Source organism: Solanum verrucosum, unplaced genomic scaffold, assembly GCF_900185275.1.
Source record: "Solanum verrucosum unplaced genomic scaffold, falcon-dt-bn FXZP01000105.1, whole genome shotgun sequence".
NCBI classification, from domain to species: Eukaryota; Viridiplantae; Streptophyta; class Magnoliopsida; order Solanales; family Solanaceae; genus Solanum; species Solanum verrucosum.
The window spans coordinates 1-72,089 of record NW_026020263.1 but is presented as its reverse complement, the minus strand read 5'-3'; the positions used below and the strand labels follow the sequence as shown (position 1 = coordinate 72,089).

Genomic DNA, 72,089 nt, shown 5'->3' with positions numbered 1-72,089 from the left:
TTTACCACAAAATCAAATTCTTGCAGCAATAATATTCATCTAATCAGCCTCGGTTTTACATCCTTCTTCACCATCAAATACCTTAACGCAGAATGGTCAGTATGCACTATGACCTTAGTACCAAGCATGTAGGATCAAAAATTTTCGAATGTGAAAACCACCGCAAGAAGCTCTAGTTCAATCACAGTATAATTCTTCTGGGCCACATTTAGAGCTTTGCTAGCATAGTAAATAGGATGGAGAATTTTCTCTCGCCTCTGTCCCAATACTACACCAAGCGCCACTCCACTCGCATCGCACATTACCTCAAACGGTTGTCCCCAATTCGGTGTAATAATGATAGGTGTTGTAACCAGCTTCTCCTTCAACTCTCCAAATGCTCTTAGACAAGCATCATCAAAATCAAACTTATACTCCTTTTTGAGCAGTTTGCACAAAGGATGTGCAATTTTGGAGAAATCTTTGATCAACCTCTTATAAAAATTGGCATGCCCAAGAAAACTCCTAACACCTTTTACAGAGATAGGTGGAGGAAGTGTTTCTCTCACCTCAACTTTCGTTTTATCTACCTCACTACCCTTCTCAGAAATCCGATGACCCAGAACTATCCCTTCTTTCACCATAAAGTGGCACTTCTCCCAATTTAGCACCAGATTGCAGTCTTCACACCTTTTAAGCACCTCAGCCAGATGATCCATACATCGATCAAAAGAGTCACCTACCACAGAGAAATCATCCATGAACACTTCAATAGTGTCCTCCACCATATCAGAAAATATCGACATCATACAACGCTGGAAGGTCGTTGGAGTATTGCACAACCCAAAGGGCATCCGTTTGAAGGCGAAAGTCCCATAAGGGCAATTGACGGTGGTCTTCTTTTGGTCCTCCGGAGCTATGGAAATCTGATTGCAGCCCGAATAACCATCAAGAAAACAATACCAACCCTTACCAGCAAGTCTATTCAACATCTGATCCATGAATGGCATAGGGAAATGGTCCTTTTCTGTCCAAGCATTTAGTTTCCAGTAGTCCATGCAGACTCTCCATCCAATCACGGACCGCATCGGAGCAAGCTCGTTTCTCTCATTAGAAACCACAGTAATCCTGCCTTACTTGGGCACACATTGAACAGGACATACCCAACTACTATCTGCAATGGGATAGATAACTCCAACATCCAACCACTTGATGATCTCCTTTTTAACTACCTCTTGCATAGGCGGATTTAATCTTCTTTGGTGCTCAATTCTAAGTTTGTGATCTGGCATGAGTTGGATTTTGTGGGAACAAATACCAGGAGAAATCCCAATAATATCCGCAATAGCTCGCTTGAACCTCTTTAACATAGTCACCAAGCACTCTACTTGTCTCGCATTTAAATCTGCCGCAATGATGACCGGCAAAGTATTATCTCTACCCAAGAATACATACCTCAAATGCGGTGGTAGAGCTTTAAGCTCCAATTTTGGTGCCTCCACAACAGATGGTCTCACGGGTGGAGACTCACAATTCTTCATGTCTAACTCATACTTCTTTGGCTTTGAATTATATTCGCACCTATCGAGTGCAGCTACCAACTCATTGTACTCTTCAATTCCATCACTATCAAATTCATCATCACTACTGCTAGTGCCTCAACACCGAGTCACTCTTCAATTTGCACTTCTGTTCCACTCTCAACTATGTAAGTTATAGCAGATACCATTTGGAGCTCACTACTCTGCTTCATGGACCTACAAATATTGAAAGTTGTTTCTTCATTGTTTAGTCTGAACTTCATTTGCCCCTTCTCCATATCAACCAATGCACGCCCTGTGGCAAGGAATGGTCTCCTAAGGATGATGGGAACCTCAAAATCAACCTCACAGTCAAGAATCACAAAATCTGCCGAAAAGATAAATGACTCCACTTTCACTAGCACATCATGGAGTACACCAATGGGCTTTTTCACGGTTCGATCGGCAATAAGTAACCACACGTAGTAGGCTTTGGATACCCTAGACCCAACTTCTTATAAATAGATAATGGCATGAGGTTGATGTTGGCACCAAGACCACACAATGCCTTAGAAAAATGTAACAACCCTATAGTACATGGAATCGTGAAAGCACCATGATCTTTCTTCTTCTGGACAAGAGACATTGTAGCAATAGCGCTACAATGCTGCAATCTATCATCATCTTCAAAACTCACAGACCTTTTCTTTGTCACCATATCTTTCATAAATTTCGCATACCCAGACATTTGCTCCAAAGCTTCTATTAACGGAACATTGATGGAAAGCTACTTCAACATAGTAATAAACTGGCGATATATACCATCTTCATTCTTCTTCACTAACCTCTGCAGAAAAGGTGGTGGAGGTCTAGGTATGGGGACCACTTTCTGAGATATATCTGTTTCTTTCTCTGTCGCGTTCTCAATCTCTTCTCTAGCCTTTACCACATCATCTTCTTTTCTAATCTCAACATCTACCACATACGGCATAAGTGGATCAATGGTTTGCTTACCCCCTTGAGTAGTAACTGTCATACAATGACCATCATTCTTTGGATTTTGATTGGCGTTGCTAGGAAGAGTGTCAGGTTGACGTGGGTTCACCGTAGTAGACAACCAAGTCATCTGCTGCTCTAGATGTTTTATTGACACTGCATGGGCATCAACTCTTTAACAAATACCAGACAAGTCATTTCTCATCTCCTTCACATTCTCATCAGTTGCATCGAACCTTCTCATCATCTTCTGCATCATATCTTCAATACGCGCCATATTTCCTCCAACTTTCCTAGTACCAGAATCCCGATTTTGAGGGGGGACATAAGGTCCAACCCGATCGTTCTGAACTTGGTTTCCTTGACTTTGGCGCCAATTATCCGTGTTGGATCCTTGGGCATTTGGTCGGAAACCCCCTGTCTGATCCCACTATGTTATGACGATCTATATGTTGAATGTGCTTATGACTTGTGTTATTACACTAATGTTCATGATGGCTCTTAAACTTGATAAAGTGCATGGTTTCAACTAAAATGTCCCTTTTTGGCATGTTTTCAAGGATTTTATGCATGGCTATCATACTTAGTGCATTTTTGTACTAACCCATATTTTTTACATTTTTCAATAAGTGTAGGGTCCGGTTCTTGAGGTGATCTCGCTTCTTAGTCAAAGCTTGGATCGACTATTATCCTTGCTTTTGGTGAGTCCTGATGGTTTGAGGACGGAAGATGTTTTTCTAGTTTCTTTTCTTGTACATTCATTTGAGAACTATGTTGTAAGAGTTGTGACCCTATTTGATACTTCGATTGTAATAGATGGCTAATTGAGACAAGTCTAGACTTCCGCTTAGCTTTTATAAAAATTTCTTAAGACTCTAAATGTTTTTTACTCTTTATTGTTCTATGGTTATGTTATGATTATGCTAAGGGGCCTACATGGTACCTTTCGGGGTTCTATGTGCCTTTTTACATCTAGGGGGTACACCTGGGTCGTGACGGTAAGTGGAGAACAATATTTGTAAGGAAAAAGACTTATCTCCTCAGATGATTACTAGAGGGAACAAAAGGAAAGACAAAAAAGGCTAATGAGTCAAAGAAAACAAATATACATTCCAAGAGGGGGGGGGGGGAGTGTTTCAGAAAACTTTATTTTATAACATAAGGTCTATGAGAACTCAAAATACATTTCATACAGTTCAGATGCCACATAGAGACCACAAGTTCTTCCTAATTGCCTTGATGGAACATTTTCAAGACATTAGGCAGATTCAAAAATACAAAAGAAGGTTAGGTATGGAGTAAGTCAACTACAACTCCAACAGTCAAAGGTATTTATTTAGGATGGGATTCATGTGGAAGTAGTCTTAGACTCAGAACAACAATTAACACTACATCTTTCATTCAATAATGAGAATCGGTTCTTGGTCACTCTAGTTTGTGCTAAATGTACAACAGTTGAGGGGTTGAGGTTGTGGGATGATACTTATGATATAGGATACAATCACTCACTACCTTGGATGGTTGAAGGAGACTTCAATGATGTTATGGGGTAAAAGAGAAAATTTGTGGCCTTCATGTGTATCCACAAGAGTACGAAGACTTTGCTTTCTATATTAATTCATATGAATTAAATAATCTATAGTTCTCAGGTATCCCTTTTACCTAGTGGAATGGTAGAGCAGATGAGGAGTGTATTTTTATAAGACTTGATAAGGTGGTTACAAATCAGGCTATGCAGGATATGATTGGTAATCTGGAAATTATGCATTTGGCTAGAAGTGGATCAGATCATGTCCCTCTTTCACTACTAATTAGAGGTCCTGCTCAAACGATCATCAAAACATTTAAGTTTTTAAAGTCTTAGGCTGAAGGTGATGATTTTAAGAAGGTGGTTAGACAAAGTTGGGAGGCTGACTTCTCTGAAGATGTGTTTGTATAATGGAACTTGAGACACAAGAAGACAAAATTAGCCTTGTCTAGGTGGAGTGGGGATAAATTTGGGGATATCTTTAAACAATTGCAAATTAGAGAGGCAATTGTTAGAGTGAAAGAAGAGTTATTTGAAGTTGATCCTAGTGCCAATAATAGAATGGTGCTTCAACAAGATCAGGCTGAGCATAAGCTTTATTTGCATTATGCCGAAGAATTTTGCAGGCAAAACGCTAGCATATAGTGGTATATTGAAGGAGATAAGAATACCAGATTATTTCACTGCCCGGTAAAAGGGGGGGAGAAAGTGATTAGCTTTGAAGAGAATTCTCAAATTTGATGGTACTTGGGCTGAGGGTGATGATGAGATTTCTAGGGAAGCCTTGAAATTCTACACTGATCAGTTCACTGGAACTGAGTGTATTGAAGATTATAGCTTGTTAAAACATACTAAGTCACATGTCATTCCAGAAGACCTCTCTTTTTATCAAAACAATGCCAGGAGAAGAACGAAATCAAATGTGGTCTTTAAGCTTAATGGAGATAGTGCTTGCGGGCTTGATCAATTTACTAGCAACTTTATCAATCTTGTTGGAAAATTATGGGGGTTGATGTTTTTAATGTAGTACAAGCATATTTCTAGGGTCACTGTCATGACCCATGGGTACACCCTAGATGTAACGTGATGTATCGGACCCCGAGAGACCCCAAACAAGCCACTTAGCATTCATAACATAAGAAATAGAACAAAAGAAGTATAGACAACATTTCAAGTCCAAAGATTTATAAAAGTAGAGCGGAAGTCTAAAACATTTGTCTCATTAGCCATCTAGTACAATAGAATGAAATTGGACCTAGCCCATACATCATGTCCAAAACTAAAAGTAAGACAGAAACTAAGAACATGGAAAGTCCGTCCTCAAAGCATGAGGACTCACTAAAGCTCAGAAATCTCGAAATCAACTACTAGCCACAAAACTGAGGACCCTGACTGTCGGATCCTACATTTGGGGAAATGTAGGCAAGAGTATGTGTTAGTACAAAACAATGTACCAATTATTATATCCATGCATAAAACATTTAAATCATGCTAAAAGAGGACATTTCCTGACATGCAATTGACCAAGCTAAAACATGATATAAGAAGGGTTAGAGAACATAAGTCATGAAACATGGTCAATGCAAACTAACATCATTTAAAAACTTTGAATACATATGTGATACTTATTGAAGTAACCTTAGTACATTATTATTGTGGGAAGTAGCCTTCACCGACATAGAGACCATGTGAGCTATAACATGATCCCTCGGTGTCTCCAACACAGAAAAGGGTTGTCCTACTTGCCAAGGTAAGGACCATAAACTTCTAGCTTAACTGGATCCACTAAATAATGTCTATCTAGACAATAATCCTATGGGGCCACATAGGTAAGAGATAAGGAGATTGCTTCTAGATTTCATAAGAACATGCATAATTCCATAATTCACCTTTGAGGTTTAAAACCCACTTTCAAGTATCAACATTTAGAAAAAATGGGTAAGATATGGATTCCATCATAAATTCATGTAATTCTATCAATTCATGTTTGATTTCATAAGACTCTTCTTTGATAATCAAAACCCACATCATATGCTCATAACTTGAAAATAACATGGGGGTTTCATGGGTTCATAGGGAAATCATAATAAAATCATAGTATTTTATCAATTCATGCATAAGAGATCATAATTCAATCCTTTTAATCAATAATCAAGAGAACCCATGCAAGTTGAAGAAAATCCTAACTCGGTTGAGGAATTCTAACTTTGAAAATAGGAGAATTTGGGAACTTCATGAATGGAAGGAATCCATGGATGAAAACTATCATACCTCAAATCCAATTGATTATCTTCAATGGAGGAATGGACACTTGACTTGAAATCCTAGGTTGAACCCTTCTTCTTCAAGCATCCTAGAGAGAGAAATGTTTTAGAGAGGAGACTTGTTCTTCTTTTGGAAATTTGAGAGAATGATTTCTATTGGGGAAATGTGGGGGTTAAAATACTTATATAGGGGTCTTAGTGTAGGGTAAAATGACATAGTGTTAGGCTAGAATAATTAGGAAAAGACCCAACTTCCCCTGAAAATAATTGTCGACCTGCCATCGATGCCCCTTAACTGACGGACCATGGACAGACCAACAGTCTGTACTACACAATCGTCGATTGGGATCAGAAACATGGATTTAGGGGTCCTGGCCTATGAACCCTCAACCACGGACCGTGGACCCTCCGACGGTCCATTGGTCAGGCCGTGGGTCTGGGCTTTTGCCAGAAGTTGGGGTGACCAACGACAGATCACACCTACGGTCCGTGGTCCCATCCACGGTCGTGGGTGGCCTCCGTCGGATGTCACTTGCAACTTCAAAAAATTGTTGTCTTGCTCGTCTCGAATCCGTGGTGTTACAATATCTCCCCCTTGGGATCATTCATCCTCGAATGAGATTCAAGCTATTACGAAAAGAGTAAAAGAGAAACTAACAACCCAATCATCAATGCAACTTCATGTAAATGCATATAACCAAGGAGTAAGTATCGACCCCAAGCTCAAAGCACCATAAGGAAGATAGGAACTAGACGTAGAAGCCCAACATGAATGCAATCATATAATGCACATATCCGAGGAGGAAACATCTACTCCGAGCTAAAACATACTCAAATGCATATATTCGAGGAGGAAACATCAACTCCAAGCTAAAGCATGTTCAAAACATCATATCATGTAGTCTATATGCAATTCATACTCAAATTCACATAAACCTGTAGAAATCAATCAAGTTGACTCATTTTTTTCTCAAAACTTAAGCTTTTTCATGAACATGCATAAAATAAGGAATCATGGGAACATTAACACACATGACACCAAACAAAGAGTAAACCATAAGGAACTCATTACCTCAAGCTAGAATAGGGGTAGAAGGAAAGAGATGAGGATATCGGGATATCATATCGGTCTCGGCCTCCCAAGTAGCACCCTAAACTAATTAATTCCTCCACAACACTTTCACGGAAGCAACTTCCTTGTTTCTCAACTTCTTGACTTGCCGGTCTAAAATCTCAATCGAAACTTCTTCATAAGAAAGATTCTCCTCAAGTCCCAGTCCTTCTAAGGGAACTATTGATGTTAGATTTCCAACACATTTCTTCAACATAGAGACATGAAAAACAGGATGCACCGATGTCAATTCATTAGGCAAGTTCATAAGAAACCTTACCAACATGCCTCAAAATATGATATGGGCTTACATATCGGGGACTAAGCTTCCCTTTCTTACCAAACCTCATTACACCCTTCATGGGTGAGATTTTCAAGTAAACTCAATCATGAAAATCAAACTCTCTTCTTCTAACATCGACATAAGACTTTTGCCGACTTTGAGCTATTTCAACCTTTCTCTAATTATTCAAACTTTTTCCATGGCCTTATGTACCAACTCGGGAACTATTAGGACAACTTCACCCACCTCAAACTAGCTTATAGGAGACCTACACCTCCTACCATACAAGTCCTCAAATGGAGCCATACCAATAGTCGAGTGATAACTATTGTTATCAGCAAACTCAATCAATGGAAAATGGTCATCCCAATTACCCTTAAAAATCAATCACACAAGCTCTCAACATGTCTTCCAAAGTTTGGATAGTATGCTCCACTTGCCCATTGTTTTGGGGATGAAATGATGTACTAAGCTTAACACGAGTACCAAGATCCCTTTAGAAGGACTTCCAAAATTGAGAAGTGAATTGGGTACAACTATTGACATCCTTTGAGAGGGCGCAACGTCGCGGTGACTCAAAAATAGTCAATTTTAAAGAATAAAAGAATTTTAAAAGGGTAAAATAGTTTGTAGAGATTCGCCACCTAATTTTAGGAAAACTAGGAAACCAATTAATTAATTAATAAAAAATAACCACGAAACTAATAGATTCTAGGTAAGGTGGGTTCAAGTTATTCTGAAGGGAAGGGGTCAGTCATCCTTCGAAATCCACAATTGTGGTTCCCAACTGAATTCATTTTTTCAAATTGAGGAGAAGATAAAAATAATATACAAATATAATAAACATGTGATATACACAACTAATAAAATCAAACAATAGTATAAGAAACGGCGTAAGTTTGCCTAACGTCAATATATACAAAATAATTAATAAAGAGTATAATTTGAACTCCGTTCGAGTAGCTTCAATGGAAAGCAACTCCAGGTACCTATAAAGACACTTAGTAAAAGTGTTAATAATAAATAAATATGAATAAAAATAAATAAATTAAAGAACAACTTAAAAATAATAACTCGTCTTATTAACATGGAAGGCCTTGGAAATCGATGGTAATTTCTTCATCGGCCAATTTTAACAATTAACAATATGAACTTAAACTAAATTTTTGTCTTTTAAAATAGGGAGGCATCCAAAACCAGTAAAGATTTTCTCTTTGGCCATTTTAACTTACAATTTGTTTTCAATTAAATAAATAATAAAAGGAACAAAATGATTAAAAAAAATAGTCCAAGCAATCATGAACGAAATACCAACAAAAGTTAATGAAATAATAATAAAATAAATCAAAGACATCAGACACTTTTATATACGTTAACTGAGATTAAAAGAAAAATTAAAATAATAATAATAACAGAAAAAGATATCAACACTTGGGTGCATAATTGAACTCGCAGAAACAAAACTGAAGATAAACTTAAGTATTAAATCACCATACACCTGTAACAAAATCATAAATTCACCAGAAAGGTAACCAATATTATTAAAATAATAACAATTGGTACAAAAAATAATGAGATAATACCCAAAATGAAAACAAAATAAAACAAAAATGAGTAAAGCATTTCAACACATCTCATCAGAAAAGTAAGAGAAAAACAGAAAAAATGTCAAAAATAGGACCAAGTATGTCCAACAAACTACAACAGTGAAGATGTTTGTTAACAATAGCACTAAACAACTAAAACTACACCCAAATAGATGAAACAAATGCAAAAAGAGAAAAAAAAAGTTACCGAAGTTTTGGAGGGTTTCGGTTGTTGCTAGAGTTGTTAGCTTCTCCCGCTGATGTTGGTTGTTTTGGGTCATTAATTCGAGCTTGTTTGTTTCTCCGGTGATCGTTGGTTGTTGTTGTTGTTGTCCGCTTGGAAAAAGAGAAAATAAAAGGGGTTTTGGTCTAGTTGTTGTTGTAGACTGTTCGCTAGAAATGGGTGTTGTTTGGTGGCTTCTGGTTCGTTTGGAGCTGCTGGTTCTATTTCGCCGGAGACGAGGGGAGAGAGAACAGTGGTTTTCCAGTGGGTTGTGGGTCTGGTTCGTTTCGTGTCCTTCGTTGGTCTGAGCGAACCGTTGGTCAGAGTTTGGGGTCGCTTTTGTAGGTTATTTGTGGTTACAGCTTAGCGGTGGTTAGTGGTTTGGGTGAAGGGAAGGAGGAAGAGAGCAGTTGGGTTGTTGCTAGAGAAGAGTGGTCGAGCTTGTTGGAAAAGAGAACAGAGAAAGAGAGGGAAAAGAGGGTCGTTGGTGAGCTATTGGTTGTTGTTCAGTGGGTGTTTCACCGGAAAAGGAAGAGATTTTGGGTGGTCTAGTATCGTGAGACAGAGAAGAGAAGAAGGGTAAAAAATGGTGGCCTTTGGGTAGTGGACTCGCCGGATTCCGGCGGCTTCCCCAAAAAAATAATGAACAATAAAAGATAATTTTTTGAAGACTAAAAAATCTGAAAATTACCCCTAAAATCTCATCTACCACCACTAACTTAATGACAAAGACAATGCTTAAATAGAAAATTGAAATCATTGGTTAATAAAATATATGTTTAACAACTTACCCCTTTGTTTGATTAGGATTGATGAAAGAGATCCTGGTCAAACAAAGTTGACGAACCCAAATTTGGTTTGATAAGCTTTGAACAAAAAAATATGAGACATTAGTAGAGGTTTTGAACAATAATTTACATCCGTTAATGGGGCTGAAAATAATAAAAGAAAGGCAAGGATTGATTGTAAACTGAAAAACATTCACATACCTTCGATGCTACTTTCAGAATTGCACAGTGAAGTTAGTGTACTCTTTGAAAGGAGAACGAGGTGACAGTTTAACTTGTTTTTTGAAAGGTAAACCAACCAACTTAAACTTAACGTGCCACTTAGACGGAGGTGACAGTCCAACGTGTCTCTTGAAAGGTAGACGACCCAATTTGAACATAACATGTCACTTGAAGGGAGGTGACAACCCAACATTAATATAACATGCTACTTTTAACGAAGTGACAACCCAACATGTCTCTTTGGAAAGCGGACGACCCAATTGAATATAACATGTCACTTGAAGGGAGGTGACAACCTAACTTGAATATAACATGTCACTTTGAACGAGGTGACAACCCAACTTGTCTCTTTGAAAGGAGAACGACCCATTTGAATATAACATGTCACTTAAAGGAAGGTGACAACCCAACTTGAATATAACATGTCACTTTGAATGGCGTGACAACTCAACTTGTCTCATTGAAAGGCAAACGACCCATTTGAATGTAACATGTCACTTGAAGGTAGGTGACAACCCAACTTGAATATAACATGTCACTTTGAACGAGATGACAACCCAATTTGTCTCTTTGAAAAGCAGACGACCTATTTGAATGTAACATGTCACTTCAAGGGAGGTAATAACCCAACTTGAATATAATATGTCACTTTGAACGAGGTGACAACCCAAATTGTCTCTTTGAAAGGCGGACGACCCATTTGAATGTAACATGTCACTTGAAGGGAGATGACAACACAACTTGAATATAACATATCACTTTGAACGAAGTAACAACCCAACTTATGTCTTTGAAAGGTGGACGACCCATTTGAATGTAACATGTCACTTGAAGGGAGGTGAAAACCTAACTTGAATATAATATGTCACTTTGAACGATGTGACAACCCAACGTGTCTCTTTGAAAGGAGGACGGCCCATTTGAATGTAACATGTCACTTGAAAGGAGGTGACAACCCAACTTTAGTATAACATGTCACTTTGAATGATATGACAACCCAACGTGTCTCTTTGAAAAGAGGATGACCTATTTGAATGTAACATGCCACTTGAAAGGAGGTAACAACCCAACCCTGAACTCAATATGAATGGTGTATCACAAAATCTGCAATAACAATATTAGTAACAAATGTAACATAAAAGCAACATAAACTATTCAAACATGACCCTATATGAACAAGGTAATTAACTAATTGGACAATTTGAATTTAATAACATCATGAATAAAATATATTAATTTGAAATGGAATGACAAAATAAAGAGTGTCATATTGAATGGCATGACAAACTAATTTTAAAAAGAATCATTTTATTTGGGGTAACAAATCAAATTTTAAAAGATGTCATTTGTAAGGTTTGACGACCTAAATTTAAAAATATGTCATTTTGAAGGGTATGACTACCCAAATTTAAGAAGACGTCATTTTGAAGGGTATGACCACCCAAATTATAAAAGATGTCATTTTGTAGGGTATTTCGAAAATAAAATTCTAACTATGAAACACTCCACAAAGTTACTTTGGAAAAGTATCAACAATGAAACGGTCCACAAAGTTGGTTTGGACAAATATCAACAATGAAACGGTCTACAAAACTGGTTTGGACAAACATCAACAATGAAACGGTCCACAAAGATGGTATGGACAAGTATGACGACATAAATTTAAAATGATGTCAGTTTGAAGGGTATGACGACCCAAAATACAATATTAACAATGAAAGGTCCACAAAGTTTTTGGACAAATATCAACAATGAAACAATCCACAAAGTTGGTATGGACAACTACTGAAAAGTGGGTATCAACCCATTTTAATTTTCTGGACACTGAAACATATTTTAACTTGGTTAGAACCAACAATAGCATTGTACAAAATTTTCTCACAATGCTTTCTTTTTCAACTAAGATTGACTACTAGGTAATTCCTATGGATTCAAGTGGTACCTCAAACACTACAAAAAAAACCCAAATTGCCAACAAATTTTACCAACAACTTAAGTTGGTTTACCAACTTATTTCTAACTGAATTATATTTTAAAACTTAACAACTAAATTCTAACAGATTACCAACCAATATTATACTAACTAAGTATTTTAGTTGGTAAATACGGCGGGAAAAAATGGCGCCAAATTTAGCAACATTCTATCAATGGATTACCAACTGAAATATTACTAACGCACACCTTTTGTTGGTAATATTACAAACGAAGTATATATCGGTTGGTAAATATGACAAAAAATTGTTTATATAATTTATTAACATATTACCAATGAATTACTAACCAAACATTTACCAACGGCAAGATTGTGTTGCTAAATTTACCAACCAAATATAAATGTGTTGGTAAATTAGTAACGAAATGTAATTTGTTGGTAAACTTGCTAACCAATATCCAATTAGTTGGAAATTTTGCCGACGAATAAAGATTGTAGTTAGTAAATTACTAACATCATTAAAATAGTTGGTAATATACCAACCGATCATTAATCCATTGGTAAGATTTACCAACATATTAATTATTAGTTGGTAATATTACATATGAATGTTTAGTTGAATAGTAACTATTACCAATTGTGATAAAATTTATTGGTAAATTATTAATTACTAACTTATATTTGAATAGTTGGTAAATTTACCAATTGAAGTTAAATTTTTTGGTAAATCAGCATCTAGTGTTGAGGCTTTCATATTCAGTTTGTGTCGTTAGGCGTTTTAACTTTTAAATTTTAGCCAAAACTTCACTTTGGTCAATATTTTGATAAGCGTGCTCAAATTAGAACTCTGTCAGTGTCATTAGCTTCGAAAGGTCATTTTTTGTTTAATAGGAAGGTTGGTTCAAGTTTTGAGGCTTTCGTTTTTTATTTGTGTCGTTAGGTGTTTTAAATCTTATATTTTTGTCAATATTTTTGTGAATGTGCTCAAATGAGAATTTTGTCAGCGTAATTAACTCCAAAGGTCATTTTTTATCTAATAGGATGGTTGGTTCAGGTTTTGAGGCTTTCATTTTTAGTGTGTGCCGTTAGGTGTTTTAACTTATAAATTTTGGCCAAAATATAACTTCGGTCAATATATTTGATAAACGTGCTCAGATGAGAATTTTGTCAGTGCAGTTGGATGCTGAAGGTCATTTTTTATGTAATAAGATAGAGGGTTCGGGTTTTGAGGCTTCCGTTTTTAGTTTGTGTAGTTAGGCATTTTAACTTTTAAGTTTTGGCCAAAATTTCACTTTAGTCAATATTTTTGGTAATCGTGCTCGAATTGAAATTTTGTCACCGCAGTTAGCCATATAAGTTCATTTTTGGTCTCATAGGATAGTTGGTTCGGGTTTTGAGACTTTTATTTTCAGTTTCTGTCGTTAAGCGGTTTAACTTTTAACTTTTGGCTAAAATTTGAATTAGGTCAATTTTTTCGGGAAACATGCTCAAATTGAAATTTCATTAGCGCGGTAAGCTCTGGAAGGTCATTTTTCGTCTTATAGTATAGTTGGTTTGGATTTTGAGGTTTTCATATTCAGTTTGTACCGTTAGGCGTTTTAACTTTTAACTTTTGGCCAAAATTTGACTTTGCTTAACATTTTTTATAAACGTGCTCTGATGAGAATTCGGTTAGCGCGATTAGCTTGGAAAGGTCATTTTTATATCTAATAGGATGGTTGGTTCAGGTTTTGATACTTCCATTTTCAGTTTGTGCTGTTAGGCATTTTAACTTTTAAGTTTTGGCCAAAATTTAGATTTGGTCAATATTTTTGGTAAACGTGTTCAAATTAAAAAATTTGATGTAATTATATGTGTCATATTGAAATTAATTTAACTAAAATTGCCAACCAATTATCAATGTATCTGGAAAATTTTACTATCAGACATTTGTTACTATAATTACCAACGATATCGAATAATGAAGAAAAAAATTTACCAACTCCTTTTCAATTCGTTAGTAAAGGTACTAACGATATACTAACCAAAAATTAGTTGATGAATTTACCAACGGAAATTTTCAGGCCATGTTTCAAAATTTTGTAACAACATCTTTGGGTGTTTACCAACTATTTTTTGATTGGTAAGCTTACCAACAAATTAAAATCGGTTGGTAATATTTACCGACGAGCCTTTTAGCAACGGATTAGTATAAGTTGGCATTTGGTTGGTAACTCAATTTGCCAACCAATTTGATCAATTTACCAATGAATTTTTTTGTTGGTAATTGGAGTTCCTTTTGTAGTGAAATGTACTCAAGTAATGAAAAGATTTGCTCATCTTGCTACAAACAAAGGTTTTGAACTATACCTAACATCATGTTTCAAGTTCCCTCACCACAAAGAAAGTCTCAATTTGCATACATTTAAAGTGTTTTTTATTTGAGGACATTTTGCAAAATTCACTCACACTGAGAAAAATATTCAACGCATGCAATTGTGATACCATAGGTTTGGCCTTCATGTAAATCTTCACTGATGTGAGAACATTTGAAATTAAATCATGTAAGGCTTGTTATTGGCTTGTAATGTAGGCTGGGAGACGGGTAAGATATTTATTTGGGAAAAGGTGACTTATTTCCTTCTTGAGCATTGCACTGAATTTGTGCTTTCAACATTTGTTACGCTTTTAGCGTTTGATCATCTTTATTGTCCCTTGGTTTCGTACTTCTTGACTTTTGAAGCTTTACTTGTTTGAGCTCTTCCCCTTCTCATAATCTTTTGAAGTTTCTCCTGATTGTTTGGAGTGTTTTTCTTCTTTTGTTGAAATTCTAAATGCTTAAACTTTTGGGGAATTTTCAACTCTTTCTTCTTTATTTTGAAGTCATTTTTGTATTCTTGACTTCAGGGACTTTGATAACTTTTGTCTTTGACAAATTTGAACTTTGAATCTTCTTTTGTAACTTGCACGTCTTCAGTGCGCTCAAGAAAGTCAGGCCAAAAGAGGGGCGTACAAGCACTTAGAAAGGGTATAGGCTAAAATGTGGTTGTCCAAAGAAAAAGGCTTAAGGCTCAGAGTGGGGACATCTAAGGATTAATGTCATTTGGTAGGCTTTGCAAGGTTCAAACGGGTCAAAGAAGACCTATAATCATTTTTCAATCAAACATTACTCAAGATTTCTCCTCAACAACATTCGGGCCAAGTTCTAGATCAACAACACAACATAATTGAATTTAATTCAAAACTCACCACACAATGTCCATGAAACAATGAACCTGGTTTTGTTCTAATCTTGAATGTATGCAAGAGAATATTTTCAAGTGTAACAAAAGTATGAACAAGATGTACCAAAAGAATCTATGGTTTAACAAGAAGTCTATCTTTCTCCATTGTATCAATTTTTTTTCACATGAACATTCTAACTGTGTTGGCACCAAACATGTCAAAAAATGATTTTCCAAAATATAAAGCTTTTAATATCTTTTGAATAAAGAATACCGAACCCAATAAGGGTTGCCTACGTATCTCATTGATGAGAATCAGGTTTGCGTAGTTTGTTCAAATATGGAATAAATTTTTTTGAATAACAAATGAATTTTTTGAAAGAAAAATAAACTGAATAAAAAAAACCAATGAGCTACATTGAAGGGAGGGCAACCCAAATTTAACAAAAAATATTTCTTATTATTTGAAGAAAACTTAACAAGAATGACGTAATCAGTGAGTCACATTGAAGAACGAACCACCCAAATTTAACAAAAAATATTTTTTAGTAACAAAAATAAAAAAACTAATAAGTCACATTGAAGGGCGGACAACCCAACTTAAAAACTTCCAAACAATTTTATTTTAATTTTTGAAATGGAGTAATTGAAATGAAAAATTAATGAATCATGTTGGAGGGTGGACAACCCAAACTTTAAAAATGTCAAATAAAACAATATTTTTAATGGAATGTAAGATAAATAAAATCAAAGATATACAATGAATATAACATCATGTAAAAGAAATAAAAAAAATTAAATTCAAATTGTATAAACAAACTCGGAGTGCATCATAAATCTGGTGTCTGAGTACAACCTTGGTGAAATTTTTAGGGAATTCCTTAAAAATTTTGCCCCTGTTTCAGCTTTAACTACCTCTCGTATTCAATGTCGTAGCAACTAGTTTTCGTTTTGAACAAATAAATAATGAATAATAATGAGTACAATATGAAAATAATCAACAAAATATACAAGATATAATGAATAATACAATAAAAGAATAGTCTCCTCAATTTGCAAAAATGAACTCATAATGGTTAAAACATCTATGTCGCCAGCAGAGTCGCCACTCTATTGACATCCTTTGAGAGGACGTAACGTCACAGTGACTCAAAAATAGTCAATTTTAAAGCATAAAAGAATTTAAAAGGGTTTAAAGGAACTCGCCACCTAATTTTAGGAAAACTAGGAAACCAGTTAATTAATTAATAAAAAATAACCATGAAACCAATAGATTCTAGGTAAGGGGTTCAAGTTATTCTTAAAGGAAGGGGTAAGACATCCTTCGAAATCTACAACAGTGGTTCCCGACTGAATTCATTTTTTCAAATTGAGGAAAAGATAAAAATAATATACAAATATAATAAACATGTGATATACACAAATAATAAAATCAAACAATAATATAAGAAATGGCGTAAGTTTGTCTAACGTCAATATAAACAAAATAATGAACAAAGAGTATAATTTGAACTCCGTTCGAATAGCTTCAATAGAAAACAACTTCAGGTATCTGTAAACACACTTAGTAAAAGTGTTAATAATAAATAAATATGAATAAAAATTAATTAATTAAATAATAGCTTAAAAATAAAACCCCATCTTATTAACATGAGAGGCCTTGGAAATCGACGATAATTCTTCATCGACCAATTTTAACAAATAAAAATATGAACTTAAACTAAATTTCCGTTTTTTAAAATAGGGAGTCCTCCAAAACCGATGGAGAGATTTTCTCTTTGGCCATTTTAACTTAAAATTTGTATTCAATTAAATAAATAATAAAAGAACAAAATGATAAAAAAAAATAGTCCAAGCAATCATAAACGAAATAACAAAAATAGTTAATGAAATAATAATAAAATAAATCAAAGACATCAGACACTTTTATATACGTTAACTTAAAAGAAACATTAAAATAATAATAATAATAGAAAGAAATCAACACTATGGTGCATAATTGAACTCACAGAAACAAAACTAAAGATAAACACAACTATTAAATCACCATACACCTGTCACAAAATAAAAAATTCACTGAAAAGGTAACCAATAATGTTATAATAATAACAATTGGTACAAAAAATAATAAGATAATACCCAAAATGAAAACAAAATAAAACAAAAATGAGTAAAGCATTTCGACACATCTCATCATAAAAGTACGAGAATGACATAAAAACGGTCAAAAATAGGACCAAGTCGGTCCAACAAACTAGAACAGTGAAGATGTTTGTAAACAATAACACTAAACAACAAAAAATACACACAAATAGATGAAACATATGCAAAAATAGAAAAAACAAAAAAGGTTAGCGGAGTTTTGGATAGTTTCGAGTGTTGTTGCCAGAGTTGTTAGCTTGTCCCGTTGCTGTTGGTGGTTTTGGGTCATTAATTTGAGCTTGTTTGTTGCTTCGGTGGTCGCTGGTTGTTGATGTTGTTGTCTGCTTGAAAGAAAGAGAAAATAAAAGGGGTTTTGGTTTGGTTGTTGTTGACTGTTCGCTAGAGATGGGTGTTGTTTGGTGGCTTCTGGTTCATTTGGAGCTACTGGTTCTATTTCATCGGAGACGAGGGGAGAGCGAACAGTGGTTTTCCAGTGGGTTGTGAGTCTGGTTCGTTTCGTGTCCTCCGTTGTTCTGAGCGAACCGTTGGTCGGGGTTTGGGGTCGCTTTAGTTGGTTGTTTGTGGTTACAGCTTGGTCGTGGTTGGTGGTTTGGGTGAAGGGAAGGAGGAAGAGAGCAGCAGGGTTGCTGCCGAAGAAGAGTGGTCTAGCTTTGTGATAGCTCCGAGCTTGCCGGAAAAGAGAACGGAGAAAGAGAGGGAAAAGAGAGGGAAAAGAGAGTCATTGGTGAGCTACTGGTTGTTGTTCAGAGGGTGTTTCGCCGGAAAAAAGGTAAGGATTTTGGGTGGTCTGGTATCGTGAGATAGAGAAGACAAGAAGGGGAAAAAATGGGGGTTTTTGGGTGGTGGACTCGCCGGATTCCGGCGGCTTGACAGAAAAAAAAAAATGAACAATAAAACATAACTTTTTGAAGACTAAAAAATCTGAAAATTACCCCTAAAATCTCATCCACCACCACTAACTTAATGACCAAGACAATGTTTAGATAGAAAATTAAAAACCACCAATAGTACAATACCAATATCTTAAACCCGTGGGCCAAAACCACCTGTTAATAAAATATGTGTTTATGAAATCTTATCCATATTTGAATAAATTTCTGGATTGTGCAAAATATCAAAATGAATATTAACAAATGTAACGAATAAAATGAATATTAAAACATGTAACGAACATAACCAATGGCATGTAAAAAAATGAAATTTAACAGAAATAATGATTTAATTAAAAAATTGAACAAATATTTTAACGTATTAAACCGATTGTAACCCAAACAATATAAACAAAATTAATCGATAAGAATCCTAAAATTTGAAGAAATAAGGATAATTATCAACAAATTGCATTAAAATTGTAAAAAATATATTTAAATATTAACTAAATAAAAATATTTAAAAGTATTTAAAAATATCGAACCAAAATATGGTGTCAACAACCACAATTGGAAATAATGGACAAAGGCACTCCATGCAACTTTACAATTTTTCTTAAGTACAACTTAACATAATCCTTCGCCAAATAGGAAACCTTGATGGGAATAAAATGAGCCAACTTCGTCATCCGATCTACTATAACTCAAATTAAGTCATGTTGTCGCCGGGTGCGAGGAAAACCAACAATAAAGTCCATATTCAAATATTCCCACTTCCAAGTAGGAATGCTAATGTCTTGGGACAAACCTCCCGGTTTCTGATGCTCAACCTTCACTTGTTGATAATTAGGACACTTAGCCACATATCCCGCAATATTCTTCTTCATCTCATTCCGCCAATAGACCTCCCGCAAATCACGGTACATCTTGGTGGCTCCCGTGTCAATGGAATACTGAGAACTATGGGCTTCTGACAAGATCTGCTCCCTCAAGTCATCAACATTTGGAACACACAACCAACCTTGATATCTTAAGTACACCATCTCCCCCTTGGGAGAATGCCTCAACGGTTTCTTAATCACCGTTTCCCTTAAGTCAACCAAAATTGGATCAAGACCTTGCTGGGCTTTCACATCCGCCACAAAAGACAATTCGGAACCGTTGTTAACCATAACACCACCCTTAGTAGAGTCCACTAACTGAACTCCCAATCGAGTCAATCTATGAACATCTCGAGCCAACTCCTTTTTACCTTCTTCAATATGAGCAACACTACCCATTGATAATCGACTAAGAGCATCCACCACCACATTAGCTTTACAGGGTTGATAGAGAACACTCATATCATAATCTTTCAATAACTCAAGCCACCTTCTTTGACAAAGATTTAGATCTTTCTGATTAAACACATATTGTAAACTCTTATGGTCGGTAAAAACATCTACATGAACACCATACAAATAGTGCCTCCAAATTTTCAAGGCAAAAAAAATCGCCGCTAGTTCAAGGTCATGGGTAGGATAATTCTTCTCATAAATCTTAATTTGTCATGAGGCATAGGCAATAACTTTCCCATTTTGCAAAAGTACACACCCTAGCCAATCCTCGAGGCATCACAAGTAATAACGAAACCATCGGTCTCCTCTGGTAAAGTCAACACCGCAGCAGAAGTAAGTCTATCCTTCAACTCTTGGAAACTCTTCTCACATGCTTTGGACCATATGAACTTAGCCTTCTTTTAAGTCAAAGACGTCAAAGGAGAGGCAATCGAAGAAAACCCCTCAACAAACCTTCTTTAGTAACCGGCTAAACACAAGAAACTTCAAATATTTGAAGAGGTCTAAGCCAACTCTCGACCGCATCCGTCTTCTTAGGATCTACTTCAATACCCTGACTTGAAAAAATGTGACCAAGAAAAGCTACGGACCTTAACCAAAACTCGCATTTTCTAAACTTGGCAAAGAATTGTTGGTCCTTAAGAATTTGCAACACGATCCTTAAATGATCAATATTATCATCCTTACTTCTCGAATAGATAAACATATCATCAATGAGCACAATCACAAACATGTTGAGGTACTATCTAAACACTCTATTCATCAAATTCATAAACGTCGTCGGAGCAATAGTCAACCCAAAAGACATTAACAAAAACTCATAATGACCGTACCAAGTTTGAAAAGCCGTCTTCGGAATGTCACCTTCTTTCACCCTCAATTGGTAATAACCCGATCGAAGGTCGATCTTAGAAGAATAACTTGCCCCTTGAAGTTGGTCAAACAAATCATCTATCCTTGGAAGAGGATACCTATTCTTAATGGTCACCTTGTTCAACTGAAAATAGTCAGAACACATACAAAAAGAACCATCCTTCTTCCTAACAAAAAAAAACTGGAGCACCCCATGGAGAGAAACTTGGTTGGATGAAACCCTCATCCAACAAATCTTTCAACTCCTTAGTTCTGCCGGAGCCATTTGGTAAGGGGGAATATAAATATGTTGCGTATCGGCGAGAAAGTCAATACCAAAGTCTATTTCCCTCTCGGGAGGAATACCGGGTAAATCATATAGGAACACTTCCGAAAACTCATTAACAATGGGGACCGACTCAAGTAGGGGTTTCAGAATCTACATCCCTCACCCTAACTAGATGGTAAATGCAACCCTTAGAAATCATCTTTCTAGCTTTAATACAAGAGACAAACTAACTCTTAGACATAGAATTACCCCCTTTGCATTCTAGGACAGGCTCATTCGGAAACTGAAACTTGACTACACGAGTTCTACAATCAATAGAAGCATAACATGAGTGCAACCAGTCCATGCCAAGGCTAACATCAAAATCTAGCATATCAAGCTCTACCAAGTCAATAAGAGTAAATCTATGGGACAAGGAAACAGGACACTTTCTATAGACCCTCTTAGCCACAATAGAATCACCCACATGAGTAGAGATAGAAAAAGGATCTAACAACACATTCGGAAGAACATCAAACCTCATAGCCATGTATGGCGCCACAAAATACAAGGTAGCACGGGTATTAAGTAAAGCATAAACATCAAGTTGGAAATTTTTCAAGATACCGGTAACCACATCGGGAGAACCCTCTTATTCACTACGAGTCTAAAGTGCATAAAATCTATTTTGCTTTGAAGCATTGGAACCCGAACCACCAGGAGGAGCTTGCTTGCCCTTTCTTCCTTTAGCCATAAGCATTGGGAAATCCCTCATTTTATGACCACTTTTACCACAACCGAAGCAACCATCCATGTCGGCTAGGCACTTACCCTCGTGCTTCTTTCCACACCTAGTACAAGTAGACATAGGCAATGAAGATCCACTACCATTCCCTCTTTGACGCTTAGGGTTAGACACCCTATCTTTATTGAACTTAAGAGAAGCATTGGAGGAACCTTGACCAGAAAACCTTTGTTGAAATCTAGAACAACCTTGTCCATCGGACTTTGCATGAGAGAAATTTCATCTCCGGTTTTAGCCCTCTTTGTCTCCCTAGACTTTTCCTTAAGTTTCTTCTCTACGATTTTTTGAGCATGAACCATGAGACGAGATATGTCCATGTCATTAGTGAGCATGAGAGTACGGCTTAACCATCACTTCAAAAATAGCCAAAACAAACTTGCTCATCCTTGCCCTAGAATCGGCAACCATTTTCGGGGCATATTTACACAATTGTGTGAACTTCAAAGCATATTCCCTCAAACTCATACTTCCTTAATGAAGGTTGATGAACTCAAGTACCTTTGCTTCCCTCATCTCAAGGGGAAAGAACCTATCAAGAAAAGCAATCTTAAACTTCTCCCAATCAATAGGACCCACATCTTCCGGACTCCCTTCTTTCCATTGGTTGTACCATATTTGAGCCACACCCTTAAGTTGATAAGCGGCCAACTCCGCTTTTTCCACCAGCGTCACTCCCGTGATCATAAACCCATTGTAGACCTCATCAATGAACTCTTGAGGATCTTCCTCAACCTTTGAACCATGAAATTCCATATGATTCATCCTAGTGAAGTCCTTAACTCTAGATGCCACCGTACCCACATTTGGGTTCACGGGAACCGCAACCTCCCTATTGGTTTGGGTCGTCATGGGTTGAGCCAATACTTGAAAAGCAACCCTAACCTTCGTATTAGTGACTTGTTTGGCCAAAGGATGGACCAGAACTTCAGGAGCTAAGAGGGCAGCTTTTTGTTCCACATTCTCCATTACATTCCTTCTAGCATAAGCTCTTCAAGTAGGCATATACTGTAGAGCATCGGATAAGGATTAGGAGAGAGACCTTATAGAGTTAAACTCTATCGCACGACTTTAGAGTAATGAAAAAAGTCAAGTTTCCTAAAATCTTGTAGCCTCTCATTCATAAATATGGCGCGCTTCACACTCATGAACAAGACTATACTCGACGTGGCTTATGATACATCCTAATACCATTCTAAACCTTGAGCTCTAATTACCAAGTTTGTCACGACCCAAGGGTACACCCTAGATGTAACATGGCGTATAGGACCCCGAGAGGCTCCATACATGCCACTTAGCATTCATAACATAAGAAATAGAACAAAAGAAGTAAAGACAACATTTCAAGTCCAAAGTTTTATAAAAGTAGAGCGGAAGTCTAAAACACTTGTCTCATTATCCATCTAGTACAATAGAATGAAATTGGGCCTATCCCATACATCATGCCCAAAACTGAAAGTTAAGACAAAAACTAAGAACAGTGAAAGTCCGTCCTCAAAGCATGAGGACTCACCAAAGCTCAGAAATCTCGAAATCAATAACTAGCCAAAAAATTGAGGACCTTAACTATCAAACCCTACATTTGGGGAAATGTAGGAAAGAGTATGCATTAGTACAAAACAATGTACCAAGTATGATAGCCATGCCTAAAACATTTAAACCATGCTAAAAGAGGACATTTCATGACATGAAATTGACAAAGCTAAAACATGATATAAGAAAGGTTAGAAAACATAAGTCATAAAACACTGTGAATGCAAGCTAACATCATTTAAAACCTTTGAGCACGTGTGTGATACTTCTTTAATTAACTTTAGTTCATTATTATTATGGGAAGTAGCCTTAACGCAACATAGAGACTATGTGAGCTATAACATGATCCCCTGGTCTCTCCCACACCGAAAAGGGTTGTCCTACTTGCCAAGGTAAAGACGATAAACTTCTAGCTTAAGTGGATCCACTAGCTAATGTCTATCTAGACAATCATCCTATTGGGACACATAGGTAAGGGATGAGGAGATTGCTTCTACAAATCTGGCCTCTACTAACGAGAGAGCTTCCATCTCAATATCCTCTGCTAAGCATAAATCCCATAGAATTGTCATTTCTTCTTGTTCTTATTACTCATGGAAGGGCACGTCATATTGCCAATTCAATATAAGTCATCAGTCATCGATGCAAAGGTATCATTCAATAACCAATCCAAGCTAGGTTTAATTAGGATAGCTCTTTATCTTTTATTCTTTTAGGTGAGAAGACCTTTCAACCTTAGAACCCTTTACTATATGAGAAAACATTTCACAATCTTATTTTCATGTGTATATGAAAAATCCTTTCAACAACACAACAACAACTTCATCATTGGTATTTCACTCTCAAAGCATCCTTAAAACATTTACATAGATTTCATAAGAACATACATAATTCCATAATTCACCTTTCGAGGTTCAAATCCCACTTTCAAGCATCAACATTTAGAAAACATAGGTTAGATATGGATTCCATCATAAATTCATGTAATTCTTTCGATTTATCCTTGATTTAATAAAACTCCTCTTTCATAATCAAAACCCACATCATATGCTCATAACTTGAAAATAGCATGGGGGTTTCATGGTTTCATAGGAGAATCATCATAAAATCAGAGTATTTCATCAATTCATGCATAAGATATCATAATTCAATCATTTAAATCAATAATCAAGAGAACCCATGGAAGTTGAAGAAAACCCTAACTTAATTGAGGAATTCTAACTTTGAAAATAGGAAAATTTGGGAACTCCATGAATGGAAGGAATCCATGGATGAAAACTATCATACCTCAAAGCCAATTGCTTATGGCTTATCTTCAATGGAGGAATAGAGACTTGACTTGAAACCCTAGGTTGAATCCTTCTTCTTTAAGCTTCCTAGAGAGAGAAATATTTTGGAGAGGAGACTTGTTCTTCTTTTAGAAATTTGAGAGAATGATTTCTATTGTGGAAATTTGGGGGTTAAAATAGTTATATAGGGGTCTTAGTGAAGGGTAAAACGACATAGTATTAGGCTAGACTAATTAGGAAAAGACCCAACTTCCCCTGAAAATAACTATCGACCTATCATTGACACCCCTTGACCGACGTACCGTGGACAGACCGACAGTCCGTCCTACACAACCATCGATTGGCATCAGAAACATGAATTTAGGGGTTTTGACCTACGGACCCTCAACCACGGAACGTGGACCCTCCAATGGTCCGTTGGTCAAGCAGTGGGTCTAAGCTTCTGCCAGAAGTTGGGGTGACCATCCGCGAACCACACCTACGATCCGTGGTCCCATCCACAGCCGTGGTGGCCTCCGTTGGATAGCACCTGCAACTTCTGAAAACTATTTTCTAACCCGTCTCGAATCCGGGGTGTCACAGTCACACTCTACCAAAATCAATTACTCATACTAACTTGGTCTTACTTCCAAAGGGGAGTTTATTCAAACCTTCTCAGACCTAAGACCAATTTGTTAAAGTGATTTTATTAGTCAAGGGATTTGCAGAATTGTACATGATAAACCAGAAGGTGTTCTACCCAGGTTAATCTTACTAAACCAATCTGGTTTTGTAAAGGAAGGAATATTCCTGAGAATATTTATTGGCACAGAAAATTATAATTGAAATACGGAAGAGGGAACCTAATAATGTTGTTATCAAACTTGATATGACCAAGCATATGATAGGGAGAATTGGAAGTTTCTGACAAGAGTGCTAACTCATATGGGCTTTGATAATACATTTATTGATATGGTATGGAGAATTGTGGCTAATAACTGATATTTCATTCTCATTGATGGACAAGATCAAGGCTTTCTTTCATTCCACAAGATATGTAAAGCAGGATGATCCTTTATCACCTGCTTTATTTATACTAATTGCTGAAGTTTTGACTAAGTCACTAAACCAATTGTTTTATTGTAATGAGTTCAAATGTTTTGACATTCCTAAATGGAGTGACAACTCAAATCATCTAGCATATGCAGATAACCATTATATTCTCATCTGCAGAGAAGATGTCTTTGAATTTAATTATGAAGGTGTTGTATGAGTATGAAACACAATCTGGTCAGAAAATCAACAAGGAAAAGAGTTTCTTCTACATGTCTAACAAGGCTAAAAATGCATATGTGAAGCTGGTGGAAGACCGAACTATTTTTTAAGAGGTAAATTTCCTCTAATGTATCTTAGGTTCCTATTGTTCATGCTAAGAAAAGGATAAATAATTTTACAGATTTGATTAAGAAGATCCCGAACAAACTTCAAGTTTGAAAAGGCAAATTGTTATGCTTTGGGGATAAGTCAGTCCTTATTAAGCATGTACTGCAAAGTATGTCAATATATTTGTTGTCCGTTATGGTTCCCCCTAAATTCATCAGATGTGATATCCATAAAATATTTGCTAAGTTCTTATGGTATTTCAAAGAAGAGGGGAGGGCAAAATATTGGATTTCCTGGGATGACATTTGTTTACCTAAATAAGAAGGAGGTATTGGTTTTAGGTCCTTATTTGATTTGTCTAAAGCCTTATTTACTAAGCTATGGTGGAGCTTCAGAACTAAAAACACTTTGTGGTCTAATTTTGTCACGACCCAGGGGTACCCCCTAGATGTAACATGACGTACTCGACCCCGGAAAGGAGTCTTATACAAGCCCTTAGCATATCATAACATAAGCAATAGAAATGATGTGAAATTAAAACTTTTCTTTACAATCGGAGTCTTTCATAAAGCAAATGGAAGTCTAGAAATTATCTCAATAAGTCATCTAATACAATCGAGGTATCAAATAAGGTCGCAACCCTTTATAACATAGTCTCAAAAGAGAATGTAAGAAAGAAACTAGAAATGAACAACTTCCGTCCTCGAACCATGAGGACTCACCAAAAGCGTAGAGAGTAATCGATCCAAGCTTTGACCAAGAAGGAAGCACACCTCAACAACCAGGCCCTACACTTATAAAAAATGTAGAAAATATAGGTTAGTACAAAAATGCACCAAGTATGATAGTCATGCATAAAATCCTTGAAAACATGGTAAAAGGGGACATCTTAGTTGAAACCATGCACTTTATCAAATTTAAGAGTCACCATGCACATTAGTGTAAATACATAAGTCAAACCATCTCATAAGCAACACTAAGCTATACTTGTACAATGCATAGAAAAGATTCCATAATCCTATCTAATACTAAGTACCACTTTTAGGCCACCATAATCATGCATATCATACTTTGACCTCATCTATAGCTGATGTTTTTTAAATGCGTAATCAACGACGCAACTTATAATTCAAATATCTACGATCATGAAATAGTATAATAACTCAACCAAGGGTTGGGATTGTCCCAAGAGAGTGGTTTAGAGAATTTATAGAAAAATAAAATTAAGTTCTAACTAGTCGTAGCTAAAGACATTAACGAGTAAAAACATACTAAATAAAAGGGGGTGACACAAAGTATCAAATATCAAATGGGGTTTTGTCACAAATAAATAAAAACAGCAAATTAACAATGGAATCTAAACAATGAGAGGGGGATTCATGGGATGTGAACTATCAAGTTCAGCTGTTCAAAAAGGGTGTCTCAAACAGTGCTACATAAGACTCAATCATGAATGCACACAACAAGGTTCAATTTACTTATGCAAAGATCAAATGTGCACTCAAAGATTCAAGTTGTGACTCACCAATATCAAAGAATCTCATGCTCACGATACTTGCTTCAAATGTAAGTTCAAGCTCAACTATAGTGTTCAAATGCCCTCACAGAAAGGATGATTCCATATTTGCACAATGGTTCACAGTTAAAAGCTTCGGAATCAGATTCAACGCTCACTCTCACAAGGAAGAACACAATGCATGCTTTCACCCATATGTTTGCTCGTATTTTCCAATCAACATTTCTTTCAGCTCACTCAAGATCTAAAAGGTCTTTTTAAGGCTTGTAATGGGACTGAGTGCAAAGGTATGGTCATTTAGGCACAATGACTTTCATCCTCATGAAATGTGGTGCTCACAACACTTTTGTGTAATCAACGATACAACTTCCAATTCAAGTGTCTATGATCGTGCAATAGTATAATAACCCAACCAAGGGTTGGAATCGTCCCAAGAGAGTGGTTTTGAGAATTTATAAAAAAATAAAATTAAGTTCTAACTAGTCGTAGCTAAAGACATTAACGAGTAAAAACATAGTAAATAAAAGGGGATGACATAAAGTGTCAAATATCAAATGGGGGTTTTGTCACAAATAAATAAAAATAGCATATTAACTATGGAATCTAAACAATGAGAGGGGGATTCTTGGGATGTGACCGGAATACGGGTTAATCTAAATTATTGGGTACATGCATTTGATAGAAAAGTTATAGAGTAATAGTTACTAGGCTAAGCTTTATGTGGAAATAAGTTCTCTCTCGAGCAATTTACCACGTTTCAAATGGGTTCCTCTCAGACACCCACTTGCTGCATGAAGGCCAACCTACGCCTTACCCCACTCACTCTCTCGGGCTGAGTGTTAAGATATGGCACTAGGGCTCACCCTCTCAAGCTGAACCTCATGTCAACTCATTCCTTAGGCTATCAATTTAGTGGTCTTAGTTTTACGACCTCTCTCTCGAGCAAGCCGAAACACATAAATAAACTTGTATTTGCAACTATAAATTCATTAGATTCATACACAACCACTAAACGAAATCACAATTTAACTACAAATAAACTATCAGCAAGCAAGACCCAACAAATATCTTAACCCATATTCACTAAATCACATCCCAAGAATTGGGGTTTTTAGACACACATCAAGAAATAGAAATTTATGCCTAAATGAGTTTGAATTCAAATGGGTATGAAGATTTAAGTCTAGTTGCAGGCCAAAAATAAAGAATCCAAGAGATCCAACTCCAAATCTTGAAGATGAAAACCCTCTTCTCCTCCAAGTCTCCAAAACCTTCTCACTTAGAGCAAAACGTACTATTCTATATGGAAATTATAATAATTATGCAACTCCTCCAAAAATTAATAAAGAGTTTAGTATTTATAGACTTCAGAAAATAGTGTTGGCGGATTGCTCGGCGAGGTTAGTCAGAATCACCGATTAACTCAGCGATTCACCCTTTGGTGTAGTTCGTCGCCGTCTTGCACCAACCTTCAGCATCATTGTGCTCTGTGTCATTGGGCGACATAATACTACCTCGCGAAACATCTCGGCGATGCGCCGACTGCTCCCTTTTCCGCCGACTTGATACTTTCCTTCAGGGCTCAGCACACTAGAACAAAGGGCGGAGTGTGTCCCTTCAACGAATCGCCAAGCGTGCTTGGTGATGCTCAGGCTTCAGTTTCTTCGTTCTTTTCAGCCTTTTTGTTCCTTTTTGCACCTAAGTGTCCATGCTTCCAGTAAAACTTCAAATTCCTGAAACTTAAGTGTTTTCATCAGATATTTAAAATAAATAAGCATTTGAGGACATTATTTCTATTTAAATAAAGCCCTAAATGAGTCCAATTTGTGGACTCATCAACACCCCCAACTTAAACTTTTGTTTGTCCTCAAGTAAACTCAAGTTCAGCCGTTCAAAAAGGGTGTCTCAAACAGTGCTACACAAGACTCAATCATGAATGCACACAACAAGACCCAATTTACTTATGCAAGGATCAATTGTGTACTCAAAGATTCAAGTTGTGACACACCATTACCAAAAAGTCTCATGCTTGCAATACTTGCTACTTGTGCAAGTTCAAGCTCAACAAAAAGTATCTAAATGCCCTCACATAAATGATAATTCCATATTCACACACAGAGGTTAATCAATTCAAGATCGGGAATCAGATGCAACGCTCACACTCAAAAGAGGAACACAATGAATGTTTTCACCCATAGGCTTGCCCTTATTTTCGGATAGATCTTCGGTTCAGCTTACTCAAGATCAAAAAGGTCTTTCTAAGGCTTGTAATGGGGATGAGTGCAAAGGTATGGTCATTTAGGCTCAGTGACTTTTTCCTCGTGAGATGTGGTATTCTCAAGGCATTCCCTTCTTTTACTTTATCAATTCTTTTTCTAATGCTTCTAAGTCTTCTTTTTATTCACCTCCATGGATTGCTTGGAAACCCCGATTTCTCTTGTACTTTATTCCACACCCCTTTTTTTTTAAGGGGTTCCATTATTATGCAACACCATGGGTTAAGGGAGACTTTTCTTGCAATTCTTGACTTCTCCTTTTCCTTTTCACCACACCCCAAACTTAGGCTTTTGGCCTAAGTTGGCTATTCGCTAAGCCACAAATCAAGAGGATTATAGGTAGTGGGTCAAGTAAGGTCTAGGGTTCATCAAGGTTCTTCTAAAGACAGGTAATGCTCAAAGGGTGTTCAAGAGAGTTTCACACGCTCACGGGTAGGCCACAAAGGAGGTGTATGTCAAATTTGGCTCACACTCTTCAAAAGTTTCCTAAGATCATTTCAAGAGCACACCTTACTAAATCAATCAGACTAACGGAGAAAATTCTAGGTTTATTCATGTAAGGTTCAAAGTAAGCTCATCACACAAGGCATCGACACTTAAGTCAAACAAGACCACACATTTTCGCTAGTGTGCAACGTCATTACAAGAGAATCAATTTGATAAATGGTTAATCACAACAAGATACAAAGAGTTCACATATTGTCTATGCAACTTCATTTGGTCTCATCGTAGCCATACATTCATGTTCATTCAATTGAGAGCACTATTTAAGTCATCGGTATTGATCGAAACCGAGACTTAAATTTTGCAAGAACAGCCACATTCAACACACGAGAGGTGGAAAACAATTTAGAAAAAATTAAAAAATTTCTGAAAGGGTCAAAATCATATTTGTAACTTAAAACAAAATGGAGCCATAAGCTCAAACATCCACAGAAAGCATTGTAAATACAATTTATAAACAGACAGCCCAAATATATACACAAAACACAACTGTCAACACAAAAGGTGTGGGCCTCACCCCACCACAAATAAAAATATTTGTCCTCAATTGCGATTAAAAGTACCCAAAAATAAAAATAAGTAAGACAAATAAGGAGGTAAAGGAGTGATCCTGGCTGTGCGGTTGCTCCATCTATCAGGGTGGCATGGTTCTCCTGCGACTTTGGGTGTAGACCTTCCACAATTTTAGCATTAAAAAGAAGGCGAGTAGGGACATTAAGTGAGTCGTTGAGTGATTTTGTGAACTCTACACAGCATCGCTAAGCAGCACAACACGCCTATTTTCAAACCACTTTCTCGAATGCTTCACAGCCACCCTACTTTACCTTTACTCAAGCGCTGTCCAATTCCTACGTACTCGACGATATTAGTCTGAATCGTCGAATCAGTTGGCGTGTCGCCGACCAATCACCTGTTTCACTGAGTGTTACAGATCTTTCCGGTAAACCTGAGTGTTCAAACGGCGGTCTCCGTCGAGATCGCCAATAGAGTTGGCGCATCGTTGGCGATGCGCCAATGATTTCTCAAGCTTGCTGAATTTTACAGGCACCAATTTTTAGGGATGTTTGGAGTCAAACGGTGGATAAGGTCGAGTTTGCCGGCATCTTCGGCGACTCACCAATTGGATCTGTTGCTTGTCACCCTGCACTTTTCGAGCACTTCTCACACTTCAACCTATACCAACAACACATCAATATTTTACTAATACGCATATATAAAATATTAAGGGGTTTTGGGTTGCCTCCCAAATAATGCCTTAGTTAATGTCGTGGCACGACGCAAGTCAGCAGCTATTCTTCATTTTCGGAGTCGCCTATGCTGTAATTAGGCGAGTCCTCTGCGAATGGTAGGTAATCACCTGATATCAAACGGCCGATTTGAGCATCCTGCAGCTGAAAAGTCATGGAGTGAGAGGTTAACGCTTCGTTTAGCATTTCAATGTGCTCCATCATCTCATTCAGCATCCTCTCTTGTGCCTCAATTTTTTTTTGAATGAGTGAAAGAGCTTCATCATTTTGCACACCTCTCTGCTTCTTCCCATGTTTACACTCTCGAAGGGAGAAGTGTTTTTCTTTCCTCATGGCGTGTACCTCCAATTCTGTGACTCGGGTGGGTAGAACATCCAACTAGGTAACTAGTGCGTCCCACTCCTACTTCTTTTTGTCTTCTTTGTCTTCTTTGTTGGCTTCTACCATGCCATCAAGGAGTCTTGCTACAACTTCATAGGGTTGGTATAGCATAACACCCTCGCAAAGTTGATCGGTTATACCTCTATTCTCGGGTCCTAGACCCCTATAGAAGCACTCCAGTAGCCCCTTGTCCATCATCCCATGAGATGGGTATGGTTGCAGCACCGCTTGAAACTTCAGCCACATTTCCTGAATCGTCTCATCCCCTACATGTTTAAAGGTCAGGAGGTTGTCCTTGAGATTCAATAGTTTCAGAAGGGGATGATCCATGTGATAACCATAATGATTTTCCATCCTTAGTTCCCTGCTTTGATATTCAACTAGCGAAACAAAACTACAAATTAGATCAGCAAAATTAAAACTAGAAGAATAAAAAATTCTACATAACTAAGAATTCCCAAACAACACCACTCCCCAGAAGCGGCGCCATTTTGACGTTTTAATTTTGCATAATCAACGACGCAACTTCCTATTTAAGTGTCTACGATCGTGCAATAGTATAATAACCCAACCAAGGGTTGGGATCGTCCCAAGAGAGTTGTTTTGAGAATTTATAGAAAAATAAAATTAAGTTCTAACTAGTCGTAGCTAAAGACATTAATGAGTAAAATCATAGTAAATAAAAGGGGGTGACACAAAGTGTCAAATATCAAATGGGGGTTTTGTCACAAATAAAAAAAATAGCAAATTAACAATGGAATCTAAACAATGAGAGGGGGATTCTTGGGATGTGACCGAAATACGGGTTAATCTAAATTATTGGATACATGCTTTCGATAGAAAAGTTATAGAGTAATAGTGACTAAGCTAAGCTTTCTATGGAAATAAGTTCTCTCTCGAGCAACTTACCCCGTTTCAAATGAGTTCCTCTCAAACACCCACTTGTTGCATGAAGGCCAGCCTACGCCTTACCCCACTCACTCTCTCGAGCTGAGTGTTAGGATATGGGACTAGGGCTCACCCTCTCAAGCTGAACCTCATGTCGACCCACTCCTTAGGCCATCAATTTAGTGGTCTTAGTTTTATGACCTCTCTCTAGAGCAAGCCGAAAACACATAAATAAACTTGTATTTGCAACTACAAATTAATTAGATTCATACACAACCACTAAACAAAATCACAATTAAACTACAAATAAACTATCAGCAAGTAAGACCCAACAAATATCTTAACCCATATTCGCTAAATCACACCCCAAGAATTGGGGTTTTTAGCCACACATCAAGAAATAGAAATTTATACCTAAATGAGTTTGAATTCAAATGGGTATGAAGATTTAAGTCTAGTTGCAGGCCAAGAATGAAAAATCCAATAGACCCAACTCAAAATCTTGAAGATGAAAACCCTCTTCTCCTCCAAATCTTCAAAACCCTCTCACTTAGAGCAAAAAGTACTATTCTATATGGAAATTATAATAATTGTTCAACTCCTCCAAAAATTAATAAAGAGTTTTGTATTTATAGACTTTAGAAAATAATGATGACGGATTGCTCAGCGCGGTTAGTCGGAATCACCGATTAACTCGGTGATTCACCCTTTGGTGTAGTTTGTCGCCGTCTTGCACCAACCTTCAGCATCGTTGTGCTCTGTGTCATTGGGCGACATAGTACTGCTTCGCGGAACTGTTCGATGATGCGCCGACTGCTCCCTTTTCTGCCGACTTGATCCTTTCCTTCAGGGCTCAGCACACTGGAACAAAGGGCGGAGTGCGTCCATTTGGTAAATCGCCAAGCGTGCTTGGCGATGCTCAGGCTTCAGCTTCTTCGTTCTTTTCAGCCTTTTTGTTCCTTTTTGCGTCTAAGTGTCCATGCTTCCACTAAAACTTAAAATACCTAAAACTTAAGTGTTTTCATCAGATATTTAGAATAAATAAGCATTTGAGGACACTATTTCTATTAAAATAAAGCTCTAAATGAGTTCAATTTGTGGACTTATCAACTGGCACCGCTGCCGGGAAGTGGTGTTATTTGAGAACTTTTAGATTAGTAGAATTTTTGTTCTCTTAACTATAGTTTACTAACTTTAATTTTAGTTTTGTTTTTCTTTGAAGTTGTTGTTAAGGTAAACATGTCGATGCTTGAGTTGATGGAGTTTTATCCTCTTGAGGTAATGGTGTTCCGGGACAGCATCCTAACCTTCAAGCAATTGGAGGGTGAGCGGATCCATGAGACATGGGCAAGATTCAATGAACTGTTATTTCAATGTCTCACTCATGGAATTCTCGGTACAATCCTCCTTGATTGCTTCTACCGAAGTCTTGGCCCCGAAAGCAAGATGTTAGTTGACCAACTCCTTCCTGGCTAGATGTTAAAGCAGTCATATACAATAGCAGTCCAACTGCTTCTGAATATGGCTAAAATGAGCCGAGAGGTTGACAAGGATTTCTTGATGACCGCACTGATGACTCAAATGGATGAGTTAAAAAGAAATATGGTGATGGTTGAAGCTCAGTGCGAAAGGAAGGATAAATACATCCCCCCTCATAATAGAAGAAATAATAAGAACAAAGAGATCAAACGCATCGAGAGAATGCTCTCAACAATTCTCCACAAGGTGACCAAGCAAGACAAAGAGCTGGAGGGATTGAAACAAAATATCGAAGGAATGAAAAGAATTATTTGGTCTCAATCCAAAGTTGTCCAACTACTCGAGGACCTAATGAGTCATGTGTTGCCTCAACTCCATCCGCAGAGAAATAGGGGGTGGCCTTATGAGGATATGGCCAACCCCAACAACGAAACTAGAGCAATGACTTACGTCGTGCCACGACGGTAAATAGGAGGAACTTTCTTGTCCTCTCTTCCTTAAACCTTAAGCATGGGACAATCCCTCATCATATGACCAATTTTCCCACAACTATAGCAACCATCTGTGCCAACTGGGCACTTACCATCATGTTTCTTACCACACTTAGCACAAGTAGGCCTCACCATAGAAGATCTACCACTATTGCCTCCTTGAGGCTTAGGGTTAGACACCCTATCTTTTTTTACCCTTGGAGCACTAGAGGAGCCTTGGTTGGAGAACCTTCGCTTGAACCTTGGTCGACCTTGACCCTCGGAGTTACCCTTGGAAAAATTCCCATCGTCGGTCCTTGCTCTCTTTACTTCCCTATTCACTTGCTTGAGCTTTTGTTCCTCAATTTGTTCGGCATGGACCATGAGACGTGAAATATTCATAGTTAGGATACGCATTATTCATTGACTACCAAGTCGGACACTCCCATCACGAATTTATTCATCTTAGCCCTCGAATTTGCCACTAAGGTTGGGGCATACTTGGATAGTTGGGTGAACTTTAGAGCATATTCCTTCACGCTCATACCCCCTTGTCAAAGATTTATGAACTCTTGCATTTTTCGTTCCCTCAACTCTAGAGGAAAGAATCTATCAAGAAAGACCGACTTAAACAATTCCCAATCTACCAGGCCTGCTCCTACTGGTATCTCACCCTGCCATTGATCATACCATACTTGAGCCACATCTTCCCATTGGTAGGCGGCTAATTATGTCTTCTCTTGTGGAGACACTCCTATAACATCAAGCACCTTATACACCTCATCAATAAACCTTTTCGGATCCTTTTTCACTTTAGAACCATGAAATTCGGGAGGATTCACTCTAACAAAGTCCCTAATCCTTGAAGCGGTTGTATTCACATTAGGGTTCACATGAGTCTTAGTATCCCTATTTACTTGGGCCGTCACGACTTGGGTTAATATTTGGCGAGCCGACCTTATTTCCAAATTTATCATAGCCACCGGATCAATCAAAGCTTGAGGACCTTGGGGAGGAACTCCCTCATTCACATTTTCCTATTCCATCCTTCTTGCGTTAGCCCTTCGCGTATTCAGATATTGAAACACAAGAGAAGGGTTAGGAGAAGGAATCTATAGAGTTAAACTCCAAAGCACGAACTAGGAGTAATGAAAGAAGTGAAATTTCCTAAACATCTTATAGCCTCTCATTCATAAATGTGGTGCGCTTCACACTTATAAACAAGATTCTACTAGACGTGACTTATGAGACATCAACCTAGAATCATTCTAAACCTTGTCCTCTAATACCAAGTTTGTCACGACCCAGAGGTACCCCCTAGATGTAACACGGTGTACTCGACCCCCAAAGGGGGTCTTATACAAGCCCATAACATATCATAACATAAGTATTAGAAATGATGCAGAATTAAAACTTTTCCTTACAATCGAAGTCTTTCATAAAGCAAATGGAAGTCTAGACATTATCTCAATAAGCCATTGAATACAATCGAGGTATCAAATAGGGTCGCAGCCCTTTACAACATAGTCTCAAAAGAGAATGTAAGAAAGAAACTAGAAATGAACAAGTTTCGTCCTCGAACCATGAGGACTCACCAAAAGCATGGAGAGTAATCGATCCAAGCTTTGACCAAGAAGGAAGCACACCTCAACAACCGGATCCTGCACTTCTAGAAAAATGTAGAAATGTGGTTTAGTACAAAAATACTCTTAGTATGATAGCCATGCAAAAAATCCTTGAAAACACACTAAAAGGGGACATTTTAGTTGAAACCATGCACTTTATCAAATTTAAGAGTCATCATGCACATTAGTGTAAATACATAAGTCAAACCATCTCATAAGCAACCCTAAGCTATACTTGTGCAATGCATAGCTAAGATCCCATAATCCAATATAATACTAAGTGCCACTTTTAGGCCACCATGATCATGCATATCATACTTTGACCTCATCCATAGACAATACTCATAGACAAGGAAACATTCATGTGCATTAACTTGTAACAAGGAAATCCACTCATAGCAACAATCCGTATTCAACATGTATAAATTCATATATCTTCATAGCATAAGAGAACCACACCATAACCCCTTTCAAAGCCTACTTGTACAATGCATGAATGAAGTCACATACCCCTACTCACACTAAATAAAGCTTCTTGAGGAGTCATAGGTTATAGGTCATGTTCTTGTCATAGTTCATATTCTTGTCATGGAGGGAAATAGCCTTAACCGATATAGATCATGTGAGCTACATGGAATCCGGTGTCATGCCCCCACACCGAAAAGAGGTGTCCTACTTGCCTAAGGTAGTACTCATGTTTGTTAGCTTAGGTGGATCCACTAGCTAAAGTCCTATGTGGGCACATAGTTACGGGATAGGGAGATTGCTTCTAGAAACCTGGACTAACTGACATAAAAGGTTTCCATGAACCCGGACTAACTAGTGTAAAAGGAACCCATTTGGAAAGCCGGACTAACTGACGTAAAAGCTTTCATCTCATATTCATATCCACTCGGTGCTAAGCATAATTCCCATTAAGTTCATGTTAAGTCTTAACTTACGTTCATGTTTATGGAAGGATGTCCTAACATTCAATCCAACATGATATCATGATATAGCTCATAGATTCAAGAGGTAAGAATAGCCTTTCAACCTTAGAATCATTATTATGTGAGTAAACCTTTCACATCGTGTTCATTGTGTGTTCATGAGAAAAGCCTTTCAATCAATACAACAAGATTATCATAGTCATAGACATTTAATACATAGCCATGTGTAAGGGTATAGGGGAGAATGACCTTTCATCAATACCACAAGTACATCATGGTCATAGGATCTTAACTCCCAAGGTGATCTTAGAACACATGCATAATCGTCACAATCATGTACAATTCTCACATTTTTCCCTTCAAGGACCATGAATCACATTCAACAAACACATATAGAATTACTACATTAGATATGGGTAATAACATGATTCAATTAACTTAATCATTCTAAGCATAATCTTTTCACATGCTTCTATAATCAATCAACCCACTTCACAAGATCACAATTTAGTAATATGGGGAATTCATGGGTTCTTGGAGGGATTTCATCATAATCAACAATAAATCGTCAATGCAATAATAATCCATCATAAAACAACCATTGAAGACTTTTTGAAAGAAACCCATGACATTGGAGTAAAACACTAGCTTTTGGGATTTCTAGATTTGAAATTGAAGACTCTGAAGGGACTCTATGGACGAATTCTCTCCATAGATGAAAAGCTACCATACCTTAGGATGATTCTCCAAAGAAATTAAGGGAAAAAACCTTGATTTCTTCTAGCCCTAGCTCCAATTCTACTATTCTTCTTCCTTGAGTTTTAGAGAGAGAAATATTGTAAAGGAGATGAACTTTTAATTTGATTTGGGTGTTTGTGAAAACTGACTTAGTTGGGTGAATTTTGACTTAAAATGGCTTATATAGTGACCCCAAACTTACCCAAAACGACCTCATTTTAATAGGACTTAGAAAGGAAAAGACACATTTAACCCTCACTTAAGTGACCTGCCCAGGTACCATGAGGGGCCCCACGAGCCCTGGTCCCACTCGTGGACTTGAGGCAGTGGCTAGGCTTCCATGCCTTTTTGCCTACATGCCCAAGGCAACTCCACGAGGGGCTCCACGAGCCGTGGAGCTAAGCACGAGTCGTGGTCCCTCTCAGGGACCTTGAGGCAGTGGCTAAGCCACCTTGCCTTCAACCCTTTTTTCCTCTAAGTCAAGTTCAAGACAACTCCCACGAGTCGTAAAAGGCTTCACGAGTCGTGAAGTGGCTCGTGTGGAGGGTCCATTTTTTATACAGCTTAAGGGGGCTATTGCCTCCACCTCCACGAGTGGCACCACGACTCGTGGTGTCCACTACGGGTTGTGAAGGCCCTCGTGGTCTTGGTGGGCAGTGCCTTGGTCAAGATAGGAAGCCTTGGCCCCTTGCCTTGGCCCCTTGCCTTGGCCCTCACTCATTTTCATTGGCTCTTAACCCTTACTCTTGATGTTAACCCTTCACATTTAGCTCTAGTTTAGCCTACTAGTTTCGGAGTATTACAAATTTCTTATGGAATAAATATTATAAGAGGCATTGACCAGAAACTTTAGAATGGAAATTGGGGTCTTGGAAGTTGATACTTCAAGCAAAAGATAAGATTGACCCAGAAATTTGGTTAGAGCCTAGAAGGGTTCATGCTAGCATGTGGCTTGACAATTGGACTCAACTTGGGGCACTGCACTATGTACTAATTTTTTCTCATGCAATTGGTAATGATTTTGCAAAAGTTAATCATGTTATGACCACTGATGGCTGGAATATGAATATGATAATGGAGATTTTGGGGAAGAAATATGTGATCGTGTAAGTACTAACTTGGGTACTTGTCTAATATCTAATGAAAGGGACAGACCATGGTGGATTCCCAATAGTAAGGAAACTTTATTGTTGGAAGTTCCTGGGAAATATTGAAACAAAGGAAGGACAATCAATAGGATATTGTGATCATCTGGGGAAAAAAGATTTCTTTTAGAGTTTATTTTTATTTTTATGGAGAATGTGGTTTAAAAGAATCCCCATGGGAGAGGTATTAGCTAGGTGCAGAATTGTTGATTCAGTTATCTGTGTTTGTTGTTACAACTCAATGTTAGAAACTTTTGATCATTTGTTTGTAGATCCCCAGATGCCAATTTTGTATGGATAACTCTATCAAGAGATGCAAGGATACATGGACCTTATATACAGCTGAAACAAATACTTGACAAATGGTAGAGTGGTGATTTGTAATGTTAAATTGAGACCTTTTTTAATGAAGTTACAATATTCATCATATCACGGATTTGGAAAAGAAGAAAGGTTCTTAAAAATGATGGAAAACTATCCAGGTTTGCTATGATTAGAGAAGTTAATGGGGATAACCATTCTTTCTGTAAATAGATATCCTTGGCTATCTAATATTCCAAATACCTAGCCTTGGATTGTATTTTATTTTTGAAGAGTACACCCCAATCTCTCTTGAAAAGTAATAATGTGGTCCTGTCCTACTGTTGGGGTATTTAAATGCAATATTGATGGCTTTAGTAGAGATCACTTATCACTCAACTATAAGGTTTTTTGTGTGGGAAATAGCCATGGAGATTTAGTCTATGAAAAAGCTTATTGTGTGACATTTTGCAATGCTTTAGACGCTGAAGTGAAAGCTTTTAGAAATGGATTACTCTATTGTGTGCAGAACAACTATCTCCCTCTTGTGATGGAAACAAACTTTCTTATAATTAAGAAAGTCCTTGATAGAATATGGGAAATCCTCTGGAGAATATCAGTGGACATAAAGTGCATTATGAAGGTTTGAAAGGAAGTGGTGGTGACACATATTTTCAGAGAGGGGAATAAACTGACTGATTTTTTTAACTAATTGTGTCTTCAATTTTGCAGGTACAAATAACATTCAGTTTATGTCTAGGAAAATCTAAAGCAATACTACAAGGTGATAAACAAGGCACACTAAATCTCAGGACAAAGAAGTGTCAAAATGCAAACTTCAATATCTAAAACAAAAACCTTTATATAGAAAAGGGTTCAAGAACTGACAGAAATGGGTGCATACATCAGCAAAATGGATATCAAGCCTACAACATCATCTATATAGCATTTATGCAAAGGGGGTATCATAATCGTGGAACATCAGGTTGAACCACAACTAAATCAGGCAATAAATTAGTTTCGGATGCACTAAATATTGCAGAATCGTAGAGATTTACCTGATAAGCTTCTTAATCATTACAGTGGTATTAGCTTCTCGGAGCTTAGCCTAAACGATTTAGAGACTTTTTAGTTAAATCTCTTTGTAATATCTGTGTCAAGGTATAAAGCTCTCTGATTTGGTCTTTACCTAGCAAACAAGTTGGACAAGTGTTATGAGTTGAAGAAGATTTGATCAAGATCAATCCATGGCGTTTGTGAGAAGCTTAAACACTCAGGTGGATGCCGCTTAAGCTCTATAGCATTTCATGTCTCACTGTCTGCAAATGGAAGGCGACTGAAGTTGCTGGTCTCGATGATTATCAGAGTTGCTCTCAAAATATGCACCTGTCAAGGATGAAGACGAGGGTTCCTCACCTTCTCTAATATTTCCTTTTCCTTAGCTTTATTTGTTCCTTTTTGCCTTTTTGTCTTTGTTTATGTGCACTTGGTTTATCTCTTTTAATAAAAGAGTTTGTCCCACATTTGAATTAAAAAGGTAATATATGCTATGTATTTATTATGTATAACTATAGTTTAGTAAAGTTATAATTCCGAGCCATAATATCCATTTAATAACTATTTTTCAATTTAAAAGTGTATCTTCCAATTAGTGTATTTTCTAGGCGTAATTCTAGGAACTGTATTTATCAATCATCCATGTTTCCTCTTTTCTCTTTCTGAATTAGTATATACATTTTCCCCTCTTTGAATGATTATTTCTTTCTTTTTTTTCTTTCCTAGGCGATTCTTTCGAATTCTTTTCAAATTTAAATTTAATGACATTGCACGTTCTTTCCCTTCATCATTGACTCGAGATGATTTATGAAATTTAATTTTCAATCATGAGAGAAAATTTTGAATCTTAAGCTCAAATTATGAATTCGTAAAATTATTACTAAAATTAATGGGTGATGTTTTGAGAGATTGAATATATTACGAGGAGTTCATATCTCGAATTTGAGAGATTTTTGGTGCAAATTTGGGGACTTTTCAAGGAATCAAACACACACATATACATTTTATTCATGTATCAATGTACCTAAATCTGCATTGTATTCATGTATTTGAGTGTATTCATTTATTCTACTGTTATTGTATCAAATATATTTTATTTGTATTTGATATTGATTACACACGTCTATCAATGTATCAAAGTGTATCTATTCCTTGTTATTCATTTTGTATCAATGCATTGTGAATCTTGCAACTTGTTATAAATTTGTTTAAGTGTATTCAAGTCTCTTAATTCCTTATTTTATATTTGTATCATGTAATTGAGTGTATTTTTGTTCACTAGTATATATTTGTATCAATATATTTGAGTATTTATATACTGTATTCATCATCATAATGCATTTATATCAATATCATACCAATGTATTCGACTGAAAAATAGTCTATAACAAAAAAAAATTGTATCAATATCGTACAAGTAATAGTTAGTGATAAAACAAAGTCAATGAAGAAGAAAAGATTTTGTAGTGCAATTTCTTTATTTAGTGTGGAAAAATATTGTGAGATTTCATAGTTCCATTGATTAAGAGCATGTTTGGTATTGTTGCTAAAAACGTCTTTTTTCTATAAGTACTTTTTTGAAATACCTTTTTCAGAAAAGTGCTTTTGAAAAAAATCAATTTGTGTTTGGCTAATTCATTTTAAAAGGTTTTTCATAAGCAAATTGTGTTTGACTAATCTTTTCTATAAAGTGATTTTGAGAGTCAAATTATGAAAAAAGGCAAATACTAATGTACTTTTAATATTATGATTATTATATATAGAGAAATTATTTTATACATCAATTATAAAAATTAATTTTTTTTCTTTTAATTAAATTAAAATGTACATATTTAAATTTTCAATCAATATTATATTTTTAGGCGAGGGGTGAAATCTGTAATTGCTATTTTTTTTCTTTTATCTAATCTTGCAAAAATATTGTTGTTACTTATTTTTCTAATTATGCAAAATAATATGTAAAGTAATATATAAAATAAAATAATAATATGTAAACGTAAAATAAAATATGAAATTTGTTATATAAAAATAAAAATAAATTCTTAAATGAAAGTTAACCAAACCTACGAGATATGTTAATTAATAAGGAATATATTGGTAAATATGTATATATGGAAGAGATATTTTAGTCTTGAAAAAATAATTTTCTATTTCTGTTTCTGCTATTTTTAAGAAGCATAAATTTTTAGCTTCAACCTGCCATCAAAAAAATTGTTTATGTTTTCATTTAAAAACCATTTTACAAGTTTGACAAGCACTTAATTTGGGAAGAAAAAAAATTCTCAAAATAAGTGTTTTTGGTCTCCCAATAACAATGTCAAAGAAAGATTGAGACATTATGCTAAATTTCTTTTTTAAGAAAGATAATGTTGCATCATTAATGCACTGCATTAGATATTATATTTATGTTCAGAGTAATTGCCTAAAAATAACATATGTATGCTATAACGAAATCACCAAATATGGTCAATACATTTAGATACAACTGAATAGCCAATTAAAAGTTATTTAGGAATAGTAATTATCTTAATTATATCTTGTGGACTTTATTAAGTCCTAAATTATAGTCATTTCAGTAAGTTCGTCATAAAAAAAAGTAAATACATCAAATCCCCCTGAACTTAGTAGCAAAACTTACTTTAGTACTTCAGATATATGGCATTTAAATACCCCCCACCCCCCACCCCCCCCCCACCCTACAATTTTGAAGTGATTAAATATCACCCTAAGAGCTGATGTGACAAAGTGAGTATACTCGCTTTCCTAAAAGCACGTGAAATAATAAAAATAAAAATAAAAACTAAATGGTAAAATCATACAAATGACATTTTTTTATTGGCCAATATATAGCTAATAGTTTTTTAAATTTTTTTATAAGTTATTTTTTTTTAAATGTAACATTTCTTGTTTAGAAGTAAATGAAATTTGTGGGTTCGATTTAAAAAATATATTTAATCTTTTTGTTCTCTCTTTATTTTGTTGTCTTCCCCAAATGTCTTCTTCCCCCATTGAAGCACTCTTTATACCTTTCTTTCATATTAGTCATTTTCCCTTCATCTCCATCCCTCACCTCACCAGCCCTTCATTAATCCATAAAACCCAACCTAATTCATATTATTGAATGTAAACTTTCTTAATTTTAAGTGACCCATTTTAATTTCTATTAGTTGTGATGCAAAAAATGTGGGTCTATCAACTTTCTTATACAGCCTTCATTTTTCATTTGAATTGTTAATTTTTTTAAAAAACATATCAATCTCCGAGGGGCAGATTTGTGGTAGAGGGGGAGGGTTCAAAGAAGAAAAAGTAAGTATGCTATTTTTTTTTAAATAAAAATTGATGAATGTTGAAGAAGAAAATAACTATTGAAGGTTGGAAATGGTCGGGAAAAAAAGAAGAAGTCAATGAAGGCTAAAAAATGGTGAAAATCAAGAAAGAAGAAAGAAAAGGGTTGGGGGGGGGGGGGGATAGAAGAGAAGGGTGGAAGAAGGTGGAGCAATTGATTAGTGTAACAAATTTTAAAAAGTGTTTAAGAAAATAGGTGTAAATAAGCAAAAAAAGATTGAAAATGAATGACGTGGTGCTTACATGGCTGTGACATGATGCTTACATGGCTATGATGTGGCAGGTGATAGTGGTATTCTACTCTCAGGGTTGTATTTAATTCACTTCAAAGATATTAAGGGGTGTATTTAAACTCCCGTGTAGTTTAAGTGATGAAGTAAGTTGTGTTACCAAGTTAGGGGAGCTTTTATGTGTTTTCTCTAAAAACAAAAAAGGGAAAACTATACAAATTGGAACCAACCCAATATGTTTACCCTAATTGGACCCACAACACAAAGTATTTACCCGACTGCTCCCATGTTCTATTCACTGAACCATTATTTCTTCCTCCTTCATATCATTAAAGTATATATATACTTTGATGGTACTTATATACTCTAATGTATCAAACATAAAGTGAACAATTTTTTCACTGAAACACTATTTATTCCTCCTTGATGCCATCAGAATATATATATATATTACCTTAAAAGAATGAACTCCTAACTTGAATGTTAAACTACTATAATATCCCTAACTTAGGTTGTGACTTTTTCGATGAGTTGTGACTTTTTCGATAAGTTGTGACTTTTCTCGAAGGGTTGTAATTTTTCGATGAGTTGTGACTTCTCGAAAAGGTCATGACTTTTCAGATAAGACACAAAAAATATTTGTTCATACTACCCTTTGTTGACTATAAATAAAGGGGCTTCCTCTCATTTTTCAACCACAATTTTTTTAATCTTCTAATTTTCTTCTTCTTGCATTTTAATATTTTTTGTGTGATTTATTGTCGTTGAGTGAGTTCGAAGTTTAGCGGAATATGAGTTACTACTATTCTGATGAAGTAAGTCGTTCTATCCAAAGAGGGTATATTCGATAACCTCGAGTACTTGAGAAAAATAATTTTGATGATATAATAATTATTTTTTTGCTTAATATATACATTAGTATGTAATGTTCCAATATATGAAGTTAACATGATGTAGTCTATATTCATTTGTTTTTGTTAACAATTTCTCTTGTGATGTAGATATATGTTTCTACATATCTTTTCCAAAATTTAGAGAATTGTCATGATTTGTTTTTAATGCTCAAGACAAAAAAATGACTTTATGTATCAATGCTACTTATGTGATTTAGACTCTCATGAAGTTTGTTTCAAAATAGTTATTACTATATAAACATTGCCCTTTTGTTTTACTTATTTACTATTACTTAATATTTCAGTAGTTTAGACGAAGACAAGTTCATATGACTTGTAATAACGCCAGTTAAAGTTTGTATTGGTTTAATTTTTATTATTTATTTAGTAGTTAATTTTATGAGATAAATATTTTCATTAATGCAAATATATATTTATATTTGGGTAGGTATTTGTATTTAAATTAAAGTATTATAATGTCACAAATGTATTATCAAGTTAACAAGATCTTCTAACTTCAAAATACATTATTTTAAAATGTTACGAGTTTTTTTTTAAAAAAAATATTCACAACAAATGTGAAAATATGTGAATATATAAAATGTAGCTGTTCTCTTTACATGTTCATATGACATCTAAACAATTTAACGTGGAATACACATGCAAAACACATATGAAAAGAAAAATACAAGCAAATATTGTCTATAAGGAAATATTAGTGAGATAAGACTAATTACATGATTGAATATAATCAAATTGAAATAAATATATACATTATTGCATATAACTAATAAAATTTTTCATTGACCATCTTCATAGGTTGGCGTGAATAAGAGATATATATGACGATCCACGTTGAACATTCACAAAAAAATCTGCAATATTATTTTTTTGCTAAGCTTATTATTCAAATCATTGCTTAAATAAGCAATACTATTTACTATAACATATATTTTTGGAATTGGTAATCACGTGCAACGCACGTATCAAAAAACTAGTATATATATATATATATATATATATGCTTATAGTATCAAGGATGAACTAAGTAGTGTTTTCACTTAAACTCTGTTTATCCCTCTTTGATACTATCATAGTGTATATATTTTTTGATAATATCAATTTGTAAATGTGCATTAGTAGTTAAAAATAAGGGATATGAAAGTAAGGGTAATTACTTGTAAATAGTTTCCCTTTTTGAATACAAGTATTGTTTTCCCAATAAACGCCACCACCAAAAAATGAAGTTACGAAGCTCAATCAATAAATTACGCTTGGCCCAACATAATTTACCAAAAATAAATAAATTATGGAGCTCCTTCCTTAATCTGAAGTCACTCATGTTTGAGGCGAATACGAAATAATGATGCTCCAATGTGGATATCAACAAAGAGTGAACACTAAAAAAATATAAATAAAAAATCTAACATAAATACATTATCAAATAATTTCTCATTTCAATAAGTATTAACCTTATTACCTAAAAAAGTATAAATCTTCGACTTCCGGTTACCCAAAGCCACCAGAAAAAGAAGAAGATGCGAGTTGTTATGAACAGACTATCCCGAGCTCTCTGGGATTTCAAGAGAGATTCTTCTTCCACAAAGATTTCAAGAGCTCTTTCCACTTGCATTCAATCCAAACAGTGGCTTCCCTCGCCGTATCGCGAATCTCGGGATTCTCTCTTTGCTTCGCCTTGGTCCGCCACTCAACTCCGCGGTGCCAAATCTCGCGGTGCCGATGTAAGTTATCCTCTCTACAACTTTGATTTTGATGTTTTAGTGATGGGTATTTAACAGTAACGATTTTTCATAGTGGCATAAATTTCCAATTTTGCTCACGAATATATAATACCTGTGCTGCTTGTATGAATTAGTTAGTTCATCAACTTGACTGAGTAGACCAATAAAAAGTAGAGTATTTTAGGAATTCATATCACCAATCTCAACCAGATTAGGATTGACATGTAGAATGATTAATTTATAACCATTTTGGCCATTATTTACATTTTTCTGGAATAATTTTTTCAATTTATTCGAAAATTTGTGTTTGTCTATGAAAATTTCAAATCCAACTTGAAGTTCTCTTTTTCAAACCTGGAAAAGAACTTATAACCTATTTTCCAACTCATTTTTACTTTTGAAGTTGTATTTACGAACGTCCAAGCATGAACATGATTCCAAATATTCTTTGCAAAAAGTATAACCAAACACAATTCTATGAATTCCAGAAAAAAGTGAAAAATATTTGGAATCTATGTCCAAATGCCTAATAATTTATTCTACTGTCTTCTTAAGCTTGAATGAAGCTAATATACGAGCTGGCTAACATAGAAGTTTATGTAAGTTCTGTTTTTTCATTATTAAATGCTCACCATCATATTATTTTGGTGTAGTTGAAGCCAGGAAACGTGATTGAAAAAAAAGGTTAGCTTGCCCACATTTCTGTTCTATGGCTCTGTATATGTCTTTGTACACATAGACTAATAATGATGTGTTGTTCTTTTGACTATTGATTTCACCAGGAAGGATTTATCAGGTTAGTTTATGCATATCACTATCTTCTCTCTCCTTCCATTTATGCAATTTTTGCTTTCTTGTAGTGAAGTAAAAGAGAATTATTTTCATGAAATTAAATAATGATTAGGTGGTAAAGGCACAACACACAACCCAAGGAAGAGGAGGAGCTATTATACAGGTTGTTATTCAATCTTATGCAAATTATGTCACTCTTCTTATTGTTGTGATTCTGTCTATAAGTTAATAGCTTCATTTCTTATACTATTTTGTGAAATACAAGAACTTGAAATTACACCCTATGATCACTTAACTTATGTGATTATGTGCAGTACATAATCACTTATGAATTTTTTATAAGTATAGGATCTTAATCAAATAATCACATAAGATTAGTTACTCATATACATAAGTGTGCAAATAGTATCAGATGAGCATTTGGCACCCTTTATTATTTTAGCTTCTTCCTATTGTAAAGTACATACCTTCACTCATATTTACCTTTCACAACTGTGACTTGGTTTCCTTTGCTTCCATTTGATGCATCCATCTGGACAACATTGATTGCAGTGAGCAATCTCTAGCCAAGCTCGAACCACAAGTTGATGTGTATATTGGACATTTTTGTATAGGTTAGAACTTAGAACCAAATGTAGGTGCTAACCTGGATTCATTTGTTGTTTCCAGTTTCCTGCTAAGCACATAGCATTTGAACGCGTCTTTAGGCTGGCAGGGTATGGGAGATTTCTTGTAGGCCACTTTTTTTTCTTATTTCCTAGAGTTGTCCAATTTTGTGCTGTCCAGTGGCCACTTAGTTGGTTATGCTGTTTGAAGGCTATCTGTGTTACCTTCTTTGAAATTAAGGTTCATGGCACATGCAGTTTTTTGTTTCCGATCTTAAGCCAATAGTTACTTTCCTTGAACTGTAGAAAAGAATTTATCATGGATCAATGTTTGACGCTGTCCTACCTATCTTTATCGTGGCAGAAACTTGTGATTCTGGTTTCTCATAATATCTTTTATGTTTTATTTTTTGGGGAACTCCACTAGTCCAAAAAATGCAAACTAAAAGTGATTGTGGATCAAACTTGTCTAGTCACACATGTCGATAATTTTGAATTTGATGTTGTAAATCCCCTAGTCAGCAGCATACCATCTGTAAATCCCAAAAAACTCTATTGGATGTGGCTTGTTGACTTCTCTTTAGCAGTAAGCTTCCATTATTCAGCGTTACTGGTCTTCAGGATGGTGAATTTACCTATCTGCTTGAAAATAATAACAGAAGTTTTAGCATATCTATTATGCAATCAAAAAACGAATCCATAGAACATGAAGTATCAGTATTTCACTGACATTTATCTTAGAATCAGTGGTTAACAACAGCCAGAAGCTTAGTATCTTTACCTTATAAAAACAAGTTTAAACAACAGCCAGTAGCTTAGTATCCCTACCTTATAAAAGAACAGCCGGAAACTCAGTATGCTCACCTTATTTGGAAAAATACAGACAGAAGCCTAGTCACTTCCTCTGTTTTATAGTCAACCTCAAATGTGAGTGGTGAGTACTCTTGTTTGATAACAATACTTTGGTTTTGATTGTTGAAGTCATCAAAATCTTGATACAAATGTGGGTTTATAGAATTATGATTCAGTTGGGATTTTATTTCTTGTTCTTTGTTGTTCTGAAACTTCATCTAAGTTGCTTACCTATGATTCTCAACTTCCTAACATTTGCTAATCATTGAAGACAATAGCTATTGTTATAATGTTAATATCTTTTTTTGTTCTCTCTTTTCTTTGAAAATAATTTATTAATCATCTTATTATTTCCTTAACTTTGCCTTTTGCCAAACATTTTAGGTGGAACTTCGTGATGTTGATAGTGGAAGCAAGTCCAATGAAAGATTTCGTACGGATGAAACTGTTGAAAGTATGCATTTCCACATCTCTAGTCGCAATCCATCATGTTTGTTGTGTAACTCATCTCATGCAAAATATCACACATCTTTTTTCACAAGGACTACGTGTCATGTTATTCAAGGCTTTTGCATTTTATTGTGTGAACTTAGGCTCAATGAAGGAAATAATTTGATCAATTAATGTGTTTAAGCTTGCAATGTCTTTTGGGCTATAGAATTGGAGGGTTACCATGGTGTATGTTATTTGCGGACAACATAATATTGATCGACGAGGCATGTGGTGGAATTAATGATAGATCAGAGGTTTGGCGACATACCCTAGAATCTGAAGGCTTCAAGCCGAGCAAGACTAAAACATACTAAATGAAGTGCAGGTTTAGTGACATGTGATAGGCGGTGGATAGGGAAGTGAGGATTGGTACACAAATCATCCCCAAGAGCGTAATAGTCTATTTGGCCAAGTTTTTGGGAGGCTAAAAGCGTTTTTTTCTTTCAAAAAGTACTTATTTTAAGAAAAGTGTGGTGTTTGCCAAACTTTTGGGAGAAAATAAGTGCTTTTGGGAAGTTGCATAAACTTTTTTTCAGAAGCTATAAAGGTAACTTTTCTCCGAAAGTACTTTTTAAAAAAACACTTTTGAGAAAATACACTTAGAAACACTATTTAAAAGTTTGGTCAAACATTAATTGTAGCTCAGAAGTGCTTTTTAAATTAATTAGCCAAACACAAATTACTTCTCACCCAAAGTATTTTTTTTGAGAAACACTTCTCAAAATAAGTTGATTTTAGAAGCTTGACCAAAGAGGCTATATGATTCAAATATTTCGGGTATATAATCTAAGGAATGGGGAGATCCAAGCAGATGTTGCACTTCATATTGAAGCAAGGTGGATGAAATGGAGACTCACATCCGTTTTCCTATGTGATAAGAATGTGTCACCGAGACTTAAAGTTAAGTTCTATAAAATGATTGTTAGTTCAACTATGTTGTATAGGATGGAGTGTTGGCCAGTCAAGAACTCTCTCGTTTAGAAGGTGTGAGAGGTTGTGTTATGAATCTTTAGGGAATGATTGATTCACAGGGCGATATATAAATCAGCTCGTTAAAGGGAGGCCGAAACCTTAGAGTTCATTAAAAGAGAACTCCGATCTCTTCAGCTCTTTAAAGGGAGACAGAACCCATAGAGTTCAATGGAAAAGAGAACTCTGATCTCTTGCTTTTTGCTTAATTATGACTTATTGATTTATTCATCAAAAGCCCCTTTAAATAGGAGTCTTATTACATCAATAGGAAGTCTAATTCTTATGAAAGTAGGAGACCTAAATCCTATTCCAAACTAATAACTATAACTTAACCTAATCTTTATGAAACAATGAAACATAAATCCTATTCTAGAATAATAAATAAAACAACTAAAAATATAATTAAATACTTAATTTAAGGGCTTCCAACGCATCCACAACAGGTTGACAGTGATAAGCCTGAGATATACCAAGGAAGAATTGTAGACAGGTGAGTAGATATGATATGACATAACTTCAACTTACCGAGGGTATGACCTTAGATAGGAGAACATGGAGGTCGAGGATTATTGTAGACGGTTAGTAGGTAGTTGAGCAATTTCTCTTTTTTCAGTGGTAGAGCAGGTACCTAGTCTAGAGCAACTATCTGCTCCCTTACTATTATTATTATTATTATGCTAGCATTAGTTTATTCTTCAAGTTTATTACTCTAGTTGTTTCTTTTTCTTTGGGTATCAATACTATTTCTAATGTCAATACTTTTCTTTCTTTAGTATGTCGTTGTAGCTTTTTACTCATACATTTTATGTGAACTTGTTCTGAAACACGATTTTTCTTAAGCCGTTGGTCTATCGGAAACAACCTGTCTACCCACAATGACAGCGGTAAGGTCTGGATGCACCCCTCTCCCCAACCCACTTGTGAGATTACACTGGGTATGTTATTGTTTTTGTAGAATTGGAGGGTTACACATCTTCCCTTGAGAGGTACGCACTAGAAGTTAAGTGTTTTTTGCAGTAAATTAAGAGCCTGTTTGGATTGACTTATTTTAAGTGTTTGTCAACAAAATGAGTAGTCTTTAAACACCATTGTTTGGGTAAAATAAAAAAGTGCTGTTAAGCACTTGTTTTTAAGCGAAAAAACTAAAAGCGCATCCAAACAGGCTCTAATTTGACAGTTATGTTTGACAACTTGTCTTTAGCAGATTATAAATGAGGTGAACACGAATGCCATATCATCCATTCGACTTTTTTTTACATTAAAAACATTTTCTCCAAAGATTCATTATAGGACATTATAAGAGCACATACATATTGGTTTGGAATGTAGGATAATAGGATTCATGTGGCGTGTACTAGCCGGTTTCTCCTTTGCGTCAAGAAGTCAAGTCATTTAAAGACTGGGACCAATTTTGTGAACTAGATAAACTTCCTTGTAAAATCATTCATTGAAGACGACAACTTGAGTTGCATGAGCCCACTTTTGTAATAGGTTATATAGTCATCTAAACTCCATCCAAGTCTTTGTTGTAGATGAATGGTCTGTTTCTCTTGTCATTATTGGTGTTGGATGTGCAGGAGTATTTGTTGCAGAAAAGAGTTTCACGTATCTTTATACAGATGAGGAAACTGGAAACATTGTGCTAATGGAGTGAGTATAAGTGTGCACGTCCCTGGTTTTGAATGATTTCTGTACATAGACATGTTCAGACACATATATATCAGTAAAGCTATATCTCAGTCCATTCTTCAAATTTTTCAATCCTATGCAGGCCTGAGACCTATGAGCAATTAGATGTGCCAAAACACTTGTTTGGTGAATGTTATGTCTATCTTCAAGGTATTCTTATGTATACCATCTACTTTATGATTTTATTGACTTAATATACACATTATATTGATATGTTTTAATATTATGTTATGCAGTTACTTATGTGTGTATCCAAAACTTGTAAGATCCTTTCAACAATTAAATCTTCTCATGGAAAAATGTCAATCAAGTCTATCTATTATTTAGTTAAAGATAAAAGTCATGAAAGCTTTTTAAAATATGGTACTCTATCTGGGGAAGTATAATTTTGCTAAGGAGGATGGGGGTTTAGCTTTTAAAATTTCAAATAGGGAATGCACTTGTCACCTACATGAGATGCGTATCCGTTCTACTTTTCCACTACAAAAATGTTTTACAATAGAGAAAATTCATCTAGATTGCGTGTGATTTGTGCATAAAAACATCATATTTATTGGGAATTGGAATTATTGAATTTCAAGTAGGTAATTATCAATCTTGGACATATATAATGTGTCAATTGATTTTCTGAAAGCCCTTTTTTATGATAAAGTAAATAGTTTAATGACTATGAGAAGGAGGAATGAGGGTGAAGGATCTAAAAGGGCATAAGAAAAGCATGTTCTTCTCTTTGATAAGGTAAGGTAAAAGGGCATCATAAGAAAAGACTGTTGTGCAAATGGTTATGGAGATGTGATCAGTTTCATGGAGTTCAATGGACAGAAGTACTAAAGGAGAGATGTGGCTCTCAAAGAATGAATGGTGCATCTCTTGTATAAACATGAACTATGGGTGTGTGTATGGCATCACATTAGAAGTTTGTGGGAGGAATTAGCAGAAAGAAAACAAGCTAAACTAGGGTTTGACATGATGGCTGGTATGCCTATCAAGAACATGTTCCCATTACCCTATAGCATAAATCTAAACATCGAGGCTTAGGTGGATCAGTTTGTTGGGTGACACTCTGCTTCTTTATACTCTTAGGAGGTGAGAAACTCCTGTTCCCTTCTCCTTCCTTACTCTTCCAAGAATTGTTCAAGAAGAGCCAGTTCCGCCTCCGCCCGAGGAGGGAAATTTCAATCGATAGGCGGTAGCTTCGGAGAACTGGGATGTGGAAGTAAAAATCCTAAACATGAAACCCTACCCTTCTTTGCTACCTCACTATCAAAGGATCAAATCAGAAGTCGGTTCATAAGGCATATAGATCGAGACTTGTAGCTTGATTCCTTACTCATTCCATACTAGAAAGAATTGCAGGAAGCATTCAGTAACACTTCTTCCTATTTCTTTCTTAATGATATCTAACGATCAAGACAGTTTCCATGAAACTCTCTCGTTTCATAGAAGTCATAGGAAGAGCTGTAACAATCAGGTGGCTGGACACCCAATTCTAGATTGAGTTGCAGGACCACTACATCTTTTCCCTATAAACTTGGTGTTCTTCAAAGGAAGGTGGGGTGGAAAATCAGGATAATTACTACAGTGTGGAGATTGTACAAATGGACACCCCAGATTCTCTAAAGTGGAAGCATTATAAAGTCGAGTTTTTACTGGTAGCTCCTATAATAATTTTTTATTTCCACTGTGAATGGTAACTCCCTATTGGCCTCGGAGGGAGATTTGAAGAAGCAAAGACATATTAGGTTTCTCGTTTTTGCTAGATTGTCTTATGAAATTCTTGTCTTCCAAGACAACTATAGTAGAGTGGAATGCTACTGGCATGTGTGTAACTGAATCTGAGGATGTCAACCACCTACTTGTCCATTCAAACCCTTCCACTAGGCCGAGACAACAAGTCACACCGGCTCATAGTTTGTGTTGGTTTCAATCAAATGGTTAGGCTCGTTTTTGGTTAAAGCTCTGCTGGGTGAAGCTTGTACTCGGTTGAGCTGGCTTGGCTCAACTCGGTTGACTAGTTTTAGTCATGTAATGATGGATCTCATCCATTAAGCTTATTTAATAGCTTGTTTGTCCAAGCTTTCAAAATTTGTTTATTTGAGAAGTGCTCTTTTGTCAAAAGTGCTTTACGAAAAAGTAATTGTGTTTGGCTAATCAATTTCAAAAGCATTTTTGTCAACATGAAGTCAACAATTTATGCTTGTTCACAGTTCCAAAAACGCTTCTTGGGAAAATTAACTTTTTTCAACTTCTTTTACTACTCAAAAACACTTTTTTATTCCTAAAAGCTCAGCAAACATCATACTTCCTCCATTTCAATTTGTTTGTCTAGTTTTGACTTGATATGAAGTTTAAGAAAGTAAAAAAAACTTGTATCTTGTGGTTTTTAACTAAAGATATATATAATGTATCAATATGTGCTTTAATCTTGTGGTCTAAAACATGACATGCAGAAAGTTAAAATGAAAGAGGTGCTAAAAAAGTATAGAATGGGTTATATTAGCGTTTTAAATTTAAGATTCAAAACTTTTAGAGGAAATTAATATTGTACAATATTTTGAGTTTATTGTTGCTTTAATTTTTAGTTTCTGTTTGAAATTTGTATTGTATGGTTCAATATTAAGTCAGCATCATTCTAATTTAATCTAGTAATGTATATAATTCAATCATATATAAATTCAGATACCCATTTAAACTAGTAATGCTTATATGTTTCTTAATCAATCCACTTATTGTGAATTAAATATTTTCTATGAGTGTAGCACTATGTGAAACTACACATTAAAGACCTGGCTCAAGCTCGGTGTGGCTCAAGCTCGATTGTACTTTGGCAAATCTCGGTTGAGCTCGACTTGTCTCAACGCCCAGGCCTACCTGTCATATACAAAAAACCTGCTATTTAAGTGAAGGGTAACAGAGCAGGCTTATTGTCCAGAGTTTCGAACCGTGTGTGGTTGGTTCTCGGGGATTTATTGGTTATCAATATTAAAAAAGAAACCACCTATTCATACTTTTCCCCTTGGAATCACAGCTATGGAAGTTCTATATCAACGTTCTTAAGGTCAAATGGACAATGCCAAGATCAGTTGAGAAGGTGATGTCAGGCTGGTCCATCTCAGGGCTGTGCACAAGAAAAGAAAGACTTGGGAGTTGGGACACGGTTCCTGCATTAATTTGTGGTTACTGTGAAAGTAGAGAATTTAATGATCTTCGAAAGCAAACTAAACAATTTTAGATTGAAGTGCAGACGTCTCTTTTCGGCATTTTGGTGTGAAATGAGCAATGCCAATGATGTTTCCTCAGTCTTGAGTCTCCTAAAGTAAAACTTTTAATATGGTATTGGTGCCTTTGAAGAATTTATTTTAGTAGCTTCCATGTTACAATGCCCTGTGCACAAAGAAATGAAAAGTTCTTGACAAAAAGCTTTCATCTTGAAATAGTACTATTTCTACTACTTTGATGAATATGTTCAGAAAGGGACTGATTGGTTGTAGAGGTATTCCCAATATCATGTTGTTAGCATGGGAAAAGATGTTAGGCATGGTTAAGAGGGTAAGTTTATAGACCTACTCGTTATCTAATTTTCTGAAGATTGCACAACTTACCGGAGGCTTTTTTTGTCTCTGCATTTATGCTTATTTTAGCGGTAAGTAATTGTTGAAATCATCTTATAGAATGAGAAATGAAGGAGAACTATTTATCCTTGGGATCGTCCTATTTGACAGTATTCTTTTCAACTCAAATCCTAATCATGAGTGGTACCAGTAGGGAAAAAATTAAGTCATTAAATATTTAGTTTTCCTGTCTTATTGTAGTATGTCTATGCCTAGTTGTGATAGCTCCTATTGATGTTCTATGTGCAAATGTATCTTGTCTCTTTTTTTCTTCTGCCTTAACAATTTTTTGAGGGGTAGGTAGTATTGCTATGTTCCTTTATTTCCCTTTTAATCAACATACTTTCCATGAAGTTAGCTCGTTTTCTTAAACATTCTTGCTGCAATAACTAAATTAATAATCATTTTTTCTTTTTTATTGATCATCTTTGTTGTGACATAAAATGTCCGAATTGTGCTAAAATATAAAACCTTATATTCTTCATAGATGACATGAAAGTCAATGTACAACTTTATAATGAAAGAGCAACGTCTGCATCAATTCCTACACGAGTAACATGTACTGTTGCTGAATCCGAAATTCCCATGAGGGCATCAGCTACTCCACAGTATGTTCATTTCTCTTACTTAAGATTATTATGTCATATATAAATTGAGTTCTGATTGAAACGTCACATATGTGCAGATAAAGTTTTAGCTGTTCTCATTTCTTGTCTGTGATAAATAGATTAAAACCTTTTCTCTTGACAGGTATAAGAAGGTTTTGTTGGACAATGGTCTTACTGTGCAGGTAAATTTAGCTTTAACTTGGCAACACTTTAATGGATGCCATTGACTTTGTAGCTTTGTGTGTGGGGGGGGGGGGGGGGGGTTCCCTTGGTATCCAAGACAATAATTTCCATAAGCTCCGCCGTCCCACCAGCCACTACAGGAGAAAACAAAAATGAAAGAACACAAATATCAAATCTTTTTTAGTTTGGAGGTGTCATTCCTGTCTGTTCCACCTCTCTCTGACCTTTGAAAAATGTACTGCCTAGTATTTTGATCGGACTGAATAATTTGGTTTCTGCTGGATCAAGTATGTAGCATTATGACAAATCTCAATTATGTATATCGAGCAATATGTATTAACTGCAGTTGAAGTAGATGAGCAAGTTCTTCACTTTCTGCTTTACATCTTTCCCTTTTTTCTAGGTACCGAAACATATCGTAGAAGGAGACAAGATTATTGTTAACACCATTGACCACACTTACATGAGCAGGTGAGTGCATGATTGTCTAGTAAAAATTAGGATTTAACTTTTTCAATAGAGTCGATCCATTTAAGTCTTGATCAAATCCCACAGATAGTAAGTATTTTCTTTCTTATGAAAGAAAGTCTTTTTCAAAGATTCTGTATAAATTTATCTATGAAACCGAGATTGTTACCTTTCAGAAAATTCTAATACTAATAGAAATGCCTATGAAGGTGGTTTCAGAAAGATAAAACTAAATAAACGGATCATTCATCCAAATTTCAGTTTGTTCTTTGTCTATATCAGCATTTGTTACTTCCATGTCTGTCTATTGTGAATATGCTTTGCATATATTTTACCAAGTTAGTATTGACTCATCACCTCTTTTTTACATCTCTTTAATCCCAGAGCTTAAGAGTGGCATTTGATTGGTTTTCTTCATTGTTCCGAATGGACCGGCGAACTATAGACAAGCATGGGTTTGAGTTATAGTTGGAGTTTATTAGAATTCAAATTATAGCAGAGATGTTTTTAGCAGAGTATTTACATGAGAAACATATCTTGAAAAAGCAGTGTTAAAGCTTTTCCTCAAGCCTTAGCTTATTGCGGGGGAGAGTATATTTATCGGAATAAAGTGTAGTTGTTGTTACTGGCTCCTGCTCTGTCTAAGCATATTTGGTCCTATGGCTTATTGGGGGATAGTTTTCCGGCTAATTTTTGTTGTTGTAATAAACATCTATCACCAGAATAATCATATTTAGAGATGTTGCTGATAATATGTTTTTATGTGTCTGAAATGTTAAATTTACCAATGTAGATGAAATGCAATCAATCAATCTAAAGCTAAAAATTGTACTTTAGAATAAGTGAACTTTCACTGTGTTTATTTCCTGCAGAAGTTCTTAACTCTGCATTGCTGGACAATTACTTTTATTGTAATCCAAAAAATAAATTGAAATATTGTCTTGTCAATCCGGTGGTTGAATATCCAATGGTTGTCTTCATTTACATAAAGTCTCTATCTCTTCCACCCCATTCCTCCTTTGCCGCCGCCGCCACCACCACCACCACCACCACCTATATTTCGAACCATTATGTATGATGAAAGAGATAAGAAATATGATGGAGCAGTTGACATAACAAATCATTTCCTTTGTTTCACATATTTTCAGTCCAAATGACCACATGCTTGGTTCTTCAAAATGCAATGCTAATGGTTTAAAAATCCATGCAAAGTGCCTAGACATATTATATTTTTATATGCCAAAGGTGGTTTGTTTGCCTGCAGCCAATATATGTTTAAATCGCAAAGATCGATGTTAAGTGAATGCGTCTAAAAGAAATGTTTAAGTTGTATAAATGCACCGATGAGTATAAAAACATAATTAGATCAAGGAGATAAGGCAGAAGCCAAATTGAAAGAGATATATAAGAAAATAAGTAAAACCAGAAAAACATCTGATGCTTATTAGCAGTCGTTACTGTATCTGTTGTTGCAAGCCAACTATAACTGATAAAAAAGATCTCATAAAAGTACTCCTTTCTAAAACATTTAAACTAGGGTCATCAAAGGATAACATTCTAATTAAAGCAATAAGATGGTAAACTACATGATACAATTAGTAAAATTATCTGACAATGTAATTGACAATTTCACTAACTATACTTACAACCTATCACAGTCCTACACCTGTCCACAATAACATAAACAGTTACATTTAACTGATCCCAACAACAACTAACTGCTAAACTAAGCTGACAACTAATTAGGGAGGTCAAGTTACTCCACTACCCTGCCTATCTTCAATACTCCTCCTCAAACCAGCTGTCATGAAATTATTCAAAACACCAGGTTTAGTCAACAGTAAGGTTTTCCCAAAGATTTGGTTAGCATGTCTGCTTGTTGGTCACTAGTAGGGATACGGATAGTACTGAAACCCTTGCGGTTCTTTCATGAAACACAAGGTTTGCAACAACTTGAATATATAGCTGTTTTACTATCACAAAACACAAATACTGGTTCCTCAATTTGAATGTTCAACTCTTTAAACAATTTAACTTCTAATTCATACTTTTAAATAAATTATTTGATTAAATATTATTTGATTAATTTTATCTAAAATTGTATTTTTGTTTATAGGAAAAAAGAATTGGAGTGCACTCCTCTTCGTAATGAGGTTTTCAAGAGAACTCATGTGAATAAGAAGCTTAATTTAATGAGTTGGATCCAGATGAGTGAATTGTGAAAAAGGCCAAACGATATATATATATATGTGCTAACTTTATTTTTAATATGAGGAGAGAGTATGAGCTCCACGTGCTTGTGATGGGCAATATGGTCAAATTCACGCCTGAAGAGTTCACTCAAATCTTTTAGACTGAAAAAAGTGGTAGGGGGATACTTATGAGCAGAATCTATGGAATGACTCTCAAAACAATGTACAACGACTTCAATCAGATCTAGAAGGTATTGGATCGTCACGCCAAGCCGGATACTTGACGGTGTTCAGATAGCTGCACTATCGGAGCAAATCGCACAACTTACACGTGCATTGGAAGCGTATGAGACAAAAAGTGTTGTAGAATAATTAAAAGATGAACGAAATCGTTCAACAAATCAAAGAACAAGTGCTCAACCTCGCTCGTCGACAAACTGCGTCATGTTCTTCAACAGGGTCCTCCCCAACTAAGGACACCGACGATAGTGATGAAGATGAATATATAGAGTCCACCCCTTAACTAGAATTCTTTTAATTAATGGACATTTTAGATTTCTGTACTAATTTTGGATGACTTTATAAGTCTTTATTTTTGTGTTTTTAAATATTTAATTAAGTTTGTTATTATATATTGTGTGTATGATGTTACTTGTTTGATATGTTATGAATGGATTAGATTGAATTTTATTTGCAGGTGGGCAACAGAAATTGACATTTCTACTGTCAAAAATGTTGTAGAAAAGAGACGTCCTTTTTTCTGTTGCTTTTATGCATTTTAAAAAAAATAATCCAGAAATGTGACGCAGTCCATCGCTTTATCAGATGTTTTTCTAAGAAAAAAAAAAGCGACGACTGACATATCGTATTTTTTTAAATAAAAAAATAAAATTAAACAACCAAAACGAAACAGTTCGTCGTTTTTAAGTGACGTCGTTCATCGTTTTTCAAAAAGCATCGAAGACAAAAGCGACGGAAGTAGTTGCGTCGCTTTTTCGTCGATTTTGATAAAAAAAAAACAATGCAATCCGTTGCATTTGACCATCGTTTTTGTCAATTTTTTTGTAGTTTAGATACATGAAAACAATAGCATTTTGAAAGGAATTAAACCCCTAAAGAGCTTGAAAATAAAATCTTTTAATCTGTTGCAAGTTTATAATTATAGTAGTAATCTAAATATATAGTTTTTTTTTCTTTTATTAGACGTATAATGACTATTTTAGATTGTAGGAGTGATTTTTCTTGAAACAAATTGACGATTTTTATATTTTCAAAATCATTTTCTTACAAAATTGAGATATATAATGAATAGACCTTCAACTATAGATATAGTGAATTTCTATGTAGGAAATATGAAATTGCGACGAAATTGAAAGTTACAACATCTAAAGAAAAATCCACTATTCCACCACTGTATATAATTAGAAATCTCTATTTTACAATTATAGAATTTGTATAAAATAATTAACACACACACACACACACACACACACATATATATATATATATTATTTTTTCTCTGTTTCAGTTTATTTAATCTACTTTTCTTTTTAATTTGCTTAAAAAAGAATAACCTTTTCATTTTTTAGCAAGTTATTAATTTCAATTTTTCGCATGACATGTTTAGGATCACAATATTAAAAGACATTTTGGTACATTTGACAAATCTTTAATTTTAGACCATAAGATTTAAGGCATATTTTACTTTCTTAAACTCTATGCCAAGTCAAAACACATAAAGAGTACATACACACTTTTAAAATATAATTAACTTTGAAATACATGTTGGCCGTTACGTATCTAGGAACTAGTATACATATAATAATCAGTCATATGTATGTATTTGGTTTCTGACCGTTGTGTGCACAATTCATATTGGAGCCTCAATTAAATTCGATTTGCACACTGCAAAGTCCATGTAGAGGTGGCGCTCCCAAAAAAATTTTCTCCATACCAAATATACTCAAATTCAAAACGACCTCTGGTTAGGAGTAATATAGTCCCATCACTGCACTCCAACTCGAGACCTCTGGTTGGGTGTGATGAAGCTGCATTAATAGAAGTAACAAGTTTCCCCTGCATCTGCTTGGCAGTTTCGGAGAAGAAAAGGAACGCGTCTTGTTCTTGAAAAATATTTCAAAGTCACGTTGTCCATACAATACTTAACATATTTTCCTTAAGTGGTAATAGTAGTACTGTAGTATTATGTTATAATATTCTTGGCATATATAATTAGAACTTTGACCTTCCTTTAATTAAACAACTTATGACACGGACACTCTAGCTAGTATATATATATGACATGCCAAATACTCATATAAAAATATATTCCAGTAAAAAGAGGAAAAAGTAAGAAAAGTGCAATACAAAGTTTTATATATTTTAATAAGAAGGAAATTAATTAAACCTAGAATTATATATCAGGCGATCAAGGAATGGCGGATTATTCTTCTTGTTCAACAGAAAATAGAAGTCTGTTTACCCCTTGTGCTGCGTGTAAATTTCTCCGTCGCCGATGTTTGGAAGATTGCCTGTTAAAGCCTTACTTTCCACCCAATGAGCCCATGAAATTCATCGTCGCTCATAAAATATTTGGAGCAAGCAACATCATCAAGTTGCTGCAGGTAAATATAAATTTATTATACGATCATAACATTACTTAATTCCTAAGATTTGTTTTTAGAAAGGTGAAAAACATGGAAAGAAATGAAAAGAATAAAAGAAATTTGAAACTAGGTAGCAATAATTAAGACCAATCATGCATGTGTTCCTTAGCCAAAAAAAAAAGGTATAAGCCAAAACTAGCTAGCAATACACTTTTCTTGTTTTTTTTCTTTTTTTCACCTTTTTTGTTTTTGGGTTAAAAGTGAGGGGTGTTGAGTAACTCCCTCTCGTCGTATCTCACACAGACACAAGGAAAATTTAAAAAAAAAGAGAGATCACCTCGTATGTACTTTCTGTCACTTTTGAATATTCATATTTTAATGTTAAAATATTAAGTTGATTTTATTCAATTTTCACTTTAAAGATTAGCTATATTGATTCTTGGAAAATGAAAAGTATTATTCCCTTTGTCTCAACTTATATAATGTAGTTTAACAACGCCAAGAAAGAAAGAAATAAGTTTGAAATGTTTGTGTAACTATAAATCATTTCATTAACGTCGAACTAAAATAGAAAGTAAATAACAAACTATATATGTGGTTTCAGGAGCTTCCAGCAACACAAAGAGCAGATGCAGTTAAGAGCCTTGTTTATGAAGCAAATGCAAGGATGAGAGATCCAATATATGGAAGTGCTGGTGTAATTTCCCATCTTCATGACCAAATGACTAAACTCCAAGCACAGGTTGCTTTGACACAAGCTCACATCTCTAATTTACAATCCCAAAATGCAAATTTGATGACTTTAATACCCAAACAACAATCATTATCAGATCATTATTATCCATTTCAAGATTCAACCCCTTTGTCACATGATGATGATACTGATATTTGGCATCTTGGTGAGACAACTTGGGAGTCTTTCTGGTCATGAGAATATAACAAATTATTTCATCTAATTATATATACTTATTGTTTTTTAATGGAGGGGTACGTAATATTTGAAAAGATTATGATGAGGTGGAAAATAAAACTCTCATCAACAAAGCTAAAGTTCAGATACCAACTAATAGATCATTTATAATGTATGTTATATCATTTTTTATTTATTTTACCGATGACACTACATTTACAAATATTCCTATTATTACAGAGAGAACAATAATTGGTGTTTCCTATTTCAGATAATGTCACAAAAAAAAAGTGATATGATTACTATTTCTCTTCTTCCATTTAATTTAGCTGATCATTAATTCTTAGTTTATTTGTAATGTTTGACTAGCACTCTTCTCAACTTATTAGTCCTCTTGTATATATTTCGATTTATCTAAACGTGTTTCACTGAGTATGAAATTAAAAGTAAAAAAAGAATTTTAAAATTTATGATCTAATATAAGAAATAGATATTTATGTGATTAAAATCATCTCGTTTAAGGTAAAATGAGAAGCTTAAGAAGATTTTTATGAATACTAGTAGTGATTGAGTATGATTAACTCAAAACATTCATAAACACTATAATTAATTACCCTTCACCGGGAATCTCCCTCAAAACTTAAGCCCTAGCCCTTTTTCCTCTTCCCGTTAATTCAACCTAATTTATATTGTCGGGGAAAACATCAAAAAAATCTAATTCAGTTTCATGTAACATAGCCAAAGTAATATTAAAGGTAGCTTTTCGATGCGAGAAATTTTTGACATTGGCTTCGTAATTATATAAACTTTGTTGTTTTTCGGATTTGGGCAACTTTTACCTTATTCCCATGTTGCAAGTACTGTTGGAAATTTTATTTAAAATACTTGATCACAAACTTGTAAAGAATTTTCATAGCTTATTGAGGTGTATTAAAGACATTGTCCACAACAGGCCCCTCTTTTATGAAATTAAGAACAAAAAAATAACAAAGATTCAATAAAAAATAAAAATCTAGCACAGTAGAATATAGAAAGGAGAATTTTTTCTTCATCTTCTTGCTTCCCTCTCTAAAAGTTAAGTCAAAGGAAATTTTATATGGAGATAATGTTTAGATAGAAAGAGTAATATCTCAATTATTAAGCATTATCAGAGCCTTAAAGGCCTTTCCATGTATATTGTATGTATTTTCTCTGTGTATTATTTATTTTGGCACACCTTTTTAAGAAGTAATAAATAGAGGAATAATTTTATCATATCACACTTATTAATTATAAATCATTTAAATATTAAAAATATAAATTATTTTTTAATTTTTTAAATTGGACAAATAAAGTTGGGCAACTATTTTTAATACATTCAATAGATAAAAATAGACCGGAGGAGTAGTAAATCGTAGATATTGAAACTGGTAATCATTATAAGAATTCAAAAAGCATTAATGGTTAATCAATTTTAGAGATTGTTTGACACTGCTATTGACTATTGAGAGGCCAAAAACACTTATTTAAAGATTTTTTTTTTGAAAAATTAAGGTGTTTGACAAATTAGTAAAACTGCTTTTAAATGGAAAGCAGAAGTAGTTTTTTTGTTGTTGGGAAGAAACTCAAAATTTCTGGTTCTTAGAAAAAGACAGAAGCAGAAGTTGGAAATATTTATTTCAAGACCAAAATATCTCTTACTTATATACATATTAACCAATATATCCTTTATTAATTAATTAACTTAACTAATATATTCGGTTAAGTTTCATTTAAGAATTGTATTTCTTATAATAATTTCATAATTTTATTTTACGGTTACATATTATTATTTTAAATTTTATTTTACAGAATTAGCAAAAAAGGTAATAACAATATTTTTGTAGGATTAGAAAAAGAATAACAACAATATTTTTAAAGGATTATATCAATATTTGATTAATTTTTATTTATCTATGTATAATATTGATTGAAAATTTTAATGTGTACATTTTAATTTAATAAAAATAAGAATTAAAACATTTTTTTTTATAATAGATATATAAAATAATTTGTCTCTTTAAAATAATCTTAATTTTAGAAGTACATTGATACTTAGCATTTTTTAGAATTTGACTCTCAAAAACATTTTTTTTAATGAAATTAGTCAAACACAATATATTTATCAAAAATGTTTTTCAAATAAATTATCAAAAGAACTTTTCTGTAAAGCTATTTTTAAAAGGCGGAATGACTTGAGAAGTTGATACTTAGCATTTTTTGGAATTTGACTCTCAAAAACATTTTTTTTATGAAATTAGTCAAACACGATATATTTATCAAAAATGTTTTTCAAATGAATTATCAAAAGAATTTTTCTGTTAAGCTATTTTTAAAAGGCGGAATGACCTGAGAAGTTCTTAACTTAGATTGTAAATTGGACCCTTCTAATATTGATGTGTATGTTTGAGTTGTTGTTGTGATTAACTATTATTACTGACCAGAAATTGTAACTCCGTCGAACTTTACCATTTTATGTTCAACTTTTCAGTGGGCTTCATTTCTCCGATTTCATGTTCTGTGTTTCTTTTTTTGGTAACCAATGTAAACTATTACCATAACCATCCAAAAACAATTACAAATAAAGAGTACCCTCTCCTGATAACAAGTTCAGGTCTCCAACCAAACAAGGAAACTAATTACAAAGTAAATGTTGAATGAAACCTCTACATCTTTGAGCTTTCTTTGAATTACTCAAGAATTGTATTCTTTCTGTTATCTCCGTCTTAATCTGTATGACTGCATCTTTTGTATTTACATTCTTTCCTTTGTACTTCTTCCAATTTCTAGCACGCCAAGTGTGATATAGGACTGCTCCACTAATTGCCGCAATAGTCTCCTTTTTAAACTGCTTCCAATGTTTCTCCTTTATTCCATCCAGAAACTGTTTGATCCCATTGTTTATCAAATATATACCTGTCCACTGAACTATCTCTTGCCATACCATCTTAGACCATTTACATTCTTCAAACAAATGCTTTGTGGTCTCCATAACTTTCTCTTCACATAGACAACATTTAGTGTCATCAACCTGAATGTGCAGTCTCAACTTTCTCTCTTGTGTAAGCAATCGACCTTGTATAGCTAGCCACACCATGAATCTGTGTTTTGGTAGAGCCACAACAGTCCACACTAAATCAGCAGTTTCCAATTGTTGTCTTTGCCCTTTAATTGCCAAATAACTCCGTGTGATGGAATATGTACCATTTTTTGTCAACATGTATCTTCCCTAGCAGTACCAACCTTTCATTTGTTCTTTAATAGCATTAAGTTTTCGCCTATACCAACTACAATCTATGGGCACCCTATAATTCCATATTGACATTTCATCCTTTAAATAAATTCCATGTATCCATTTAACCCACAATGATTCCTTATGCATTATGATCTGCCATATCAATTGCCCCACTGATGCTATATTCCAGGTCCTACTGCCTTTGATGTTCAATCCACCTTGTCTTTTTGGATAGCAGACATTTTCCCAGGAAACCAAAGCAATTTTTCTCTTCTCATCAGACCTTCCCCACAAGTAATCCCTGCATAACATATCTATTTCCTTCAGTATGTTTTGGGGAAGGATAAACACTGCCCCTCAGAAGCTATGGATGGAAAATAATACTGCATTAACTACTTGCAATCTGCCAGCATATGAGAGTGTCTTGGAATATGTCACTTTAATCCTCTGTGTATCAATTGCCCCACTGATGCTATATTCCAGGTCCTACTGCCTTTGATGTTCAATCCACCTTGTCTTTTTGTATAGCAGACATTTTCCCAGGAAACCAAAGCAATTTTTCTCTTCTCATCAGACCTTCCCCACAAGTAATCCCTGCATAACATATCTATTTCCTTCAGTATGTTTTGGGGAAGGATAAACACTGCCCCCCAGAAGCTGTGGATGGAAAATAATACTGCATTAACTACTTGCAATCTGCCAGCATATGAGAGTGTCTTGGAATATGTCACTTTAATCCTCTGTGTAATCTTGGTAATAAGAGAGCAACAATCAATTTTCTTCCACTTCTTGGGAGATAATGGAAGTCCAAGATACCTTATAGGGAACTCTCCAAGTGAGAAACAGTTCTTTCAAGAATATGTGCCTTTGTATCCTCATCCACCCTAGCTATAAATACACTAGATTTTTCCATATTTGCCTCTAGTCCTGTAGCAGCACTGAAATGTGCTAAGGCTTCCATTACTCTACTCATAGAAGCCAAATTGCCCTTGCAGAATATCATCAAATCATCAGCAAAAATCAGACGAGTAAGCTGAACCTTCTTACACATAGGGTAATACTTGAAATTTGGCAGCATGCTCATGTTTCGGAGTGTTCTTGATAAGTATTCCATCACTAATATAAATAATAAGGAGAGACTGGATATCCTTGTCTAAGCCCTCTCCTCCCAGCAAAGTAACCATGATTTTCCCTATTAACTTTCACAGAGAACATTATTGTAGTTACACACATTATAATCCATTTAATAAAAAACCTTTAGGGAATCTAAATCCAGTGAGTACTTCTTCCAAAAATTCTCAACTGACCATATCATAAGCTTTTTTCAAGTCTATCTTCATGAGACACCTAGGAGATACATTCTTCCTATTGTAGTGTCTCAAGAGGTCATGGCAAATCAGGACATTATGCATCATTGATCTTCCTTGCACAAAAGCTGATTGATTTTCTGCAACAATACAACTAATTGCCTTCTTCAGCCTACCACATATTAGCTTAGAAATACATTTATATAGAACATTACAGCAGGATATTGGCCTGAATTGACTAGCATATTCAGGTAACTCTACTTTCGGAATGAGTGCAATACTAGTAGAGTTAATTTTTCTTAATAATTTGCTGTTTTCAAAGAATTCCAATACTGCATTGGTAACATCTTGTCCCACTATTGACCAAGTTGCTTTAAAAAATCCACTTCCAAACCCATCTGGCCCTGGACTTTTATTACTGTCTATCTGATACATTACCTTCTTCACCTCAGTTGGATCAAAATTATCTATCAATTCCCTCTGCTACTCCTGAGTAAGTGTAGTCCCTTGGCAAGTTATGGCCCTTACTGCTTGTACTCTATGTTGTGTTATATTTCCTAAAATGTCCTGATAGTATTCCACAATTAGATTGGCAATAATTGTAGGATCATTTTGCCATACTCCAGAGTTATTCTTTAATTGAGTGGTAGCATGCTTCAACTTTCTATGCTATATGACTGAATAGAAGTATTTGGTATTATCATCCCCTAATCTAATCCAAGTTGCTTTACTTCTCTGCTGTAGGAATAATTCAGCCAAGTAGGAAGACTTCCTAAATTTCTGATAAGCCTGACTTTCAAGTTGTTGGTACTCAATATTATTTGGGCTTGTCTGCAATATCTTTTGTGCTTGCTTCAATCTTTCTCTGTCCACTGTTGCCTCTGTTACAATATTCTGGAAATCTTGTACATGCAGCTCCTTCAACTTCTTTTTTAATATTTTCAGTTTTCTCACCACCTGAAACATCATAAATCCTTCTATAGTTTTATTCCATCCTTCACTCACTATATCCTGAAAGTGTGGGTGTTTAGTCCACACATTACAGAATTGAAATGACTTCTTGATCTTACAATTTTCACTGAGGATAACCTTTGCAGGGCAGTGATCACTAATACCCTCAGGTAGAAACATGGCCTTACATGAAAGCATAGTATCCAACCACTCATTATTAATAAAGATCCAGTCAATCTTTGAAAAAATCCTATTACCATAATGCTTGTCACTCCAGGTGTACCTATTCCCCTGAGTAGGAACTTCCAGCAAACCACAATCTGTCACACATTCATTGAAATCTACTATTTCTGACCAACTTACAGGATTCCCACCTATTCTATCATCAGCTTTCAGAATTGAATTGAAGTCTCCAATTACCATCCATGGCTTAGAGCATCTTTTACTTTGAATCAACAGGCTTTCCCACAACTCTTTCCTTTCTTCCCTACTATTAAAAGCATAAACATATGAAATCTCGAATACAATTTGAAGAGGTAAGTACAATACCTCACATGTAATCTGTTGAGCTGTCTTACTGATGATCTGTACTTGGTAGTAATCAGGTCTCCAAGTAATCCATATCCTACCATTATAATGATTTTCCAAGTTGGTAATGTACTGCCATCCTGCAAACATATTTTCAGCCATTTTTCCTATCTTTTCACTCTTTATTTTAGTTTCTAGTAAACCAATCAAACTTACCCTTTCCTCATTGCAAAGGAGTTTAACCTCCTTTTGCTTATTAGGAGCATTTAGCCCCCTCACATCCCAGCTCAGTAGGTTAACCATTCCCAGACTTTTCAATTGTCTGGCCTCCCACATTACTTCTATTGCCTTCGTTGTCAACCCTCGTCTGCAATATTTGAAATGAATTTACACTCTCTATCCGAGAATTCTTCCCTGGTGGTGTGGTAGTTGTCTTCCCTAATTTTGCAGGAGTTTGCCATCCCTCTTTATTACTCATAGGCCGTCCCTGTGCTACTACAACTGTCTGTCTAATTTGTTTGTTCCCTTCCTGCACTTGTTTCTGCTTTATATGATTTTCCACCAGCCCCTTGTGAGGTACCTGATCACTGTTTTGCCCTTTCCTCTTCACTCTGCATTCCTCTTCCACATGCCCATACTTCTTGCAGTACCTACACAATGTTGGCTTCCAATCATATTGCACTGGCTGCTCAATCACTTTTCCTTTTTCATTCTTGAACTTCACCTCATCCGGTAATGGTGCTCCCATTTCTACTTCAATCAGTAGCCTAGCAAAGTTTAGACCATTTCTTTCCTCAGTTGTGATCCACCATTAGAGGTTTTCCTATCAAACTACCAATCTTACTTAGCCCTTTCCTGCTCCAGTACTTGAAATCTAACCCTGGTAATTTGATCCAAATCGGCACCGACTGTAGTTCCTCCTTTGTAAACTCTAATTCGTGTGTCCACTCTGTGACAATAAATGACTTATTGTCAAAATGATAGATGCCACCTTGCAGCACCTCTTGCTTTCCTATCTCAGATTCAAATCGCACCACTATAACCCCATTCTTTAGCATAGATACTTTATCAATCCCATGCTTACCCCATAACCTCTGGATAAATCCTTTTACCACCTGGAAAGGAGGATGTGCTCCTAGAACATAGCATACCACTGCATTTCCCCAATAAGTAATCTCAGATCTGATATCCTCTAACTCAATTTCCACTACTTGTTTTTCACCTTGCTTTGCAGGAGCTACATACTCCAATTCATACCCTGCATTTGACAGTTTTGCTATATCGAATTCATCCCAAATTGATTTCTTCTTACCTTGTGCTGTAGTTTCCTCCTCCACTTCATCAGCCCAGGATTGCTTGCTACTACTTGATTCAACACCTCCCCTTGATGTAATCTCATTCCAAATTCCCACTGCTTTAGCTTGTTGCTGCTTCAGTATTTCCTGGTTGCATGGTACTGTTCCATTAGTTTCCTCTTACATTTTCTCGATTAACATCTCAGTTGGTACTTTAGCTTTATTCTTCAGTTGCACAGACGCTAGATCTGGACTTAGTTGCCTTGATTCCTCTGCTCCTGTAGATTCTACTGAGTTCTTACTTGAATTTGCTACTTCCGAACTTGGTTCTGCATTTTTACGCCCTGCCGTACCTGGTTTCCGACCCCGCTGAGAAATCCCCTTCATGCCTTGAGCTTCTTTCGCCATTAACGCCTTTTGAGTAGGTGTACGAGCTCTCTTACCCATGGTAGGCGCAGGTTATGCTACCGTGCACCAAGAGAGAATGCATTCATGTTTTGTGTTTTTCATATGTTTTATGTGTTTGTTTGATCTATTGATAAGTTTGTTTAATGAGTAAAAACAATGGTGAAGCTCTTGATAAGCTATAACGGAAAATATGACTAATTTTTTTTTGTAAAATATCATTTCTAGCCATATTCAATTTTTTCACATTAAATTCAAAGATAAAATAGTTTTTTTTAGTAGATGAATATAAAAATGACAGCCAATGATGTGGATATGATGTGGCATTAATTTTTTGGATGAATATGAGGTGTCATTCATGTTAGAGAAAGTGAGGAACACACAATGACTAAGGGCGTAAAATTCTTATTTTGAATGAGTTTAAGTGTCTAGTTGAAATTTCGTGAAGTAGAAGGTTCTAACTTACAATCCGAGTCAAGTATAAGGGTCTCCCACGTCATTCCATCTTTTAAAAAAGTGCTTTTAAAAACAAGTCATTTTTAGCACCTTATACTTGACTCGGATTGTAAATTGGACCAGTAGAAATGATAACGATGAATAATAAGGATGATTAATGGTCATTAATTACTCATCGCTAGTAAATGATAAACAATATAGAGTTAATATCTTAAAAAGTCACAAAACAATAAAAAATTATCTAGAAAAATCATTAAACTTTCATTTGTATCAGTAAAATCACTCAACTTAATACTTTTATCTTCAAATATCATTCAACTACATTTATCATTATAAAATAAATTTGACATAAAAAATAAACTATTTTTCTATAACATGTAATACCCACAAATAAACAAAATTATAAAATCATGTTAACCCAAATATTCAATGCATATATTTTGTCGTTGCCTTGATAGTATGTCATTGTGTCTAACATTAGTATTCGTAGAAGAAAGCTGTTTGATTTATCTTTCATACTTTTCTTACACACATGTAAATAACTATCTCAGAAATGACAATCGTGGACCGAAGGGAAGACAGTCACGTTTTTAGATCCAAGGTTGAGTAACTCATATGATCAAGGAGCAAATTATTAGATGTATAAGTATTGTCCTCCTATGTGTTCAAGATTTTATTTTAATGATAAATGTAAATGAATCATTTTAAAGATAAAAGTATTAAATTGAGTGATTTTATTGATACAAAAGAAAGTTCAATACATTTTAAAGTTAATTTCTCATAGTTTAGTGACCTATTAAGATATTAACTCAAGAATATATTATAACTTAGTTTTGAAATATAAGAATTATTTTTCCAACAAATATTTGGCTCCTCTCCATGTAACACCTCGTAAATTGGAAGTTGAGTTTGAGTTGAAAAATTATAGAAAGTTGACTTGAATATCAGTTCTTACGACTAGTCAACGACCTATAGAAGAGTCTATGGTCCGTAGAACGGTGTCCATGTATACGTGTTTACCGATTACAAAAATTTACAA

At 35.2% G+C, this 72,089-nt stretch overlaps 5 protein-coding genes across 7 annotated transcripts; 2 read left to right on the top strand and 3 right to left on the bottom strand.

Moving 5' to 3' along the window:
- Positions 1 to 21,792: 21,792 nt before the first annotated feature.
- On the bottom strand, positions 21,793 to 22,896 carry LOC125833518 (uncharacterized). The gene is made up of 2 exons (XM_049512682.1): positions 22,557 to 22,896; positions 21,793 to 22,082 (listed from the first exon to the last, which is right to left on the bottom strand). Exons 1-2 carry the CDS (start codon positions 22,894 to 22,896, stop codon positions 21,793 to 21,795), a joined length of 630 nt encoding a protein of 209 aa, XP_049368639.1.
- A 23,726-nt stretch (positions 22,897 to 46,622) lies between these two features.
- Positions 46,623 to 57,584, top strand: LOC125833515 (uncharacterized). 3 transcript variants are annotated; one of them, XM_049512677.1, is made up of 11 exons: positions 46,623 to 46,875; positions 47,529 to 47,559; positions 47,658 to 47,671; positions 47,780 to 47,830; positions 49,509 to 49,578; positions 52,166 to 52,238; positions 52,360 to 52,427; positions 56,376 to 56,496; positions 56,639 to 56,678; positions 57,083 to 57,150; positions 57,532 to 57,584. In XM_049512677.1, exons 1-11 carry the CDS (start codon positions 46,672 to 46,674, stop codon positions 57,536 to 57,538), a joined length of 747 nt encoding a protein of 248 aa, XP_049368634.1. In that variant the 5' UTR covers positions 46,623 to 46,671; the 3' UTR covers positions 57,539 to 57,584. The 3 variants fall into 3 exon arrangements, with proteins under 3 accessions (XP_049368634.1, XP_049368636.1, XP_049368635.1); XM_049512679.1 differs by lacking the exon at positions 56,639 to 56,678 and having other exon boundaries at positions 46,654 to 46,875; XM_049512678.1 differs by lacking the exon at positions 57,532 to 57,584 and having other exon boundaries at positions 46,654 to 46,875; positions 57,083 to 57,154.
- A 4,190-nt stretch (positions 57,585 to 61,774) lies between these two features.
- On the top strand, positions 61,775 to 62,876 carry LOC125833504 (LOB domain-containing protein 1-like). Its single transcript, XM_049512665.1, has 2 exons — positions 61,775 to 61,963; positions 62,550 to 62,876. Exons 1-2 carry the CDS (start codon positions 61,775 to 61,777, stop codon positions 62,874 to 62,876), a joined length of 516 nt encoding a protein of 171 aa, XP_049368622.1.
- Positions 62,877 to 65,508: 2,632 nt separating this feature from the next.
- LOC125833517 (uncharacterized) lies at positions 65,509 to 66,093 on the bottom strand. The gene has a single exon (XM_049512681.1). It carries the CDS (start codon positions 66,091 to 66,093, stop codon positions 65,509 to 65,511), a length of 585 nt encoding a protein of 194 aa, XP_049368638.1.
- A 1,991-nt stretch (positions 66,094 to 68,084) lies between these two features.
- On the bottom strand, positions 68,085 to 69,056 carry LOC125833516 (uncharacterized). Its single transcript, XM_049512680.1, has one exon. The coding sequence runs from the start codon at positions 69,054 to 69,056 to the stop codon at positions 68,085 to 68,087; it is 972 nt and encodes a 323-aa protein (XP_049368637.1).
- Positions 69,057 to 72,089: the final 3,033 nt, after the last annotated feature.

Coding starts and splice junctions, on each gene's coding strand:
- LOC125833516 (XM_049512680.1), bottom strand. CDS start 69,056: ATGGCTGAAAATATGTTTGCAGGATGGCAGTACATTACCAACTTGGAA.
- LOC125833517 (XM_049512681.1), bottom strand. CDS start 66,093: ATGTTGACAAAAAATGGTACATATTCCATCACACGGAGTTATTTGGCA.
- LOC125833518 (XM_049512682.1), bottom strand. CDS start 22,896: ATGGAGAATGTGGAACAAAAAGCTGCCCTCTTAGCTCCTGAAGTTCTG. Junction 22,083..22,556: donor GGCCGCTTATCAACTTAAGG/GTGTGGCTCAAA, acceptor TTTCTGGTCAAG/GTTCCTCCAATGCTTCTCTT.
- LOC125833504 (XM_049512665.1), top strand. CDS start 61,775: ATGGCGGATTATTCTTCTTGTTCAACAGAAAATAGAAGTCTGTTTACC. Junction 61,964..62,549: donor ACATCATCAAGTTGCTGCAG/GTAAATATAAAT, acceptor ATGTGGTTTCAG/GAGCTTCCAGCAACACAAAG.
- LOC125833515 (XM_049512677.1), top strand. CDS start 46,672: ATGCGAGTTGTTATGAACAGACTATCCCGAGCTCTCTGGGATTTCAAG. Junction 46,876..47,528: donor CCAAATCTCGCGGTGCCGAT/GTAAGTTATCCT, acceptor ATTTTGGTGTAG/TTGAAGCCAGGAAACGTGAT. Junction 56,679..57,082: donor ACAATGGTCTTACTGTGCAG/GTAAATTTAGCT, acceptor CCTTTTTTCTAG/GTACCGAAACATATCGTAGA.